Source organism: Canis lupus, chromosome 27 (genome assembly GCF_048164855.1).
Source record: "Canis lupus baileyi chromosome 27, mCanLup2.hap1, whole genome shotgun sequence".
Classification (NCBI taxonomy): Eukaryota; Metazoa; Chordata; class Mammalia; order Carnivora; family Canidae; genus Canis; species Canis lupus.
Window position 1 is genome coordinate 33,156,394 of NC_132864.1, and position 72,089 is coordinate 33,228,482.

At 43.4% G+C, this 72,089-nt stretch overlaps 1 pseudogene; it reads left to right on the top strand.

The window, feature by feature from the left end:
- Positions 1 to 9,356: 9,356 nt before the first annotated feature.
- LOC140619011 (large ribosomal subunit protein uL30 pseudogene) lies at positions 9,357 to 51,369 on the top strand (annotated as a pseudogene).
- The last annotated feature ends 20,720 nt before the right edge of the window (positions 51,370 to 72,089 follow it).

The window sequence follows — 72,089 nt, forward strand, 5'->3', positions numbered from 1 at the left end:
AACGCCGGGACACCTGCACCCCGATGTTTATAGCAGCAATGGCCACAATAGCCAAACTGTGGAAGGAGCCTCAGTGTCCAACGAAAGATGAATGGATAAAGAAGATGTGGTTTATGTATGCAATGGAATATTACTCAGCTATTAGAAATGACAAATACCCACCATTTGCTTCAACGTGGATGAAACTGGAGGGTATTATGCTGAGTGAAGTAAGCCAGTCGGAGAAGGACAAACATTATATGTTCTCATTCATTTGCGGAATATCAATAATAGTGAAAGGGAATATAAGGGAAGGGGGAAGAAATGTGTGGGAAATATCAGAAAGGGAGACAGAACGTAAAGACTGCTAACTCTGGGAAACGAACTAGGGGTGGTGGAAGGGGAGGAGGGCGGGGGGTGGGAGTGAATGGGTGACGGGCACTGGGGGTTATTCTGTATGTTAGTAAATTGAACACCAATAAAAAATAAATTAAAAAAAAAAGCAAAAATGAACTACTGGGACTTCATCAAGATAAAAGCTTCTGCACAGCCAAAGAAACAGTCAATAAAACTAAAAGACAACTGACAGAATGGGAGAAGATATTTGCAAATGACCTATCAGATAAAGGACTAATATCCAAGATCGATAAAGAACATATTAAATTGAACAGCAAAGAAACAAACATTCCAATCATGAAATGGGCAAAAGACATGAACAGAAATCTCACAGAGGAAGACATAGACATGGCCAACAAGCACATGAGGAAATGCCCCGCATCACTTGCCATCAGGGAAATACAAATCAAAACCGTAATGAGATACCACCTCACACCAGTGAGAATGGGGGAAATTGACAGGACAAGAAACCACAATTGTTGGAGAGGATGTGGAGAAAGGGGAACCCTCTTACACTGTTGGTGGGATTGGGAAATGGTACAGCCACTCTGGAAAACTGTGTGGAGGTTCCTCAAAGAGTGAAAAATATGTTTGCCCTATAACCCAGCAATTGCTCTGCTGGGGATTTACCCCAAAGATACAGATGCAGTGAAATGCCGGGACACCTGCACCCCGATGTTTCTAGCAGCAATGTCCACAATAGCAAACTGTAGAAGGAGCCTCGGTGTCCATCGAAAGATGATGGATATAGAAGCCTTGGTCTCTTTATACATGGAATATTCCTCAGCCATTAGAAAGGAAAATACCCACCGTTTGCTTCAACGTGGATGGAACTGGAGGGTATTATGCTGAGTGAAATAAGTCAATCGGAGAAGGATAAACATTATATGGTCTCATTCATTTGGGGAATATAAAAAATAGTGAAAGGGAATAAAAGAGAAAGGAGAAAAAATAAGTGGTTAATATCAGTGAGGGTGACAGATCATGAAAGACTCCTAACTGTGGGGCACTAAAGTCTTTTAAAAAAATCATCACATAGTGTAGATTTTAAGCTTCACTCTAGCTATTCGGTGTGAAACTATCCACGGTTCCTTTGGCTGTTCATGGGCCATTGGGTACAGAGATGGTGACTGTATACCAATTCCTCTGACATCACTGTCACATCCAGAGGACTGACGGGTCCCTGTGTACACATGACCTCTTCTGGGCAGGATCCTGACACCTTCCTCCTATATGATCCCCCTGTTTGGTGCCCTCCCCTACTCTGAGTTTCCTGAAAACCTGTGCCTTCTGCTCAGGGTTCACATCTGGGACCTTCCCACCCCTAACCCTACACATCCCCTCCCTTGACATTCTCAGGCAGAGGGACCTGACCCAGGACCAGGGAGGGGTCAGAGATCTGGGGTCTCATTTGGATGGAAGGGCCCATCCCTCTCTCAGAGGATGAAGAGGGGAAGGGAGAGAGGAGGGGAGCCTCTGCTCAGCTGTGGGACCACAGAAGACAAGATCAGTGATGACCTCCACCATGGCCTGGTCCCCTCTCCTCCTCACCCTCTTCGCTCAATTCAAGGAGACTGGATGTGGGAAGAGGGAAAGAGACCCTGGGAGGACAAGTGGTTCCCTGCTTCCTCCTCTTGTCTCCAGACCCCAGCATCATCCTCTGTGTCTCTCCCTCATTTTAGGGTCCTGGGTCCAGCCTGTGCTCACTCAGCCGCCCTCAGTGTCTGGGTTCCTGGGACAGAGGGTCACTATCTCCTGCACTGGAAGCAGCTCCAACATCATTGGTAATTCTGTGAACTGGTACCAGCAGCTCACAGGAAGAGACCCCAGAACCGTCATCTATTATGATAACAACCGACCCTCTGGGGTCCCTGATCAATTCTCTGGCTCCAAGTCAGGCAACTCAGCCACCCTGACCCTCTCTGGGCTCCAGGCTGAGGACGAGACTGATTATTACTGCTCAACGTGGGACAGCAGGCTCAGAGCTCCCACAGTGCTCCAGGCCTGTGGGGAAGTGAGACAAAAACCCACTTACCCGTCTGCAAATTGCGTGAGCACCCCAGCAGCTGCCTCCTTAAGCTCCCCCTGGGTTTTTGCTTATTTTAGGCCTGATGCCCTGGGCCCTAATACATCCTGAGACCCACCTGGGAATGTCGGCTCCTTTGTCTTCTGTGTCCTCAGAATCACTCAGAGTAGCCCCAAATTGTACAAAATGAGTCTCAAATGAAAGAACAAGTTTTGTCCTCGTGAACTGGGACAGTTTATTCTAGGCTAGTGAACATTCACTTATCATCTTCTGATTTTTCAGTAAATGAAACACTCATAAGTCATGAAGCTATCATGGTCCTTCAGCCCCATCCCGGCTCTACTGATGCAAGTGTCAGCTCTCTATTCAGCCAGGATCATTATTGGCTCAACTTCAAGGAGATAACTAGTTCTGTTTATTATTTGATGTTAGTATGGAACTATAAATCAATATGCACTCAAAATTTGAAAGGAAAAAATACATTTCTAGAGAAAAACCCTCATGTGGATGTTTATGGAAACCACTCATAATCACCACACCTGAAAGTAATCAAAAACCTGCACTCCGATTTTAATACCAGCTTTTTTTAAACGACAGACAGTTTAGGCAAGGAAGATATCCTCCAATATGATGTATATTTGGAGAGAGGGATATTAGTCAAAATTTAAGGAAATAAGCTTCCAAGTACAAAAATATACATGTTTTATTTTTTATTTTTCTAAAAGATTTTATTTATTTATTCATGAGACACACACACACACACACACAGAGAGAGAGAGAGAGGAAGAGACACAGGTAGGGGGAGGAGCAGGCTCCATGCAGGGTGCCCGATGTGGGACTCGATCCCCTGTCTCCAGGACCATGCCTTGGGCTGAAGGTGGCAATAAACCCCTGAGCCACCTGGGCTGCCCCTACATGAGTTTTAAAAGCACATTTCATAGGGAATAAGAACATATAACAGGCTACATTCCACATAACTGGAATTTTATTGTATTTTGGAAGAGGTGGGAATCTAGAGGTGGTAAGGAGGCCAGGTATTGACAGCAGGTGGAGGAAGGGGAGGGTGAGTATGTGAGGTGACTGTATTCTGAGTGATGTCACTCTCCTACAAGGCCCTGTGATGGTGGCCGCACCACACTGCTGTGTTGTCACAGCTCAGTAGACTGTACCCCAGAGCCACAGCACCTTCGTGCAGGCAGAGAATGTCATCCAGGTTTCTGGGGGCTCTGATGGGGCACTGGGTGACATCATCCCATCCACTGGTCCTAGTAGGTGTGCCCTGTGTCCCTGAATGGGGAGGTCAGGAAGGAGGGGACCTGAGGGAGTGTGAACAGGCAGTTTGAAAAGGGAGAAAAGAAACTGCACATGAGCCCCTTAGTCCAGATGACAGTGTGTCCCCGAACAGAGGGGTCAGTCTTTGTGATGTGTCGGAACCTTGCCTGTATTTGGACCACGACCTCCATGGTCACAGATGGTGGGAGCCACTGTTGTCCCTTCAGGAACAGAAGGTCATGTGTTGTGAAGGTCTCAGCCTCCCCATAATCAATGTCAAAGTCAGACCTGTCCTTGTGGATCTGATGACACTGCAGGACATCCTTCAGGTACAACACAGGAAACTTTGAAAACTAAAAGTTGATTACTTGTAAACCTGGAATTTGGGGCCAGAAACAGAAATCATTGTAGAGACAGGTCTATCCTGTGGCTTCACACCAGGAATGTGGACAGAGGCTCAGCTGACAGAGGAAGGAACTGGGGCCAGAGACAAACATAGAGACAGGGAGAGACCAGGCTTTGGGAACCCACACTGGAGCCCAAGGAGGCAGCATCACTGTCTTTGTCCATGTGCTCTCTGCCCTGGAGATTGTGCTGACCTCGAGCTTCACTCTAATCTTGGATAACAGTGGAGCCATGGGGACAGTTGGAGTCAGTCCCCAGGGAGGAGCCACAGCAGGAGATTCTGAGCCATTTGGGGCCACGAGGTGAACCTTCAAGAAGGTTGGGTGTGACCTGAGTATTGTCAAATATTTAAACCAATTAATAACCAAAGTTAAGACATACCCAGATAATTATACACTTATACTTGGTGACTTCAATCTAGCTCTTTCTATACTTGATAGGTCTTCTAAGCGCAACATGTCCAAAGAAATAAGAGCTTTAAATGATACACTGGACCAGATGAAATTCCCAGATATTTACAGAACTTTATATCCAATTGCAACTGAATGCACATTCTTCTCAAGTGCACATGGAACTTTCTCCAGAAAAAACCACAGACTGGCTCACAAATCAGGTCTTAACTGATACCAAAAGATTGGGATCACCCCCTGCGTATTCTCAGACCATAATACCTTGAAATTAGAACTAAATCAGAACAAGAAGTTTGGAAGGGTTTCAAACACGTGGAGGTTAAGAAAAAGGGTCAACCTTTTAAAAGATGAAAGGGTCAACCAGGAAATTAAGGAAGAATAAAAAAGATTCGTGGAAACCAATGAGAATGAAGATGCAAACATTTAAAATCTTTGGGATACAGCAAAAGCAGACCTGAAGGGGAATACATCACAATACAAGCATCCATCCAAAAACTGAAAGAAATCAAATACAAAAGTTAATCTTGAACCTAAAGGAGCTAGCGAAAAACCAGCAAATAGATCCTACACACAGCAGAAGAAGAGAGTTAATAAAGATTCGAGCACAACTCAATGAAATCGACACTAGAAGAACTGTGGAACAGATCAACAAAACCAGGAGTTGGTTCTTTGAAAGAATTAATAAGATAGATAAACCATTAGTCAGCCTTATTAAAAAGAAGAAAGAGTAGACTCAAATTAATAAAATCATGAATGAGGAAGGAGAGATCACTACCAACTCCAAGGAAATACAAATGATTTTAAAAACATATTATGAACAGATATACAAAAAATAGGCAATCTAGAAGAAATGGAAGCATTTCAGGAAAAACACAAACTACCAAAACTGGAACAGGAATAAATAGAAAACCTGAACAGGCCAATAACCAGGGAAGAAATTGAAGCAGTCATCAAAAACCTCCAAAAAACACATAAGTCCAGGGCCAGATGGCTTCCCTGGGGAATTCTATCAAACGTTTAAAGAAGAAAATATACCTATTGTACTAAAGCTGTTTGGAAAGATAGAAAGAGATGGAATACTTAAAAAGTCATTCGATGAGGCCAGCATCACCTTAATTCCAAAACCAGACAAAGACCCCACCAATAAGGTGAATTATAGACCAATATCCCTGATTAACATGGATGCAAAAATTCTCAACTAGATACTTGCCAATAGGATACAACAATACAGATACTGAGAGGGGCACTTGAAGGGTTGAGCACTGGGTGTTTTTCTATATGTTGGCAAATTTAACACCAATAAAATATAAATTTATAAAAAAGAAAAGGATACAACAATACATTAAGAAGATTATTCACCATGTCCAAGTTGGATTTAAACCCGAGGTGCAAGGCCGGTTCAACACTCATAAAACAATCAGTGTGATTAATTATATCAGCAAGAGAAAAAACAAGAACCATATGATCCTCTCAGGAGAAAAGAGAAAGCATGTGACAAAATACAGCACCCATTCCTGATCAAAACTCTTCAGAGTGTAGGGATAGACGGAACATTCCTCAACATCTTAAAAGCCATCTACGAAAAAAAAAAAAAAGCCATCTATGAAAAGCCGACAGCAAATATCATTCTCAATGGGGAAGCACTGGGAGCCTTTCCCCTAAGATCAGGAACGAGACAGGGATGTCCACTATCACCACTGCTGTTCAGCATTAATACTAGAAGTCCTAGCCTCAGCAGTCAGACAACAAAAAGATATAAAATGCATGCAAATTGGCAAAGAAGTCAAATTCTCCCTCTTCGCTGATGACATGATACACTATATGGAAAACCCAAAAGACTCCACCCCAAGATTCCTAGAACTCTTACAGCAATTTGGCAGTGTGGCAGGATACAAAATCAATGCCCAGAAGTCAATGGCATTTCTATACACTAACAACGAGACTGAAGAAATAGAAATGAAGGAGTCAATCCCATTTACAATTGCACCCAAAACCATAAGATACCTAGTAATAAACCTAACCAAAGAGGTAAAGGATCTATACCCTAAAAACTACAGAACACTTCTGAAAGAAATGGAGGAAGACACAAAGTCTTGGAAAAGTATTCCATGCTCATGGATTGGAAGAATTGATATTGTGAAAATGTCCATGCTACCCAGAGCAATTTACACATTTAATGTAATCTGTATGAAAATACCATGGGTGGTAGGATGCAGTGACTGGGTAACAGGAACTGAGGGGGGCACTTGATGGGATGAGCACTGGGTGTTATGCACTAACCTAACATACCAAATTGTTGGCAAAATGAAGTCCAATTAAGAAAAAAAGAATTTTGTGAAATCATGCAAGAACTTACTGCGGCCATGTTCAAACAGGGTGTTGCCTGTGTTCTCCTCTAGGATTTTGATGGAATCTTGTCTCACATTTATATCTCTCATCCATTTTGAGTTTATCTTTGTGTATGGCATAATACAATGGTCCAGTTTCATACTTCTGCGTGTGGATGTCCATTCTCCCAGCACCATTTATCAAAGAGAGTGTCTATTTTTCCAGAGGATAGTCATTCCTACTTTGTCGAAGATTAGTTGACCATAAATTTGAGGATCCACTTCTGGATTCTCTATTCCATTCCATGAATCTATGTGTCTGTTTTCATGCCAACCACACTGTTTTGATGACCACAGCTTTGCAGTACAACATGGAATTCTTGCAGGATACATCCATAGCAAGAGAAACAAAAGCAAAATGAACTATTGGGACTTCATCAAGATAAAAAGCTTTTGCACAGCAAAGGATACAGTCAACAAAACTCAAAGACAACCTACAGAATGGGAGAAGATATTTGCAAATGACAAATCACATAAAGTGCTAGTATCCAAGATCTATAAAGAGCTTATTAAACTCAACATCAAAGAAACAACAATCCAATCATGAAATGGGCAAAAGACATGAACAGAAATCTCATGGAGGAAGACATAGACATGGCCAACAAGCACATGAGGAAATGCTCCACATCACTTGCCATCAGGGAATACAAATCAAAACCACAATGAGATACCACCTCACACCAGTGAGAATGGGGAAAATTAACAAGGCAGGAAACCACAAATGTTGGAGAGGATGTGGAGAAAGGGGAACACTTCTGCAATGTTGGTGGGAATGTGAACTGGTGCAGCCACTCTGGAAAACTGTGTGGAGGTTCCTCAAAGAATTAAAAATTGACCTGCTGTACGACCCAGCAACTGCACTGCTGGGGTTTTACCACAGCAATATATGTGAAAAAAATTAGGTTTGTCCAAAAAGAAAAGACTCTGTACAGGGAGAAATGAATGATGGAGACAATGATTGAGGGTCTGAATATATCCCTAAAGTGTAGACTCTATCTAACACAATATGGCCTGATGTGAGCCATATTAGTGCTCATCTGTGAACACACTGTGCTTCTCGGATTTGTCACTGATACAGCAAATATTTTGGTACAAAACGAACAAGGGAAATATCAAAAAAAGAGACAGAACATGAAAGACTCCTAAATCTGGGAAATGAACTAGGGGTGGTGGAGGGGAGGTGGGCGGGGGGTGGGGGTGACTGGGTGACAGGCACTGAAGTGGGCACTTGACGGGACGAACATTGGGTGTTATTGTATATGTTGTCAAATTGAACAACAATAAAAAATTAATTTATAAAAAAAAGAACAAGGGTAATGGATTGGGAGGTGGGTGGGGAATGGGATGACTGGGTGACAGGCAATGAGGGGGGCACTTGACGGATGAACACTGGATGTTATAATATATGTTGGCAAACTAACTCCAATAAAAAATACATGAAAATAAACAAAAACGGGAGGTTAAAATGCAAATACATTTCTGTGAGAACATGTGGAACTCATGCTTTTAATGGGCAAGAGATGGAACCCATTCTGAGAGTCAGACCTGGACATGTCAATGGAGAGGGAACTGGTGAGCCCTGGAAACCAGCTGGGCTCTCAGGGATTTGGGCGTTACTGAGGTATGTGCCCTGTGACCAGGAGGGGGCGCTGAGGGACTGTCCTGTGGTCCTACAGGGCTGCTCAGTGAGGACCCTTCTTCACTCAGGGTGCCTGGGCCTGAGAACTGGGTTCTGAGCTCCCTGATGGGGACTCAGATTCTGTGTCCCCTCTGGCCTGGCAGTCTCCTCTGGGGACCTGTGTGTGGTCTCAGCAGGTGCCTCCCCCCAGGGCTCGCCCCGGGGCTGAAGCCACCTCCATCCTCCTCAGTGTGTGGTGTGAGCAGAGCTCCAGGATCAGGGCCCAGGGAGGGGCTAGGCAGTCAATGGGTAGAGCCCATGTGCATGGACAGCACCTCCTGTGGCAGAGGGGGAGGAGAAGAGGAGGCCTGGGGCAGCCCAGCCCATGGAGGGGACCACGGACTGTGTCACCCTGGCCTAGGATCTTTAATGTTCATTCTACTCTGTCAGTGCACAGGTCAGAACTGACCTCAGGGGCACAGAGCCACTGTCAGCCTACGTCAGCTGGTCTAGTTTAGAGGTTTGAGGAAATTCAGTCTGGCCCCTGATCCATCACCCATGAATGTGTCTGCAGGTTCCCCGTCCCAGCCTCTGCTGACCCAGCCACCCTCCCTCTCTGCATCCCTGGGAACAACACCCAGAGTCACCTGCACCCTGAGCAACAACTGCAGTGGTGGCCATACGCTGGTTCCAGCAGCCAGGAAGCCTCCTGAATACCTACTGATGGTCTACTGAGACTTACCAGGGCCCCCGGGGCCCCAGCTGCTTCTCTGGCTCCAAGGACACCTTGGCCAATGCAGGACTCCTGCTCATCTCTGGGCTGTAGCCTGAGGATGAGGCTGACTGTCACTGTGCTACAGACCATGGCAGTGGGAGCAGCTCCCGATACTCACAGCGTCTCAGATAAGGAGGACGTGAGACAAAGACCTCTGGACACACAGACATGATCTGGAGCTACTTCTCAGAGAATATTACCTGGAGATACATGCAGGAGCACATATCTGTAGGAATGTCTGGATTCTTCGGTTTTTTTAAAATAGTTATTTATTTATTTATTTATTTATTTAGTTATTTACTTTATTTATTTAATCATTTATTTATTTATGAGCAGCAGGAGAGAGACAGAGACATAGGCAGAGGGAGAAGCAGGCTCCCTGCCCAGAGCCGGATGGGGGGCATGATCCCAGAACTCCAGGTTCATGCCCTGAGTCAAAGACAGACGCTTAACCACTGAGCAACCCAAGAGTTCTTTACACTGAGAAATGAGAGTGTAGCTTAAAGTCTATGCCACAGTCATGGGAGACCACATGCGGGGAGACTTGTCCAGATCATAGGAGGAGAGTGGACAGAGCTCTGGAGACAGGACCTGAGTCCTATAGCCAACTGATCCCCATGTCATGCAGGGTGAGGTGGCCTCAGGATGCCAGAAGGCAGTTGAGGCTTATTTCTTAGGGCTCAGGCTGGATCAGAGCTGGGAAGACCACCTGGCACTGACTGTGGCTTCTGCTCAGGGCTCACAGCTGGGACCTCCCTAACCACATCCCAGCCCCACATAGCCCCTCCCCTGCCCACCACCTGGCAACCTCAGGCAGTGCGACCTGACCCAGGGCCAGGGAGGGGTCAGAGAGCTGGGGTCTCATTTGCATGGGAGGGCCCCTCCCTCTCTCAGAGGATGAAGATGGGGAGAGATGACGGGAGGCTCTGCTCAGCAGAGGGGCCACTGAAGAGAGAATCAGTGATGACCTCCACCATGGGTTGGTCCCCTCTCCTTCTCACCCTCCTTGCTCATTGCACAGGTGACTGGATGTGGGACAAGGGGAGGGGCCCTGGGAGGACATGTGGGGTCCAGACTCCAGCATCACCCTGTCTATTTCTCTCCTTCTTGCAGGCTCCTGGGCCCAGTCTGTGCTGACTCAGCCGGCCTCAGTGTCTGGGTCCCTGGGCCAGAGGGTCACCATCTCCTGCACTGGAAGCAGCTCCAACATCGGTGGATATAGTGTAGGCTGGTACCAGCAGCTCCCGGGAACAGGCCCCAGAACTGTCATCTATGGTAGTAGTAGCCGACCCTCGGGGGTCCCCGATCGATTCTCTGGCTCCAAGTCAGGCAGCACAGTCACCCTGACTATCTCTGGGCTCCAGGCTGAGGACGAGGCTGATTATTACTGCTCTACATGGGACAGCAGTCTCAAAGCTCCCACAGTGCTCCAGGGCTGTGGGTAAGTGAGACAAAAACCTACTTACCCAACTGCAAAGTGAGTGAGCGCCCCAGCCGCTTCCTGTTTACACTACCCCTGGGTTTCTGCTGATTCTTCAGTTGATGCCCTGAGCCCAGATGCATTTTGGGGACCTCCCGGGAATGGCACTTGCTTCATCATCTCTGACCTCAGAGTCACTCAGAGTAGCCCATTGTGCACAGAGGGTGTCAAAGGAAAGAGACAGTTTTGTCCTCATGATCAGGAACAGGTTCTTTTAGGCTAGTGTACATTCACTTGGCATCTTCTTATTTCTCAGTAAAAGAAATACTCAGGTCATGAAGCTATCATGGCCCTTCAGCCCCATCTCTGTTCTGCTGATGCACATGTCAGCTCTTTTTGCAGCTGGGATCATTATTGCCTTAGCTTCAAGCAGAGGATGATTTCTAATTATTTGATGATTGCATGGAATACATAAATCAATGCCACACTCAGAAATATAAAAGGAAAAAAAAAGAAATATAAAAGGTAGAAAAAAAACTTTGTAGAGAAAAATCCCCACGTGAATGTTTATGGAAACTTTATTCATAATCAACAAAATTCAAAGCAATTATAAACCTGCACACTTTTTTATACCAGATTTTTATAAAATGACCAGACTTGAGGTCACGAAGATTTACTCCAACCTGATGTATAGTCATAGAGGGTGATAATAGTCAACATTTAAAGAAGTAATTTTATAAGTTCAAAACATGCATGAATATTAACTGCCCATTTCTTCAGGATGAATAACATATAAAAGGCTAAATTCCACATCATGGGAATATCATTGTATTTTGGAAGAGATGGGAATCTAGAGATGGTAAGGAGGCCAGGGACTGACAGCAGGTGGAGGAAGGAGGAGGGTGAGTGTGTGACGTGACTGTATTCGTGGTGATTTCACTCTCTTACACGGCACTGTGAAGGTGGCCGAACCACACTGCTGTGCTGTCACAGCTCAGTGAACTGTACCCCAGAGCCACAGCACCGACATGCAGGCAGAGAATGTCTTCTAGGAGTCTGGGTTCCATGACGGAGCTCACAGGGGAATATCATCCCATCCGTTTCCCCAAGGAGGTGTGACCCCTTGTCCCTAAAGGGGGAGGGCAGGAAGGTGGGCACCTGAGGGAGATTGAACAGGAAGCTTGAAAAGGGAGCAAAGAAACTGCACATGAGCCCCTTAGGATGACAGAGTGTGACCCCTGGGCTGAGGACTCAGTCCTTGTCATGTGTCCGGGCCAGGCCTGGAATTGAACCGTGACATCCACAGTCACAGATGATGGGAGACATCATTGTCCCTTCAGGAACAGAAGGTCCTGTGTTGTGAGGGTCTCGACCTCTCCATAGCCAGTGTGGAGATCGGACCTGCCCTTATGGTTCTGGAGACAATTGCCCTAGGTCCTTCAGGTACAACACAGGATAGTTTGAAAACTAAAGGTTGATTATTTATAAACCTGTAAATTATAGCACACACCTGGGGCCACAGACAGAGGTCATCATAGAGACAGAGCGAGCCTGTGGCCTCCCCACCAGGAGTGTGGACAGAGGCTCAGCTGACAGAGAAGGAGCTGGGGTGAGAGACAGAGATAGAGAGAGACAGAGAGGGACCAGGCCTCGAGGACCCACCTTGGAGTCCATGGGGCAGCATCCCTGATGTCTTTGTCCATGTGCTCCCTGCCCTGTGGATGGTCCTGACCGTGAGCCTCACTCTGATCCTGGAGAAGCAGTGGAGCAGTGGGGACAGTTGGAGACAGTCGCCAGGGAGGAGCCACAGCAGTGGGTTCTGAGCCATTTGGGTTCATGAGGTGCAGCCTCAGGAAGGCTGGGTGTGACCTGGATGTGGCCTGTCCTCCATAAACAAGGGGTAGGGACCCACAGCACTGGAGGCAGAGGGCTCTGCTCTGGAATCCTCTTCCTTCATCTCAGCCAGTGTGGAGCAGGACTGGCACAGCAGGAGACTGGGATGCTGGCAGCTGGGAAGGCAGCCCCTGCCTGAGTCTGGGCCCAGGTGCCACATGCTGTCAGCCCCAGATCCCCTGAGCTCTGAGGGGTCCTCCCAGGCCCTTCCCATTACAGGAACCAGCTCCCTGATGGGCTGTCACCTCCCTCTGGGGGCTGAAAGGTTGAGAAAGAGCCCCCAGCTCTGCCTCCCTGTGGCTGGGATCTTGGGGATGTGCAGCTCAAGGCAGAGGTTGGGGTTCTTCTCCACCCCACTTCTCCATGACGCCCATGTCCCGGGCACTGCAGCCTGACCTTGGACATTCAGCTATGTTCCTACATGACTCCTCGTCCCCCTGGGTTGTAAAGGTCTGCAAAGCCCCCAACACATGGTCACTGACCTCAGCCCTCCTGGAACATATTTATGGGGGAGACTAAGAGGGTCATGGGTCACGTCATTGATACCCGGCTCACCCCTGGGGACCTGGAGTAGAGGGGAGGACTAACATTGCTACACACTGCAGGGACACTGCAGGGAAGCCCCTGGAGCCAGCCTGGACTGAGGGACGCTGCCTCCTGGATTCCTGTCCCCTGTCCTGCACCCAGGGAAGGGGTTCAAGGTACCATCCCAGGCTCCTGTCCCCTTACACAGACACCCAAGATCCTGCTCACTAGGGCTGCACACCTGCCTCAGGCTGTGGGCACTGATCCTGACGCTCAAGTTCAGGGTCTCCCACTTCTGAGCTAGGAATTCAGTATTTGTGCTCCTTCCCCAGATTCTACTCCTTCATACACAGAGAAGCCTCTCCATACCTGAGTCTCCCCTGTAGTGACAGCAGCACCCTCTCAGGGGCTCCTCATAGCAGAGACCCCAGTTCACACAGTCCTCTTCCCCCTTCTCTCCCCACCTTCTCCTGGGACCACAGCCACCAGTATCCCCTCCTGCTGTGTTTCTGCTTCAGGTGCTCTGCCCTGACAACTTGGTATCTTCAGTCCTGCCCTGTTCTGTCCCCCTCCTATCCCCCGGTGCCACAGGTTCACCAGGTGGTGATGCTTCTGTTAAATCACAGCCTCCAATCTTGGATTGAAGATCTTTATGCATTGTTTTATTTTTTTTCTTCCTTGACTCTGTGCAGAACATTGCCATTCCTCTCTTGAGATGAATATGAAAGGCCCTCATCTGAGGAGCTCCCTAAATGTTCCATGAATTAGGATAGGCTCAGTCTTTTGCATGATTTATGTTTTGTAGACATTCCCCCTCTCACAGGAGTGCTTATTTTGTGATGACTCTTCCCTCCATGTGGGAAGCTCTCAAATCACAGCCTCTGTATCCATGTTCTCTATAGCAGACCATGCAGGGTCCTCCATCCAGTCCTTCAGGTCACTGGTGAGTGCTGGGGTCACAGCTCTGGATGTCACCTTCAGGACCCTGAGGACCCTGAAAGGGACATGTAATCAGCAAGGGGCACTGTGCATACCCTGGGCCTTACAGGGGAACCCTCCCAACTAGAGGAGCCCCCTTAGCCTCAGAGCTGGGTAGAGGCTGAGCTGCACCCTGCCCCCCTGGTGAGACCCAGCAGCCTGGTGCCCTCAGGGCCTGGCAGAGGATCCTGGGCATGGTCCTGAGGGGTAGCCACAGATGTTCCTTCTACCCTTCCTATGTCCACTCTCAGCAGTCCCTGCCTTCAGCATCCTCTGTCCCCTGTTTTTCTGAATCACTGACCAGATAGAGTCTGAGAGAGACTGGAAGGGGTGACAATTTGCCTAAAGAGCACTGTCATTTGCCTGGAGACTGTAGGGAGAATTAGACAAGCCTAACAGAGCACAGCTCCATTCTTGGGACAGGGGATTTGTCAACATGGCATGGACTCCTCTCCTCCTCCGGTTCTTGTCTTTCTGCCCAGGTAGGGACATCATCTGTCTTCTGAGAGAGTTTCCCCAATATTATCATCCCCTGGAAACTCCCACCAAAAATGCCCCACCTCCTGGGAGTTTGTGTATCTACAGTTTCCCTGTCCCAGCCAGGGCTGGCCCAGCTGCCCTCCCTCTCTGCATCTCCAGGAACAACAGCCAGACTCACATGAACCATGAACAGTGGCTTCATTCTTGGCGGCTGCTACATATACTTGTTCCAACAGAAACCAGGGAACCCCCACTCCCCGTATTGCCTGAGGTTCTACTCAGACTCAGATAAGCACCAGGGCTCAACATCCCCAGCCCTGCTCTGGATCTGAAGACACCTCAGCTGAAGCAGAGCCTCTGCTCATCTCTGGATGTCCAGCGTGAGGACAAGGTTGATTCTTACTGTACAATCTGGCACAGTGGTCCTGGTCACAGGGACACACACAGAGGAGGACATGGAACAAATCCTCAGCCTGCCTATGGCCTTGGACTCTGTCTGTCTCCCAATTTAAGATAACTTGAATACACACTAATTTTACTGGAAGTAGATTCTGGATCACAATATACTACCTCCTACATTTCTATTTACACATTTCTGAAGACACAGAAGAAATAAAAACTGAGAAGAAATAGATACAGAAATATTATTAGTGATCCAAATTGAAAACTTAGCCTCGGTGTCCATTGAAAGATGAATGGATAAAGAAGATGTGGTTTATGTATTCAATGGAATATTACTCAGCCATTAGAAACGACTAATGCCCACCATTTGCTTCGATGTGGATGGACTGAAGGGTATTATGCTGAGTGAATTAAGTCAAATGGAGGATAAACATCATGTCTCATTCATTTGGGGATTATAAAATAGTAAAAGGGATTATAGGGGACAGGAGAGAAAATAAGTGGGAAATATCAGAGAGGGAGACAGAACATGAGAGACTCCTAACTCTGGGATATGAAAAAGGGGTGGTGGAAAGGGAGGTGGTCGGGGGTGGGGGTGACTGGGTGATGGGCACTGATGGGGGAACTTGATGTGATGAGCACTGAGAGTTATGGTATATGTTGGCAAATCGAACTCCAATATAAAAATATAAAATAAAAGAAAAATTAGATCCTGTTGTTACAGTGGTCCTTTTCTCTTCCCATAGAACGTCTACTTTTATAAATTTAATATTCAAAAAAATTTAATGTTCAGAACAAAGGTACCATCCAAGCAATTTGAAAGTCCTTCTCAGGGTGGACTCTGCCCTTCCAGCTGTCAGAGCAGAAACCTCCTCTTCTCTCCCAGGCCTCTGCTCTCAGTACAGGCCAAGGCTCACTGCATCCCAGGTATGAAGCACTAGGCTGTGGGGATGCTGGGTGAGAACCAGGCCCAAGAGGAATTCCTGGCCCATAGCTGTGGACTTGACCCTCAGTTGTGACACACGGTTGTGGTTAGGAATGGGGGATTTGAGGTCCTGAAATGTTGTAAAAACCCTGAGCCTGCTCCAGGGACACTGGGTGAAGCAGTCCTGTGGATGTGTCTTCCTATAGCTGACACCACTCAGGACCATGGGCATCTCGGATGGCCTGCTTGTGGCATCCTGTCCGTGGGAACCCAGTGGAGCTTTGCAATAGTCCTGGGTGGAGGGGGATGGCTTGGATGTCTAAGGGGGAGAAATCTGAGTATTTGCTGCAAATCCCTTTGCCTGTGAAGCTGTTGTCAGCCTCAAATGTAGAATTCACCTTTTGTGGAGGGAAGAGCAGCAAAATGGAAATTAATATAGTAGGAGCTCTTTGGGAGATGCCCTGAGTTGTGAGCTAGCACAGCCTTGCAGCTACTGCCTGACTTTCCTCCATGGACTTTGTCAGCTTGTCCTCCTTGACAAGATACTCACAGGGTCTCAGATAAGGAGGAAGTGAGACAAATCTCTGGACCCAAGGATCTTGTCTCTGAACCCCCATTCAAGGAGAAACTTATCTGGAGAGACTGAGCAAGGTGATCTCTCCTGCACGATGATAATGCTTCCACAGGAAACAGAAATATTCCAGTAATGCGCATAGACTGAGAGAAAATGGAGCATTCCAGGACACACAGACATACACATAAAAGAGCCCAAGGCACCTCGCCACTCAATGTGGAGAAGATGAACAGGAAGAAGCACCATGATCCAGCTGAACGTGCAGACTCCAAACATTCTTCCACACTCAGTTCTATCATCTCATTCTGTAGAGTGTGACCTTGTGTCACTACTGTTATATCCACTGGGGATACACTGACCATAACGCTGGTCCCAGACACAGTCTCCTTTCTCTGAAACTTCTCCACGGGAACTTGGACCAGATCCTGCAGGCTCTCCTCGACAACACCTCCTCTCTTCTCTTCTCCCCTCTGTTCCTCTGTCTTTGACTTTGGTCTCTCCCTCTGGCACTTCAGGTCTGAGCTATGTCTCCACATCAGGATTTCAGAGAAAACCAGAAATGATCTTGTTGTAGTTTCTACTCTCAAGGGTCCAACTCTTGGAGGAGAATGGTAAGAAAACGGAGTTGCAAGAAATCCCTCACATTCTCCTTCCTACTCTAAGACCTAGGCTCCATTTTTTTTACCCAGCACAAATAGTCAGTCTTAATATTTTTAGAGGTCTCTTTATTTTTATATATAGAGAGAGCATGCAGTGGGGAGCTGCGGCTGGGCAGAGGAGGAGGGAAGGAGGCTCAAGCAGACTCTGGACTCAGTGCAGAGCTCTGTGCAGGGCTCGGGCTCACTATCCTGGGATTAGGACATCAGCAAAAATAAGAGTTAATGTTCAATGAACTGCACCTCCTAGATGCACCCCCTACTCCATTCTATGTAATATGAAAGTAAAATTATTACATTTCCTGAAAAGTATGTGTTTATCTACTTTTAGGTATTTGCACGTGGGATGTAATGATTTTTACCTACTTCAGAATTATCTGATGCCCTCACTCATGGGGAATCCTGGAGGAATCCATAGACAAAGGTTTGCCTGCATATTTTAAGATAAGTCATTATTTTTCTTGTGCTCCAGATTTTCATTCAGAAGAATTCTGTGGACAGTAGATCCACCACAGAAACATTTTCTACCATAGAAACTTTCCCAGGCTGTAGCATTTTTTCACACACACAGACACAAAACTCTCAGCAGTATGTTTTCTCACTCCATGGTAGACACCAGGGGAACTCAGGGGACTTTGGGTGAGTCTGGGTTGTGGGGTAAGGAGGAGGCTGTGTCTCACCCCTGCCCTGTGCTCCATGACACCTGGAAGTTCTACAGATGTAGGTGTAGTGTCTGCAGAGATAAGGAATGGACAGATTTCTTGTCTCTCAACAAGTCCTAGACTGATGATTCAGTGGATTGTTAACATGCTTGCTCTCACAGCAGTCCTCTTGGTTAACATAATCATTTCAGATAAAAAATCTTTGAGATGCTTACCTCTAAATGTAAGTTCAAGACTTTGCATATTTAGAAGACCATCTCCATGGAGAACCGTCCCTCAGCATGTTTCAAAGTCTTTAGAGGGAGAAGGGTCACATAGCCTCATTCTTCATCTTGCATTCTCTCTCTCTCTCAATCTCTCTCTCTCTCTCTAATGGAAAGTTTTGTGTCCCAACAAAGGGCCACAGGACCTGTGAGCTCAGGGGCATAATTCCCCTCAGCACCAACTCTCTTCCAATCACATGTGGGATGTTTGACAGAATCTTCTGGGTCCAGGGGGCTTTGGGCAGGAGAAACCCATCGCTGTAGTCATGGGGGGTTAACCACTAATGTTCTATCCTGAACATGCTGGACACAAGTTGTAGAGACTCTAGCTGTGCCCAAACCAGAGAGTGGTCTGTCTCCAAATCCCTTTATCCAAGAAGCTCTGTCTGTTTGGTAATTTTGTCCCCATGTCCTCAGTGCTGTGCGCAACTCAGGGGAAGATAACTCTGGAAATCAGAGAAGCCTCATGTGAGGAGAGTCCCAGCATCCTGCATAGCATGGGCCATGTGTCCATGGGGATGTGTTATGCTCTGGACTGGATCCTGAACTCTAAGAGGAATTTGTATAAGAGATACCACCTTAGCCCTGAACAGGAACAGTCAAGGGAGCTGTGGACACCTCTTTCTGAAGATTCTCACTGGAGCAAATAGTGAGCCCCGAAGTAATGTGAGCTGGCATACAGGGACTGGCCTGGCCCGAATGCGGCCTTAATGCATGGAACAGTGAGCAAAGAGTTGGGGAAGCAGGGGATGTGGGCCCTGGTCACCTTGTCACACAGTGGTGCCTCTGGATCTGGACACCAGGGGGCATTCTGGTTCCATTTCTGAAGAGTCAGTGTGATCAGAGTTGGGACCTGCCCCTTGGCACTGCTTGTGTCCCCTGCTCAGAGATCGCAGCTGGGACCTCCCCACCCCCTGGCCTTACACAGCCCCTCCCTTGTCCATGCCCCTGTCATCTCCGGCAGAGGGACCTGACCCAAGGCCAGGTGGGTGTAAGAAACCTGGAATCTCATTTGCATGGATGGGCCTTCCCTCTCAGAGAGGATGAAGAAGGGAAGAGAGAGATTAGGGGAGGCTCTGCTCAGCTGTGGGACCACTGAAGGCAGGATCAGTGATGACCTCCACCATGGCCTGGTCCCCCCTCCTCCTCACCCTCCTCGCTCACTGCACAGGTGAGTGGATGTGGGGACAGGGGAAGGGACCCTAGGAGGACATGTGAGGTTCTGCTTCCTCTTCTTGTTTCCAAACCCCAGCATCATCCTCTTGTGTCTCTCCCCCCTTTTAGGGTCCTGGGCCCAGGCTTTGCTGACTCAGCCACCCTCAGTGTCTGAGGCCCTGGGATAGAGGGTCACCATCTCCTGCACTGGAAGCAGCACCAACTTCGGCAGTGGTTATGATGTACAATGGTACCAGCAGCTCCCAGGAAAGTCCCCTCAAACTATCATATATGGTAATAGCAATTGACCCTCGGGGGTCCCAGATCAATTCTCTGGCTCCAAGTCTCACAATTCAGCCACCCTGACCATCACTGGGCTCCAGACTGAGGACGAGGCTGATTATTACTGCCAGTCCTCTGATGACAACCTCGAAACGGTGTGGGGAGGAGTCTCCACCAGCTAGGACAGTGTGAGGATCCATTTCTGATGCAGGATGACATCTACCTCATGTTTCCGGGATATAGGATCAGCCCCTGCCAGGGGACTGTTGATCAGGAGTCCTAGCAATGCACATCTCTGCTTACTCTTGACTGACCTTGATGAAACTTCACCAGTGTCTGTTGATGTGGAGTTAAGTATTTTCTGTGTTCTTCAGGTCCCTTGTTTTCATAAGAATCTAATTCTTATTAAAGAATTAACAAAGAATTTATAAATCTAATTTGTCAGATTAACAGGAGAAAATCAAGTTTCATAGCCTACATAATGGGTATCCACACAGACGTGGAGAATTCCAAAGACAGTCAGGCACCATGACACTTATATGAGTGAAGGAGAAGGGCAGTAATCCGCTGACCAAAGAGGAGAAAGTGCATTAGAGGGAAGGTGAGAGTTGTTTGGAAAAAAAAGAGGTTGTCCTGCTGTGTATATAGATATCTTAGGTAAAGAGGGAGCCTGATAATAGCTCTCTTCCTGGTCCACGCTGGCAATTTGGGGGGATTATAGAGCTTTTCCTAAATCTGCTGAGTTTCATTTGTTTAAAGTAAAAATAATATTCATGCCAATGGGATCCAACTTGGGCAGCCTATCTTTAGCCAGTTCCCTCCCTTCTCTGAAATTTCCCAAAGATACATGTGTTAAAACTTGTGCTAGCAGATTGTTCATTTTGTGGACCCTCTCCTGACAATAGGCCAGTTTATTTAAACCCATTTCAGGAGAGGTTGATGGAGGTGCATTCTCAAAGTCAGGCTTGTGGTTCAAGAAATCAGGTATTAAACAAGAGGCAGTTGTATGGGGAAAAAAGGATGGTAAATGATCGAATGAAATTGTAAGTAGTTGTTGAGTTCTGAGGGTAACCAGCGGAGAAGGTTTCTTGATGTCAAGCTCATGTCGTCTTCAGGTAGAGTGACAGAAGGGTGTGACATTCTGACAGACTTTCCTGGTTTGTAGTTCAAATGTGTCTTGTGATCTCTGTCCCAGAGAGCCACTGGCATGAAGACCACCTGTACATGAGCCACTGTGGTGACTTTCCTGAAGGTTTTATCACTGGATGCACAGTTACCTTTCAGGACTTTAGGATATAGGACAGTTTGAATGCACTTCCAAAGGTGGGAGAAAAATCAACATGCTAGTTTTCAGACTTGTAGCCAGAGATTTTAGGAAGCTAGAGAAAATCAGGATCAAGTTCAGGTTATAATGAACAGGAATCGCATCAAGTATTTTCTCAGATGTGTCATTGAAATACATGTTTTCTCAACAACCAGCCTCATTTCTACTAAATATAGTTGCAGCAAGCATGGCACTTGAACATATAGGCTCTTGTTAAAATGTGATTTTCTGCAACTTTTGTGAAAAACCTCTCGATGAAATGTTTAACAGCTCCCCCATATAGAAGCCAAGCCAAAACTTGTGCCAAACCTTGTCATCAGACATACCCTGCAACACGTATACACTTGGTTGCATTGTCTGTTCTTGAGGTACCCAAATATCCCAAGATTCCCACCCTGCCAGGATATGACCTCCTGACTAGCTTGGTGAAGCTGTTGGAAACTCTGTAAAAAGGTAGTAGGATGATATTTCCAAGAGGTTTTACTGGATCCATAAAGTCAATGCTACTTTCCTAAATCTGACTGGTCATATCTGATTATTTATGTATAGATGTATACAGATGCATATATCTCATTCAAATATGACATTGTACCCCTTGTTCATTTCCTAGACTTAGGAGTCTCTCAAAGTTTGTCACCTTCTCTAATTTATCCCACTAATTTTCTCTCCTTTTCCCCTAAGGAGTGGTGGAAGGGGAAATGAGGTGACTGGGTGATGGGCACTGAGGGGGGCACTTCATGGGATGAGCACTGGGTGTTACAGTATATGTTGGCAATTCAAACGCCAAAAAATATATATATTTATAAATATATTACAAATAAAAGAAAATTTACATATATATAAAACCAGTATGACATTCTAGTGAAGACATGGCCAACACGCACATGAGAAAATGCTCTGCATCACTTGCCATCAGGGAAATACAAATCAAAGCCACCATGAGATACCACCTCATGCCAGTGAGAATGGGGAAAATTAACAAGGCAGGAAACAACAAATGTTGGGAGAGGATGCGGAGAAAAGGGAACCCTCTTATACTGTTGGTGGGAATGTAAAATCGTGCAGTCACTCTGGAAAACTGTGTGGAGGCTCCTCAAGGAGTTAAAAATAGACCTGCCCTATGACCCAGCAATCGCACTGCTGGGAATTTACCCCAAAGATACAGATGCAATGAAACGCCGTCACCTGCACCCCGATGTATCTAGCAGCAATGTCCACAATAGCCAAACTGTGGAAGGAGTCTCGGTGTCCATCGAAAGATGAATGGATAAAGAAGCTGTGGTCTATGTATACAATAGAATATTCCTCAGCCATTAGAAATGACAAATACCCACCATTTGCTTCAATGTGGATGGAACTGGAGGGTATTATGCTGAGTGAAATAAGTCAATCGGAGAAGGACAAACATTATATGGTCTCATTCATTTGGGAAATATGAAAAATAGTGAAAGGGAATAGAAGGGAAAGGAGAATAAATGGGTAGGAAATATCAGAAAGGGAGACAGAACATGAGAGACTCCTAACTGTGGGAATTGAACTAGGGGTGGTGGAAGGGGAGGAGAGTGGGGGTTGGGGGTGAGTGGGTGATGGGCACTCAGGTGGGCACTTGACATGATGAGCACTGGGTGTTATTCTGTATGTTGGCAAATTTAACACCAATAAAAAATAAATTTATTATTAAAAAATTATTGTCAAAACTTGAAAGTAACCAAGATGTCCTTTAGTAGATGAATGGATAAATGAACTGTGGTACATCCAGATAATGGAGTATTTTTCGGTACTAAAAATAAATGAGCTATGAAGCCATGAAAAGTTATGAAGAAAGCTTAAATGCATATTACTAAGTGAAAGAAGCCAATCTGAGAAGGCTACATACTATGTGATTCCAACTATATGACATTTTAGTAAAGGCAAAACTATGGAGATAATAAAAAGATCAGTGGTGGCCAAGGTTAGAGGGGGGAGGGTATAGAGTATTTCTAGGGCAATGAAAATGCTTTGTAGGATAAAATAATGATGGGTACCTGTCATTCTACATTTGTCCAAATTCATGGAATGTTCACTCATGAAGAGTCAGCCCTAATGAAAACTATGGGCCATGGGTGATAATAATGTATTAGTGTAGGTTCATCAATTGTAACAAATATACCATTCTTATGGGGGATGTCAATGGCAAGGAGGGGTTATGCATGTGTGAGACAGGGAGAATATGGGAAATCTTGGTGCCTTTTACTCAGTATTTTTGTGAAAATAAAACAGTTCTAAAAATAGTCTATTAAAAATTAAATTAAAAAAATCTTGGTAATATAACTGATGTTTCCAGTTATATCTTCTTATAAAAAAACAGAATCTTAAAACCTTGTGCTAATAAATATACTGTCATAAAATATGAGTGCTCAATGACAGATTGTGAGTTTTGCAGGGATCAGGTATGGAGAAAAGTTAATAGATTATTTTTTTTAAAAGATTTTGTTTATTTAATCATGAGAGACACACAGAGAGAGACAAAGAGAGAGACAGAGAGAGGCAGAGACACAGGGAGAGGGAGAAGCAGGCTCCATACAGGGACCCAACTTGGGACTCCATCCTGGGGTCCAGGATCATGCCCCAGGCTGCAGGCAGTGTTAAACAGCTGAGCCATCCAGGGCTGCCCAAATAGTTTCTTTGTTCAGTTTCTTTTGTTCAGGAGTGAAGCAGAGGTCACTGTCCCACAGGGGAAAGGCGCTGAGGACCTGCTCTCAGAGCCAGTGTAAACCAGAAAGGGTTTGGGCTCTTTATTTGGGGTAAGGAATGCAGGGCCTGGCTTCCTTTGAATCAGCACTGGCGGGTTCACTACTGATTTGAGTTCTCTGATGTGGTCAGGATCTCTCCTGGCCTGGTAGAGAATGTCAGGTCCCCATTCTCTTTGTGCTGTTAAAATCCTCAAGTACTGATTGGGTTTTGGTTGTTTGTTTGTTTTGTATTTCTTTTTAAATCTTAGGTAGATCTGCAAGATGTGAGCTGGGAACGGAGAGACACTAGGACAGAGATCCCAGAATACAGCTGGGGACTAAAATGACTTCTCTTCTGTCAGGAAAGCTATATCTCACTGTTTTTGTTGTTGTTTACATCCTGGGCACCCTGTAGCACCCTGTAGACCCTGTAGCTTTGTCTGCTCACATTTTGTCCCACTGATGGGACTTCTGGGTACCATAGACCCTCATGAACAGAGTGCATCAGCATGGTCCTTCTGAGATGAGCAGCAGAGCCCAAAGACAGCTCTCCCTGGGGACAGCCTGCATCACCCTAGAGCCAGCGGGGAACAGGGTTTCTGTCTGCATCTTCCAACTTTGGGAGGGGCTCCTGGGCCCTGGGTTCTCCACACCCAGTTTCCAATCCTGGTGCTCACCAGTGGCTTCAGACCTTCCCAGTAGGAAAGGACTCCTCTGACCTGGGAAGCCTTGAGGATGCCTGACACAGGTTCTAGGGGTGGCTCAGGTCTCCCTTCAAGGTGAGGGAGGCTGGCTGATTACTGTGACTCCCCAGTTAATCTAAGATGAACTATATTTCATGCCCTGTGGGAGAGAACAGTGATGTGACAGGACGTACCACAGGGGACACAGTGATCTCTAAAGCGCCCTGGTCAGCTTGCATCAGTATGACTTCTCAGAGGTACCAGACAGCCCAGAGGATGCTCCTGCATGACTCTTGTAGGATCAGTCAGGACCCACAGGGGGCACTGCTCTATCACCTTCCTGCCTGTGAGGACTCCTGGGGACTTGGGTGATTCTGTCTCCAGTCTATCAATCCCTCCATTCGTTACTTATATTTATATTCCCCAAATGAATGAGAACATATAATGTTTGTCCTTTTCCGATTGACTCATTTCACTCAGCATAATATAATAGTGAAAGTGAATAGAAGGGAAGGGGGAGGAAATGGGCGGGAAATGTCAGAAAGGGAGACAGAACATAAAGACTCCTAACTCTGGGAAGTGAACTAGGAGTGGTGGAAGGGAAGGAGGATGGGGGGTGGGGGTGACTGGGTGACGGACACTGAGGGGGCACTTGACAGGATGAGCACTGGGTGTTGTTCTGTATGTTGGCAAATTGAACACCAATAAAAAATAAATTTATTATTAAAAAAGAACCCTCCATTCTGCTCTGGCTGCAGATCCCCACCCCCATCTGCCCCACCGGAAAGTCAATAGGACGCTGGTGTCTGGGGAAGGCTGGGGGTAATATGTCCAGGTGGACACCCCCAGGGACCCGTGCTTGAACTATGACTTCCAATTGTGCTCTTGATGAAATAGGGACTAAGTGCCTGAGTCCTTTGTCTGCCATCATTTCAGTTGTTATTTCTTACTGGACTTTCTCTTTTATGTCACTAATTTATAGTTATCTATGGAAATAGATAGTGTTTGTGTTTTTAGCTTTCCCCATTCTTTCTTTTTTCTTTGTATGAATATCATTCCTCATCTCAAAATTTGATAGATGTGAAATTACCTATTGTTTTTTTAAATGTCAGGGATGCCTTAGTTTAATTGGAAGATCATGAGTATGATTGTTTTTCTCTGATATGAGTTCAGGCTCTCAAACATGAAGAGAAAGAAAAAAGGAACATGCATGATTTATCAAACCAACAATTTGCAAGTAGTTGCAAAATGAATGGCAGGCATTTTGGTATCTAACACTTGGGCAAACACAAGGCCTGAGCTTCATCTTCCCCTGTTCCTGAAGACTCCTTATGCTCCTGCCAGTCCTCCTTCTCCAGGTTCCTTCCACAGCCTTCAGGACCATCTGATCCTCAGCATAACACAATGGGAAATGGAGTTCAAAATGGTCAATGAGGATCACTTGTTCACAGAGTGTTGGGTTCATTTCTGATAAAGAGACATCCTTGGTCAGCTCACCCTGGACTACTGCAGACATGGTCCCTGATTAATGAAGAGGAGGGCACCATCGTTATATCTGTCACATGGACTCTGAGATTCCCAGTATACTCATGGCTGGAGGAGTGACTGCTAGGATCCTCCAAAGAGACAGGAAGCAATGTCCCTGGGGAGGGAAGAAAATGTTCCAGAGAGGGGTTAGAGTTGAGGTGATTTAGAGGCTGGTCCAGGAGTTGGAAAATGTATCCATCTCCTCATACAGCTGTCAGGATTCTCAGAGAGGAACTTTGGGATGGAGGTCACCAGGGTCATAGGTCGTGGATTTAGAGAAAGATGTCTTCTTGCCAGTCTGTGTCCCAGTTCATTCTGCAGACATTTGTGTGTGTGAGGTACCAGCACCTGTCCCTTTCAAGATCTCCCAGGTGACTTGCGGGTGACCCTGGAGTAGGGAGAGAGAGGAAGCTGATTTGCATAAAGCACTCGCTTATTCTCATAGGTCTGGAGTCATGGAAAGGTCCTAGGACACCCTTCTCCAGCCAAGGAAACTGTGGATCCCACCTCCAGTGAGGGTCCCCACCATGGCCTGGATGGTGCTTCTTCCCGGGCTCCTTGCTTATGGCTCAGGTCAGGGAAATGGACTGTGCATCTGCTGGGGGCACAGAGAAGCAGGGATTCATGTGACCCTTGTCTTCCATAATAGCACCTTTCTCTCTTTTTGGTTTTAGGAGCTGATTCTCAGATTGTGGTGACCCAGGAGCCATCACTCTCAGTGTCTAGAGGAGGGACAGTCACACTCACTTGTGGCCTCAGCTCTGAGTCAATCACTACAATAACTACCCCAGCTGGTCCCAGCAGACCACAGGGCAGGCTCCTCACACAATTATCTATGACAAAAACAGCCGCCCCTCTGGGGTCCCTGATCACTTCTCAGGATCCATCTGTGGGAACAAAGCCACCCTCACCATCACAGGAACCCAGCCTGAGGACAAGGCTGACTACTACTGTGGTATCCAACATGGCAGTAGGAGGAGCCTCATTAACCCACAACATCTCAGATAAGGAGGAAGTGAAACAAAAACCCCTGGGTCATTTTATCTGGTCCTCTTCATTGAGAAGCTTCTGTGGAGCTTACAGTCAGGTGTATGACAGTGATGCTAAGCATAGTGACAGAGATAGATGAGGGGGTGGGCAACAGTCCTGGGGCCATAGCTCCCAAGCAAGGACACAGGCCCTAAGGTAGTAAATCCTTTTACTGGTGACCACAGTAGAGCATATTCCTCAGGTATGCTGGCATGAAAAGGTGCCTCCCTGTAACTCTTTGCTTTCTTAAAGACAATATCCATAGTCCCTGTAAACTGTTAGATAAAATGTTTATTAATACTAAAATCTTAACATCACTAATACTGTCTTGCTCATAAAATGTGTAGAATAGATGAAATCCATACAGACAACAGCACACACCAGCATACTATGTTTTCAGTAATATTACACTTATATTTATTTTTTTCTAAGATTTTATTTTTCAGGAACCTCTACATCCAGCATTGGGCTCAAACTTACAACCGAGATCAAGGTCCCACCCTCCAGTGAGTGAGCTAGCAAGGAGCCCCTATAGATGCATATTTATTTTTTTCAAAAATTTTATTTATTTATTCATGAGTGCTACACAGAGAGAGACAGAGACATAGGCAGAGGGAGAAGCAAACCCACTGTAGGGAGCCTAATGTGGGACTCCATCTCGGGACTCTAGGATCATGCCCTGAGCCAAAGGCAGACACTCAAACTATGAACCACCTAGGCATCCCTAAATGTGTACTTTCAACAGAGAAAATATTTATGTATTTATCTGAAAGAGAAAGATGGCATGAGATAAAGGGGAGCTGAGGGAGAGGGACAAAGGATTCCTTGCTCAGCTGGTAGCCCTATGCTGGGCTGGATATCAGGATCCCAGCATCATGTCTTGAGCTGAAAGCATATCATTTACCACCTGAGCCACCCAGCCATAATAATTTTTTAATTATTTATTTAAACTCAACTTGTCAACATTTAACACCGGTTCCCATCCCATCAATGCCCTCCTTAGTGCCTCTCACCCAGTCACCCTGTCCCCTACTCTCCTCCCCTTCTGAAACCCTTTGTTTCCCAGAGTCAGGAATGTCTTATGGTTTGTCTTCCTCCCAAACTTTCCACCACCCAGTTTTGCTCCTTTCCCTTATAGTCCTTTTTGCTATTTCTTATATTCCACATATGAGTGAAACCATTTGATGATTGTCTTTCTCCAATCGACTTATTTCACTCAGCAAAATACCTTCCAATTCCATCAGGTCAACATAAATTGTAGATAATTCATCCTTTCTGATGGCTGAGTAATATTGCATTGTATATATCCACTTTATCCATTCATCTGTCAAAGGGTATGGTGGCTCTTTCCACAGTTTGGCTATTGTGGACATTGCTGCTATGAACACTGGGGTGCAGGCATCCCATCATTCCACTACATCTGGATCTCTGGGTTGCCCCCAGTGGTTGCCCCCAATACCCAGTAGTGTATTTACTGGGAAGTAGGGTACCTCTATTTTTACCTTCTTGAGAATCCTCTGGACTGTTTCCCACAGTGGCTGTAACAGCTTGAATTCCCACCAACAGTGCAAGAGAGTTCTCCTTTCTCCACATTATTTCCAACATTTGTTGCTTCCAGTCTTGTTAATGTTAGCCATTCTCACTGGTGTAAAGTGGTATCTCATTGTGATTTGGATTTGTGTTTCCTTGACAACAAGTGACGTGGAGCATTTTCTCATGTGCTTGTTGGGTCGCATGCAGGTCTTTGAAGAAAAGTCTGTTCATGGCTTCTGTCCATTTCATGATGGATTATTTCTTCTTGGGTGTTGACTTTAAATTCTTTATAGATCTTGGATATTAGCCCTTTATCTTATATGTCATTGGCAAATATCTTCCCACATTCTGTAGGCTGTCTTTTAGCTTTGTTGACTGTTAATGTTGCTGCGCTGATGTTTTTATCTTGATGAAGTCCCAATAATTCATTTTTACTTTTGTTTCCTTTGCTTTCTTTTTTTTTTAGAAATTAATTTTTTTTAATTTATGATAGTCACATAGAGAGAGAGAGAGGCAGAGACACAGGCAGAGGGAGAAGCAGGCTCCATGCACTGGGAGCCCGACGTGGGATTTGATCCCGGGTCTCGAGGATCGTGCCCTGGGCCAAAGGCAGGCGCTAAACCGCTGAGCCACCCAGGGATCCCCCCTCGCTTTCTTACGTTGCGAGAGGTTGCTGTGGCCAAGTCCCAAAAGCGTGTTGCCTGTGTTCTCCTCTAGGGTTTTGATGGAATCTTGTCTCACATTTAGATCTTTTATCCATTTTGAGTTTGTCTTTGTGTGCGGTGTAAGAGAGTGGTCCAGTTTCATTCTTCTGCATGTGGAGGTCCAATTTTCCCAGCACCATTTATTGAGGAGACTGTCTTTCTTCCAGTGGATAGTCTTTCCTGCTTTGTCAAATATTAGTTGACCATAGAGTTGAGGGGCCTTTCCTGGATTCTCTATTCTTCTCCATTGATCTATGTGTCCGTTTCTGTGCCAGTACAACACTGTCTTGATGACCACAGCCTTGAGTTACCACCTGAAATCTGGCATTGTGATGGCCCCCGCTATGGTTTTCTTTTTAAAAATTCCCCTGGCTATTTGGGGTCTTTTCTGATTCCACAAAAATCTTAAGATTTTTTTCCAACTCTCTGAAGAGAATGACTCCTTAATTTCTCTTTCTTCAGTCTCATTGTTAGTGTATAGAAATGCCACTGATTTCTGGGCATTAATTTTGTATCCTGCCACACTGTCAAATTGCTGTATGAGTTTTGCAATCTTGGGGTAGAATCATTTGGGTTTTCATGTACAGTATTATGTCATCTGTAAAGAGGGAGTGTTTGACGTATTCTTTGCCAATTTGAGTGCGTTTTATTTCTTTTTGTTGCTTGATTGCTGAGTCTAGGACTTCTAGTACTATCTGAAAGAGCAGTGGTGAGAGCGGACATCCCTGTCTTGTTTCTGATCTTAGAGGAAAGGCTCTCCGTGTTTCCCCATTGACAATGATATTTGCTGTGGGCTTTTCATAGATGGCATTTAAGATGTTGAGGAATGTTCCCTCCATCCCTACACTCTGAAGACTTTGGATCAGGAATGGATGCTGTATTTTGTCAAATGCTTTCTCTGCATCTATTGAGATGATCATATGATACTTGATTTATCTATTGTTGATGTGATGTATCACGTTGATTGTTATATGAGTGTTGAACCAACCTTGAATTCCCCGACTAAATCCCAATTGGTCATGGTGAATAATCTTAATGTACTATTGGATCCTATTGGCTAATATCTTGTTGAGAATTTTTGCATCTGTGTTCATCAGGGATATTGACTTATACTTCTTCTTTTTTGTGGGGTTTGTTTGGTTTTGGAATTAAGGTGATGGTGGCCTAATAGAATGAGTTTGGCAGTTTCCCATCCCTTTCTATTCTTTGGAACATTTTTAGTAGAAACGGCATTATTTCTTCTTTAAACATTTTTTTTAAAGATTTTTTATTTATTTATTTATTTATTCATGAAAGACTGAGAGACAGAGAGAGAGAGAGAGCCAGAGGGAGAAGCAGGCTCCATGCACCGGGAGCCCGACGTGGGATTCGATCCCGGGTCTCCAGGATCGCGCCCTGGGCCGAAGGCAGGCGCCAAACCGCTGCGCCACCCAGGGATCCCCCTCTTCTTTAAACATTTGATAGAATTCCTTTGGGTAGCTGTCTACCTCTGGACTCTTGTGTCTTGGGAGGTTTCTGATGACTGCTTCAATTGCCCCCCTGGATATTGGCCTGTTCAGGTTTTCTATTTCTTCCTGTTACAGTTTTGCATTTTTATAATAAAATTTTGGATTTTTCCAGAAATGCTTTCATTTCTTCTAGATTGCTTAATTTATTGGCATATAGCTGCTCATAATATGTTGTGTTTTTTTAAATTTTTATTTATTTATGATAGTCACACACAGAGAGAGAGGCAGAGACACAGGCAGAGGGAGAAGCAGGCTCCATGCACTGGAAGCCCAACGTGGGATTCGATCCCGGATCTCCAGGATCGCGCCCTGGGCCAAAGGCAGGCGCTAAACTGCTGCGCCACCCAGGGATCCCTCATAATATGCTTTTAAAATCATTTGTATTTCCTTGGTATTGGTTGTGATCTCTCATTTTTCATTCATGATTTTATAATTCGAGTCATTTCTCTCTTCTTTTAAATAAAGATGGCTAATGGTTTATTCTTCTTATTAATTCTTTTTTTTCTTATTATTAATTCTTTCAAAGAACCAACATCTTGTTTTGTTGATCTGCTCTACAGTTCTTCTGGTCTCTACGTCATTGAGTTTTGATTTCTTCTTCTGCTTGGTGTATGTTTTATTTGCTGTTCTTCTCCAGTTTCTTTAGGTGTGCGAGGTTATCTTGTGTATTTGTTTTTTTTTTTTTTTCAAAATTTTTGAGGGATATTTCTATTGCGATGTATTTCCCTCTTAGGACTGCTATGCCATTTCCCAAAGATTTTGAATGGTTGTATCTTTATTTTCGTTAGTTTCTCTTTTGAAGCTCCCTGTATCTTAAGTCTTTTTAGGAATAGTTCCTAATAACATTGTGTATTTTTTCTAAGGAAATTGATCTATTTAAGCATTTTTGGACTTTTTTCTTCTTCTTAATAAAGTGTACCTGTTATTTATTATTAACCCATATTTATCATTCTTTATTTTTGTCCACATTTCAGTACTTATTTCCATACTTGCATATCATACATTTTCATTTAAAAGTTTTCAAGAGGTTTATCTTATTCTGTCATTGAAAAACCTGACTGTGAAGAACTGTTTTGATTTAAATACAGGTCACGATTGTGTGGAGACCTGGGGGCTCTGGGCCATTAGACTGACAAGTTAGAAGGACTGATGTCAACATTCTTCACACGTAAGAAGGGCCTGAACCTGCTTCAGTGGGACTTGGAGCATGACTCCACCCATAGGAGGCTCTCCTCTACTGTGACTCTATAACCCCCTGGTGAAACTGGAAGGTGGCATTTCTCAACCCACATGGAAACCTATGTCATCTCTTCCTTCTTCCTGTGACCAAAGGCATCACCAGTCCAGAATCATGTAGGGAACAGTCATGGGGAATGTGACCCCATATGTCATGAGTGACTCCATTCCCAAGAGCAAAAGGAAAGAAGGAGTAAGACTCTTTCTGCAGATCTCATGGTGGTGCCAAGGAGGCTGCACTGTCATATTTTCTTCATGGTTCAATGCCCAATTGCGACCTAAAATGCACATGAGAACACCACCTGCTACCCAATGTAGCTCAGAGAGCAGATCCTGCCCTCACTTAGAGGACGTGGTGCCCACCATGCTACCCCACCACAGTGTGGGATTCCAGAATACCCACCTGTTTCTAGTCTGCACACATGAGCTCCAGAAACTACAAAGTTAGCATGACTAAGGTCCTTGTTCAGGTGACCAAATGTCAGAGAAGGCAAATGAGGGTAGGACCCTTGTGATGGGAAGAATAACTGGGGGGTGTCCTGAGAGGAGTGCGGGGGAATTCCCTCAAACTGGAAGATTAAGGTGAGTGGCAGATAACAAGTTTTTCAGTTCACAGGGGCTTCTCTGACCTGACAGTAGTCTGAGCTTTGAAAAGATCAATCTTCTACTTGGTTTTCTGTATCCATCTAGGTTCCTCATGCCCTCAGCCATTCACTCCAACACATTCCATAGGTTTCTCAGATAGCTCTCCTTTGGAGGGGCAGGGACTCTATGCTAGAGAACTCTCAATGATCCAGGCAGAGGAGGTCATTTCCCTTTGCCTTAGATGGTCCTCCCTCGCCCTGCACTTTTTGCTTAACCTTCTCTCCTCTCCTGGACATCTTGTAACTTTTGACTTCCTATCCCCCTGTTTTTGATTTGGTTCTCCAAATGCGAATCACCTCCATTTTCAGAGTACAGGGTGAAAATCTCCCCTTCATCTGGGATTCCATGAAAAACGACTCTCTCATACTTCAACAGGCCCAGATAGGGCCTTTCCCTAAACCACGATTTTCTATGACAGAGTTTCATAATTCTGTCTCCAACTTCTCCGTCTTATACCTCCCTTTGTCTAAGACCAGAAGCAGAGATGGACAAACATGTGGAGTAGATGTATGGGGATAGGCCACTGCCTTATATAGAGAAGATGCATCTTTGCAAGGGAACCTTAATTTTGTTGAAGGTCCATGAATCTTACCTATAATCCTCATTCAGATCCTTCCTCACTTGGAGTTCAGAGGTGAGGCAGACCCCCACATCTCAGGGGAGAACTGCTGGTCTTTGACAACCTCCTCCCCTAAGGACTCACTTAGATGGTCCCCATACTCCTCAACACGAATTACCCTTATTTTCACAATCTGACCTTTTTGTTATACATATGTCATATCCCATCTATATCTATGTATTCTAGATATTTATATACATTTCAGATATTACAGCATATTTTAAAATTATGTACTTTATGAATATCTGTGTCTTAGAGATTCAAAACTGAATAATTTCTATAATTTCTTTATTTGTAACTGAAGAAGTCTCAGAAGTGGAACATATGAATCAATTAAACAAGGTATCATTACCTGGGAAATAATTTATAACCAGAAACTTATAGTTATTCACTGCACAATTCCAGCATAAATAGAAAATAAGGACGCCTCATTGGAATAAATTTTACCTTTTTTTAACCATCCTTCAAATAATCCAGCAGTTGTAGGTGTGCGTCAAATCTTGAGGGTTATTACTTAGACATCATCGTTCTCAGAGAAAGGGAATCATGGTCCAGTGAGGAGATGAAGGAGATGTTAGAGCTTGGAAGAGGGAGTGGAAGCTGGGGAACCAGCAGAGAAAGGCTGCTTGTAGGGAGGAGGGTGTCCTCTTCCAGGGCCACATCCTGAGGAAGCAAAGAGCTGGAAGCATATCTCTCCTCTCCTTCCTGTCAAAATCACTGGGTCAGGAACAAAGAGGGAAGCTCCTTCCTCACCCTATCTATTACAACTTCGACTGCATCAACCGAAGAATTCTTGGTCCTTGTGAAATACATGTTTCACAAATGATTACATAGGTTCTAGAAACCATAAATCAGATGTATGTCAAACTGGAAAAGAAGAAAAAGTTTTAGGGTTTTCTATTTTCCCAATAAGGAATCAAGGCAACAGCCATTTTATTTAGTCATCTACTTTCTCCTGTGCATACCATCAATCATGTGAGATTGCTTATTTTAAGCTCACGGAAGCAGAGCTTCAGAGCTTCCTTCTCATATTCTTTCCTGTTTCGTTACTTCTTCCTACTCTTCCAAAATAGGGAACAAACTCTATTATAAATCCTCAATGAGATCTATCTAGCATCTCCCACAGGAGTTCAAGTGGTAAAGCCCTATCACAACCAGGTAGTGTTGTCTATATCCAAAATGAGGAAGCCAAAAAAGATACTAATAAACAATTCTATTTAGGATAGCTTAAAAAAATAAAACATTTAGGAGGGAATATAACGAGTAGGAAAAAATTGTAAACTGAAAACTACAAAAGATTGCCAAAAATTAAACAGATTTAAGTAAGTGAGAAGACATGGTGGCAATGGATTGGATGACTTAACATAGTGAAGCTTCAACCACCATCATCCAAATACATCTACACACTTGGTGTCATCCTACCATTTGGACACTGCCCCGGTTTAATCCTACACTGTCTACTGCTCATCCCCTCTGGTTCCCTGTTAGGGAAGATGTTAGATAATAGCTGTTTATTGGACTCAGATCTTAGACACACAGCTCCAGTGAAGTCCATGAAACTCTGAACAGTATTTCTAGGTTAGGGTCCAATGTAATTAGAGTGCAGGACCATGAGGGTTTCAGTGCAGGGGAGGTTGAAGAACCCATCCGAAGTAAGGAGAGGTCCATTTATAGTAAGGTTCTCTTAATAGGAATCATCATGCTGAGCAAATAACAGAATGAGCCTAGAAATACAAAGTATATTAGAGGGACAAACAAATTAGAATTTCTGGCTAACATTCAAGGGAAAAATTGATCTCAGACAAATCAGTGGAGTGGAAGACACATTTCCCTTGATGGCATTATATTGTCATAGTAAATATAGGCTGAAAAGCCTTAGCAGTGAGGGATGCGGACTTGACAGGAAATCTATATAGTAACAAGAAAACAACAACAACGTTCAAACGAAGGAAGAATTCACATAGAATTATTACAAGGTGTGAACCACCTTGGTACCCTGAGAACCTTATGACCTTTACTTGTTTCAAGAAGATGATAGAGTGGTATGGACCTGAGGCACCTGGAAGAAGCAAACTGAATGACAGATAATTCTGAAATATCTGGTAATATGAGCACAATGCAATTTATCATGTATTTAACTGTCTGGAGACCATTAGTTTTTTGAAAATAAGTGTCACGTCCAAAGTTGACAAAGGCAACTCCTCATTCTCCTTTCCTGGGCAGTGACATTAAAATGATCCAATTGCACAGTCTGGACACCATTCCAGGAGTGTTGGGTGGAGTCAGAGGAGATGGTGGGCTAAGCATGTTAGCGCAGCAGGGGGCTCTGTCTCATGAGTCCTGTGAGACCAGACTTCTGGGCCAGGTGTCTAAGAAAATACACAAATTCTTGCAAACTGGGCAGGCAGTGTCCTCAGTGAAGTGTTGTGCTGCACAGGAGTCCCTGGAGTCTCATGAGTTCTCAGTTCTGACTCACTTTCTCCAGTCACATTTCATCCTCAATCCCCATGGAGTCATTTTCAGAGCTGATGTTCAGGCAGGCAGAGACAATCCCATACCTGATAAAATTTGCATCTTGAAAAAACCAGTATTGCTACCTGTGTCTAAGGTGAGAGACCTTTGATGAGGGGCAGATGGGAATGCCACCAGTGAGTCCTCAGGGATCAGAGTGCTGGGGCTTCTCTGTCCTGTCCTGATTCTTCCCTTTACCTCCTCCCTCATCAACAAGGAGTTCTTTCAGTGATGAGGGAAAAGATGCAGAGGGCGGTCATTTGTATTGCCTTTATTTACACAGGATGGTCATCACCCCAGTCGTCCTGTTGCCTTATGCTTCAAGCTCTTCTTCAGGGGGCTAAACTGGAACATGCTATCCTATCATCTGTGGTAACAGATTTTTTTTCTCTTAGAAACAAATTCATATTTGCATCTAATTTCTAATCTATATGTTTATACATATTATATACTTGAAATTATATTGTATAAAATATGTAAGCATTAAACATATGATAAATATATAATGTATTATTTATCAAGATTATTAGTCGAATGAGAGAGAGATAATGTGTGGGGAAGGGCAGAGGGGAGGAGTGAGAAATTTTAGCAGATTCAACTGTAGAGGTGACAGGCAGATGTGGGAAATTGAGACCGGACGAACCTCCTGAGTTCTGTTCTCCATCCATTGGGCCTGAACAAAATTGCTTGTTGTTTGGAAGTTCGTTTGTAGCATGTATGGATTCAGACTGTGTGTTCTCTAGGCCTTGAGATGGGATCGTCATAAGGACTTTTACTACCATCCCTGGTGTCACCCCAGAGCATAGTTATTTCCTCTTCACCAAGTCATTAGAAACACTGGCATATTTGGCCAACTACATAGGTGAAGATTATAGCAGCAGAACACAGATACTTGGGGTTTCAGGAACACGGGAGCCAATGGAGAGCAACTGGTGCCCTGACTGGTATGGTTCCACTTCTAGTATGATCTGGATGACTGGAAAATGTGATGTGAAATGTCTCTTAGAGATGATGTGTCCCATTTCCCCTGAATAATAACAAAAATAAAACCTAACAGAGAAAATCAATAAACCAGAGACAGAATATATTTCTGATAAATTGCCAAACTTCTGGAGAATTGAGCAGTCATAAATATACAGATACAAACATATATCAGAAGGAAAGAAAGATGGTATCCCTGGGTGGCGCAGTGGTTTAGCACCTGCCTTTGGCCCAGGGCGCGATCCTGGAGACCTGGGATCGAATTCCACGTCGGGCTCCCGGTGCATGGAGCCTGCTTCTCCCTCTGCCTGTGTCTCTGCCTCTCTCTCTCTCTGTGTGACTATCATAAATAAAAAAAAGAAGGAAATAAAGAAAGGATATAAAGAGAGAGAAAGAAAGAAAAGGGAAGAAAGAAAAAGGAAGGAAGGAAAGAAAGATGGTTTACAATGTATTTCTCAAGAAAAGCACAAGAAAAAAAAAGTGGCTAAAAATTAAGTTAAAGACATTACCAGATATTTCACAGAAGGAGATAGGGATATTTGATATAAGCATGTGATATTCTGTTCCATACTATATATCACTGGAAAAGCAAATGCAAATATGAATGAGCTACCATTGCACACTTATCAGAATGGCCAAAATCCAGTAGACTGACATCAGATGGATTATGAACAGAAAAAGAATCATTTAAAATAGCACCAAATGGGGCAGCCCCAGTGGTTCAGCAGTTTAGCAGCACCTTCAGCCCAGGGTGTGATCCTGGAGACCAGGGATGGAGTCCTGTGTCAGGCACCCAGCATGGAGACTGCTTCTCCCTCTGCCTGTCTCTCTGCCTCTCTCTCTCTCTCTCTATCTCTCACTCTCTCTCTGTGTCTCTCATGAATAAAAATAAAATGTTCAAAAAATAAAATTAATTAATTAATTAATTAATTAATTAAATAGCACTGAATGTGCATTGTCCCCACCCATACTCTCAATGATATATCATGTTTGTATGAAACATCTTCCCAATGATGCATTAAGAACATCAATTCACCTCTGTGCTATTTTTCCCCAAATCCATAAAATTAATGTAATCATGAGAAAAATCAGATAAACCGTGTTCTGTGACATTCTACAATATAGCACACCAGCTGTCTCCAAATCCCCAAAATGAAGAACAGAGAAAACCTGAAAACTCATACATTGGAGGATTTTATTATGTCATTATGAATAAATGCAATGTTATTACTTGGATTGATTTTAGGCAAAACAGTGTTAAAATAAGTAAATAAATAAATAAATAAACAAACAAACAAATTTTGAAATCCAGATTGAGTCAGCAATTTTTTCAGGATTATCAGACCACTGGTAAATACTTGTTTTTATAAGCATATCATAACAACACAAAATGTTATCATTAGAAAAAGCTGGGTGAAACCTAGAGATCTCTATCCCATATTTGTATTTATTTCTGTAAATATAAACTTATTACAAAATAAAATTTCTACACACAAATAAAAGAAAAAAGGAATAAAAATTACTTCTCTCCACTCCTCTGCATTTAAGAACAGAAAGACAGACATTTGTGCTCTACTAGTTTCCAGCCAGCCTGTAAAACTTTTCACATTGAGTTCTTGGTTATGGAATGTATTTGCTTTTCTTTACACTGTAAAGAGTAATGTAAAAATAACAATCAGGTTCTTTGTCTTTTATTTACACAGCTTGAGAGTCAAGGTAAATCTCCTCCCTTCCAACAGGTCAGCAGGATACCCGCCATCCTAGCCCTGGAAAAAAGAACTCAGAACGGGCACCATGAGGATCCCCAGAATTGGACTGTAGGAAGTGCTCCTATTCATGCAGGTCCTCTCTCTTACAACTGAAATGTCCTGACACACTACATCAAACAAGTATTGGAAGACTTTTGAAGGTAGAAAGAGGAATAAGTAGACTTCAAACAAATTGAGGAAAATGCAACAGTGCGTACCCTGGTTCTTTTTCTTGTATTAGGTCCCCCACATGTAAGACAAGATCCTGTAGGTTCCTCCAACCAAGAAACATTCAAAGGCTGAGATCCAGAAAATCAAACCAGAAAACACTGTGACTCCAAAAGCAGCAACTCCTCTGGTCAGAGAATATGGAGATAAGTTGCCTGAGTGGAGGAAATATTTGGACAAACCTGCCCATGACTTGCACACACTCATGAATCCCCAAACTGTGTCCTCATGCAGGGTTCACATTATTGCTCAGCAGAGACATGGTGTCCATATCCTCCTGGCAGAAGCAGGCAGTGTCCCAATACCCACCAGCCATGGTGTCAGCGACTCAGGAGATAGCTGAGCCTCCATTGCATGGGAACATCAACAATTCTGAGCAAGGCAGACCTAGTTGACTAGTTTGCACTTCATGATTTGTCACCCATGATTTTGGCAGATACTGGGGAGATCATATGAACTCCATCACTCAGGAGGGGGAATGAATGCAGTGGTACATGGCAAAGCTGGTTTGTTGCCATAAACCATTGCTGGTGGGGGTCTGAACACTGGGGAACTGAGACTGGGCTCTCTCTGGGCCTGAAAACACTGAAGTATGATGCAGGAGGCAAGGGGGCTGGCACTGCATTTGACCATCCCCTCTCTGGTGTCAGTGAGGACAAGGAATGCAGTGGGGAGCAGAGGATCCAATCCCTGAAGGAAAGCAGCTCCGTTAAGTCCTGTGCATCCCACCATGGTGCTGACAGGGCCCAACAAAGAGCTTGTCCCACACCCCCACCTGATAAGAGCTGGGAAGTGGCAATCACTACCCCACCTTCTCCAGCAGAGAGCAATCAACAGAGTGGTAAACATTTTCACTTGAGCCACCTGGAAGCTGACACGAACACCCTTCCCCTTGCTGCTGCACCTCAGTGGGAGGATCACTTGTTTGAAGAAATATAAATGAGGACCAACCATCTCATTATATACTAGCCATAATACCCAGGATCCAATAAAAAAAATATGACATGTCAAGAACCAGGAAGATAAAATCCTGAATAAGAAAGGAGAATCAACTGCCACCAGTAATGAGATCACTCACATGCTGTAACTATTGGACAGGTAGTTTTAGGCAACGATCATAAAATCCATGTGCTGTAAAATTACAAACACTCTTAAACAAATGGAAAAAATAGAAATGCAGAAATTAAAGAGAAATCATCAAAACAAACCAAATGGAAATTTTACACCTGAAAAAGATAACAGAAGTCATTTAAAAAAAGGAATCTCTTCAGAGGGACTCAAGAGTAGATAACACTCCTTATTTGTTTGTTTTCTTGCTTATTTGTTGAAACCAAAACTGAGCTCCATTCCTTCCGCACAGTTCCCACCACCTTGACTAATCTGCTGAGGCTGTCTGCAGAGGGCGCTGTGCACATGCTCAGAGCTGTTCAGGCCTGAAACCCACTGAAATGGTTCCACCTGCCTGGGCCCTGCACTGGTGCTCACTGCCAGAGGGAGAGATGACAGCAGCTGTCTCCTCCCAGGGGACAAAGCCATAGTTCTCACCCACCCCAGAACTCTTTCCCGGATGGAAGCTACTAGCTTGGCTGAGGATCCAGAATCAGATAGAATTGTGGGCTCCTATTTGCACAATATACCACCAAGGATGCCCTTCATCCCTGGAGCTGAGGAGGAGGCAAAGAAACATCCCAAATACAAATCAAAGTTAAACTGAGATATGACCTCACACCAGTCATAACTGCTAACAGACACAACATAGGAAACAGCAGGTGTGGGCAATGATGTGGAGAAAGGGGAAATGCCTTGCTCTGTTGATGGGTGTGCAAACTTATGTAGATCCTTTGGAACACAGTTTGAAGGATACTCAAAGCGTTAAAAATAGAAATACTCTGTGATTCAGCAATTACCCTCCTGTTATTTACCCAAAGAATCCAAATATATTAACTCAAAGGGATACATTCTCCCCGAAGTTCATAGTGGCATTTTGAGCAATACCAGAGTGAGGCCAACTGATAAATGGTTAAAGAGGTTATATATATATATATATATATATATATATATATATATATATATATATATATAATGGAATATTACTGAATCATAAAAAGAATCACATTTTATCATTTGCAAAGATGTGGATGGAGCTAGGGAGTATAATGCTAAGTGAAATATGTCAATCATAGGAAGACAAATACCATATAGTTTCTCTCATGGAGAATTTAAGAAATGAAACAATGCATCATAGGGGAAAAAGAGAGGAAAACAAGAACAAACCCTTAACTCTAGAGAACTAACTAATGGTGACTAAATGGAGGTGCGTGGAGGGATGGGTTACAAAGGTGTTGGGGCTTAAGGAGTGCACTTGTGATGAGCACAGGCTCATTTATTTAAGTCTTTTTTTTATTTAAGTCTTGATTTACTAAATTGTACTCCTATTACACATTGTGTTAATAATTGTAATGTAAAGAAACACTTAAATAAAAAAGAGACATCCCAGAAACCAGAGCCAGTTTTAAGGCCAGGGAATCTGGAAATTCCACACCATGATCTTGACTCCTCTCCTTTTTCACCCCCTCCTCAGCCACTTGCCCTGTTCATGGGGATCTCAGAGGCATCCTTAGGAGGGATCCATCTGCCTTTCTTCTTCATTCCTAACATGTGTCTATTTTCATTTCAGGGACCAATTCTTAGATCCTGGTGACTCAGAAGACTTCATGGCAGTGTCCCCAGGAGGGACAATCACTTTCAGGAATGCCTCCAGCACAGGACGCTATCCATAATGGATCTAGGAAAAGATTGGTCAAGTCTGGAGCATTTATTTATAACAAAAACAATAAATATTGATTTCTCAGGCTCCCTTCCTGGGAACAAAAACAAATCTGACTTGACCATCTCTTAGTGTCCAGCCTGAGGACGAGGATGAGTACCCCTGGGGGCTACACTATAGTGGTGCTGGGCCCAGTGAGAAACCAAGATGAGGAAGGGACACATACACTTTGTTTCATCCAGTGTGGATACAAATATCTTGTGATTACTGACATCTCATGGCCAAACACCTGAGCCCATAGCACTATAAAGGCAGACAGGCCATGGGGAGATGGGCCTTGGGAAGGGTCTGGACTGATTTCCATCCCTGGGTGAATCCTAACATTGAAAAGTATATGAGTGACTCAGGAGGAATTAGTTCACAAAACACAAAATCAGATATTTCGTATTACAAAATGTCTGTTGGATCAGGACTATAGATTGAGGCTAAATACATATCCTCTATAAAAAAGGAACATTAAAAGTCTTCCGTTAGAGATAAAAAATGAAAAATTGAAGAAGTGTTCATTTAGTATTTTCTTGATGTTTACTTTATTAGGTTGCATTTCAGTGCAATGAAACTGTGTTGCATGCTTAAAAATAGTAATAAAATTTTTTTAAACGGAGGCCTGCTTAGTTCAGGGATTGAACTCATGCCTTCAGCCCTGGCCTTGATTCTGGAGTACTGGGATCGAGTCCCATGTTGGGCTTCCTGAATGGAGCCTGTTTCTCCCTCTTGTGTCCCTGCCTCACTCTCTCTCTTTGTCTTTCTTGAATGAATAAATAAAAACTTTAAAATAAATGTAAATAAAGAAAGAAAGAAAGAAAGAAACAAACAAACAGAATAGTGATACTTATAAATCTTTTTGGAAAGAATTCTTCTTTCCTAACATCCTCATTTAAATTCTATCCTACCAAAGAACATATGTTGAAATTGTAGAGCTCAGGACTTAAAATGTGACCTTATATGGAAAAGGGGTACTGCAGATGTAATTAGTACAGATGCAGTGATTAAGGGGGTGGGGTGGCCTCCTAATTCAATTGATTCCTGTGCTTGACCATGACAGAGAGATGGAGACAAGGAGAGATCCGTAGGAAGGTGGAGACAAAGAATGTGGTTCTGCAGCTGCAGTGAGGGAATCCGAAAATTTGTCCTCGAATTTCTTACACTTATGGAGAGGCAAGATGGACTCCTCTGCAGGTTCCAGACAGATCATGGCCACTCCCTACAAAGTGGGGAGCAGTGTATGAACAGCAGAAATGCATAGACATGGCCAAAAAGCACATGAGGAAATGCTCCACATCACTTGCCATCAGGAAAATACAAATCAAAAATAATAGTGAAAGGGAATAGAAGGGAAGGGAGAAGAAATGGGTAGGAAATATGAGAAAGGGAGACAGAACATAAAGACTCCTAACTCTGGGAAATGAACTAGGGGTGGTGGAAGAGGAGGAGGGCGGGAGGTGGGGGTGAATGGGTGATGGGCACTGAGGGGGGCACTTGAAGGGATGAGGACTGGGTGTTATTCTGTATGTTGGCAAATTGAACACCAATAAAAAATAAATTTATTATTAAAAAAAAAACCCAGGGATCCCTGGGTGGCGCAGCGGTTTGGCGCCTGCCTTTGGCCCAGGGCGCGATCCTGGAGACCCGGGATCGAATCCCACATCAGGCTCCCTGCATGGAGCCTGCTTCTCCCTCTGCCTATGTCTCTGCCTCTCTCTCTCTCTCTGTGTGACTATCATGAATAAATAAATAAAAAAATCTTAAAAAAAATCAAAAAAAAAAAAAACCCACAATGCGATACCACCTCACACTATTGAGAATGGGGAAAATTAACAAGACAGGAAAAAACAAATGTTGGAGAGGATGTGGAGAAAGGGGAACCCTTTTGCACGGTTTCTGGGAATGGGAACTGGTGCAGCCATTATGGAAAACTGTGTGGAGGTTCCTCAAAGAGTTAAAGTAGATCTGCCGTACATCCCAGCAATTGCACTGCTGGGGATTTACCCCAAAGGTACAGATGCAGTGAAACGCGGTGATACCTGTACCCCGATGTTTATATCAGCAATATCCACAGTAGCCAAACTGGAAGGAGCCTCGGTGTCCATTGAAAGATGAATGGATAAAGAAGATGTGGTCTATGTATACAATGGAATATTCCTCAGCCATTAGAAACGACACATACCCACCATTTGCTTCGACATGGATGGAACTGGAAGGTATTATGCTGAGTGAAATAAGTCAATTGGAGAAGGACAAACATTATATGGTCTCATTCATTTGGGGAATATACATAATAGTGAAAGGGAATAAAGGGAAAGGAGAGAAAATGAGTGAAAATATCAGTGAGGGTGACAAAGCATGAGGGACATCTAACTATGGGAAATGAACAAGGGGTAGTGGAAGGGAGGTGGGTGGGGGGTGTGGGTGACTGGGTGGCAGGCATTGAGGGGGGTATTTGGCGGGATGAGCACAGGGTGTTATGCTATATGTTGGCAAATTGAACTCCAATAAAAAATTTAAAAATAAAATATTGTAATAGATGCTTATTAAACACTAACTTCCATAAATTTCTCTCAGAATACTTGTTAAATATTGATTTTTGAATGTGTCCTGTGCACCTACCAGCCCTTCAAACCAGCTCCACTGTCCTCTGATCAGTGATGCTTGACATGATACACACTTAACTTTCACCTTTTGTGGTAACTTCTCTGGTGACACATTTTTTTTCCTTTTCTCATAAGAGATCTTTTTTTTTTTAAATAAAATAATTCTTATTGATGTTCAATTTACCAACATACAGAATAAAACACCCAGTGCTCATCCCGTCAAGTGTCCCCCTCAGTGCCCATCACACACTCACCCCCACTCCCCGCCCTCCTCCACTTCCACCACCCCCAGTTCGTTTCCCAGAGTTAGGAGTCTTTATGTTCTGTCTCCCTTTCTGATATTTCCCACACATTTTTCTCCCTTGCCGTATATTCCCTTTCACTATTATTTATATTCCCCAAATGATAATTCGCTATTTGTGCACATGGTTGTCCTTTAGATAGGGAAGCATCACTTCAGAGAATGAGACCAGAGTAATCGTGTGCAGTGTAAATGAATCATGGTATCTAGAGATCAGACATGGGGGTGTGGACAGGGCCGTGGTGAGCTGGTGAAACCCGCTGGGCTCCCAGGGCTTTGATCCCAGATGGGATGGGTGCCTGTGACCAACAGAGGGAGGTGTGGGCCTCTGGGCCCTACATCATTGTTCAGTGAGGACCCTTCACTCAAGGAAGCCTGGGTCTGTCTGCTGGGCCGTCTGCTCACTGATGGGGTCTCAACAGCTGTGTCCTCTCAGGCCTGGAGGAGTCCCCTGAGCAGGGACTTCATGTGGTCTCAGCAGATGTTTCCTCCAGGGCTCTCCCCAGGGGGAAAGCCAACACCCAACCTCCACAATGTGGTGTGAGCTGACTCCAGCACCAGGGCTCAGGGAGGGGCTGGGAAATCACTAGATGGACTTCATTCGCATGGACACCCTCTGGCAGAAAATAATGGGGGTAAAAGGAGGCATCTGCGGACACCCACTTGGTGTGGGGACGGTCACCATGTCCTGGATTCCTGTCTCCTGATGTACTTCTCTCAGTGCACAGGTACAGAAAGGCCTCACATACCAGGTCCCAGTTCCTAGGCTCCAACAGCCCCTCTGGTTCAGCTACTGGGAGGTTTTCTTCGGTCTTTGCAACATTACCCATCAGTGTCTGTGTTTGCAGGTCCCTGACCCAGCCTTTGCTGACCCAGTGCCCTCCCTCTCTGCATCTCCTGGAACAAGAGTCAGACTCACCTGCACCCTGAGCAGTGGCCCCAGGGTTGGCAGCTACTATATACACTGGTTCCAGTGGAAGCCACAGAGCCCTCCTCAGTATCTCCTGTACTACTACTCAGAATCAGATGAGCACCAGGGCTCTGGGGTCCCCAGCCACTTCTCCTGATCCAAGGATGCCTCAGGCAAGGCAGGGCTCCCTCATCTCTGGGGTACAGCCTGAGGACTAGACTGACCTTCAATGTCTAATCCGAAACAATAATGTTTCTCACAGTGACACTGGCAGATCAGGACATGGGACAAAATCCTTCATCTCTTCAGATTCTTCTTCCATGAAAATTTAAACTTGTAGAATAAGTTGTATATATATACCATGCATTTACAAGTGCCACCTGGTTCATAATGGGTTTATTCTCAATTATCTCATCCATGTCTCTAAGTCCTCAGAAAAACAACATAAAACAAAAATAAAACAAAACACTTCAATGTTGTAACATTCATGTTACCTGGTTTTCAAATGTCATAAAACCGGATTCTCTGCTGGTGTTTTTTTCCTGAAATGAGGACAAAGAGCCTTTCTTTGACTTTATCCCCCTCAGAGGTCTTAGACTATCTAAGCAGAGGGTGCCGTCCTCCCCAGCATGGATTCAGCACCTCCAGGGTTCAGAGCAGAGCCTTCTCTTCCCTCCCAGGCTCCAGTGCTCAGAAGTGACCAAGGTTCACTATGTCTTAGGCCTGAGCACTAGGATCTGGGATGTTGTGTGAGGACACAGGCCCTGGGAAATTCCATTCTCAGAGCTGGACAGGATCGTTTGCTCAGCACCCGAGGCTTCCATTATGCAGTTGAAAAGAAGGGTTCAGTCAAAGAGGGAATTTGGGACCATGAACATTTTATGGGATATGATGTTTGGGGGATGTTGCACCATTACTTGGAAAATGCTCAGCGTACATTAGTGAAGTTGGGTGATGTGGGTGTGTGAATGAGCATCTGCTATAGCTGCCAACAGGTTAATAGAGACTCCTGTGAGTGGGTGTCCTAAGCCCAAAAGTACTGGCTCTGTCTCCCTCTTTCCTTAGTCCCATTGTAGCTTTTCCATAATCCAAGGATGTGGGGGCTGTGGACGTCAAGAGTAAGAACTCTCCCATGTGTTCATGTGTCCCTCCCCTAGGGAACCTCTTGATGAGCCCAGATCCAAGGCCACCTTCTCTTGCACAAGAACAGTAGAAACACAGGGGTTACCCTGGCATTGGTACCACAGCTCCCAGGCAGAGATCCTACATTGTGACCCAGAACAGCATTGAGAGACCAGCCAGGGGTTCAAGCCTGATTTTCCAGGTCCGGGTGTGTTGACAAAAACACCTTCGACCAACTTGGGCTACCGCCTGAGGAGAGATTGGTCATCATTGCTGTAGAGCAACATACTACCATTATCACACAGAGAACTTCTTTTCCTGGGGATGTGTGTTAATGTCTATCCTCCACGTCTTATTCCATCATCTTGCCTGAGAGCAACACAGGCTCAGAATCGGGTTATGAATACTTTATATCTTGCTAGAAAGAGAATGATTGATTGTCCAGAATTTTTTAATTTTTTAAGTGTAAAAGGTTAATGAAAACACCTCCTTTGAAGATATTCATCTCCCAATGAAAAAATAGTTACATGGATTTCAGAACCGATATGACCCCCACTGTTGTTGGGCTGGAATGAGAAGAAGGGCAGCTGTGTGACCCAGGAGAACTCTGTGGCCCTCTGCCCAGGCCCTGCCTATCCCCTGGTGCCCTCCTAAGAATTTAGTGGAATTCCCTGAGTCCTGGAATCTTGGTGATATTGATTTTCTCTCTTTCTTTTCATATTGGAGCTTTGCAAGCTCCAGAATTCATGGGTGCTGGGTCATGTTTTCCCACTGAGCAGATGTGAACAGACCCCTTATAAAATTGTACACAGAGAACTATTGCACATGTGTAAAGATTTCCCACATGATGTTTCATGAGAGGATTAAACACTGAAGCAGTGAGGTAGCACCAGACTCCCATCAGCATGACTAAAATTCAATACAACATCAACATCAGATGGTGCCCAGGATGTGGGGCAGCAGGAACTCTCCTTCACTCCTGGGGGGAGATGCCAAATGCCCCAGCCACTTTGGAACATGCCTGGGCAGTTTATTGCAGAGTTAAACAAAATCTTAGAGATATAATAAAAATCCATGCCCCTAGGTAATTCTATAAATCAATTTCTTGTGTTCACCCAAAATATGTCCCTAAATATTTATCCCTATTTTATTGATGATTGCTAAGCCTAGAAAACAACAAATATGCCCTGCAAATGGTGAATGGGTAAAAAAAGTCTAGTATGTCCATACATGGAATGTGATTCAACAATTCAAATACATACATTTTCAGGGCAGAAGAAGACATGGGGGAGACTTCCATGTATATTTCTCAGTAAAAGAAGCCAATCTGAAGTGACTAGATTAGTGAGCATGGAGGAATGGGGGACAGGAACCCTGGACACCAGATCAGCCCAAGGTCCGCATGTCTCTTGCAACCACCAGAGAGCAGTGGTGCTCCCTTGTACATCCCCTGGGAGTGTCTGTCTCTGGGACTTTTGCAGGTGCTCCTGTGTCACTCCTGGGTGAAACCCTACCCCCGACTCCTATACTCTCTTATACTAAGCTGGAGCTCTGGCTAAAGTCAAAGGAGGAGCTTGTGTAACCTTAGGAAAGGGGAAAGTTTGCATGAGAAACCTCCCCCAAAATGTGAGTATCAGGAGAGCACAGAGAATGGGTTGGTAGGCCCAGGCTTGGACGTGGGGCTCAGGATCCAGAGTCTGTGCTGTCTCTGCCCTATTCCTCACACTCCTCCCTCACTGCATACGTAACTTCCAGATACCCCGGGTGACAATATAAAACCACCTGGAGATCCACTGGGTGGAATAACAAAGTCTCCATTTCTAAGATTTGGCTCTAAGTCCTGCTTATGGGATTCACTGGATCGAGGATAGATGAGATAAACGGACAGATTTATGTCACCCAACAAAACCTGGACTTGTTTGTTGCAAGGTCTCTTCTCATGTGAGTCCTCACCACCAGAAACAAATCCCCCTCCATGAAATGATTCAGTCTGTGCTGAATCAGACGCCCTCAGTGTCGGGGTCCCTGGGCCAGAGAGTCACCATCTCCTGCTCTGGAAGCACAAACATCAGTAGGTTTGGTGCGAGCTGGTACCAACAGCTCCTGGGAAAGGCTTCAAAACTCCTCCTAGACAGTGATGGCTATCAACCATCAGTGGTCCCTGACTGATTTTCCGGCTCCAAGTCTGGCAACTCAGGTGCCCTGACCATCACTGGGCTCCAGGCTGAGGACAAGGCTGATTATTACTGCCAGTTCTTTGATCCCACACTTGGTGCTCACACAGTGCTCTAGGCCTGAGGGGAAGTGAGACACAAACCTGCCATTCCCAGTGTGACAGGGCTGCTGGTGCAGTCCTGAAAGTTTGACCAAGTCAGTTCTTCTTTGTTTGTTTGATATAAACAGGCGTCTGAGACTCCCCTCAAGGAATTTGTCTATAATTCTTTCCACATTCTCTTAAACTTCTCCTTGAAGCCTGTCCTTGAGAGCAAGATATTGTATGATTTTCTTACATTGAGCACTGATTCCTGGGTGCCAAATTCAGCTGCCCTGAGGACAGAGTCCATAACAGGTCAGGGCAGAATCAGGGACCCTGAATCTAGCTCTGTCTGAATCAGGACACATCAGGAGTGTCCAATATGTGTCCTGCTACCCACAGCTCCATGAATGGGCAGCTATATCCTCATGTATTATGATTGCTGGACCTTCTGTGGACCCTGCCCATTCTCTGGCTCCATGTCTGGCAGCTCTGGCTCTCTAACTATTGCTGGTCTGAGCCTGGAGGATGAGGTCACGTTTCACTGCCCCTCTGGTGACAGCATTTCAAGGCTCACATAGAATCTCAGGTCCTTGAGAATGGAGACCAGAAACCCATTGTCATCTGCAGGGAGGGGGAGGTCCCAAAAGCTGCACAGGCTCAGTGTGTGGCTCCTGTGCCTGCAGTTCCTGTTGCCAACATGGGTTCAGGTCTATACAGGGCTGCCACCTGGGTCTCAGTGCTACTCCTTCCCTTGTGTCCCCAAAGATACTCGTGTAGCATCTTCTGAGAAAAGATGCCTCAAAGAAAAAAAAAGGCCTCATAGGACACAGAAAGGTCATCTCCCCCATCAGGTTGTGACACAGGGTCTCTTTCTACTTAATACGTGGAATGGGGATGGCAGGGCCAGGGTGCTCATCTCCCACCTGACCTCTGAGGAATCCAGGATCTCATCCTTGGTCATTTAGCTATTTCTGGAAGTTTCCAGATGCATGGAATCCTCTGACTCATCTTCAATATGAATGCCTGTTCTTTTTGCTCATTGGGTGATTGCTTCTGTCACTGATGCACCAATTCCAGAGTATCTATATCTGAATAATAGATTTGGATCTTTTGACATAACTCCCTTTCCATTCCCATCAATGCTGAAGCCTAACCAGGAATTTTTTCTTGTTCACTTGCATTGTCTGATACTTGAAGAAAGATGTTGAGTTTATTTATTTATTTATTTTTTAAGACTTTACTGATTTATTCATGAGAGACACATAAAGAGATAGAGGCAGAGACTCAGGCAGAGGGAGAAGCAGGTTCCATGCATGGAGCCCAATGTGGGACTCTATCCCGAGATTTCAGGATCATGCCCTGGGCCCAAGGCAGGCACTAAACCTCCGAGACACTCACGGTTCCCCAAAATGTTCAATTTAATGGTATTTAGGTCACATTTGCACATTCCTGAAATGGTAGAAATGTCTTCCCACCACCACCCCATTAACTATTTTCCTCGGTGTGAGACTGAGTTCTATGTCTGTTCAAGAAAGCGACTCATCATTGTAAAATTTCTCTGTTTCTCTTCATGTGGTTTTTATGAGGACTTTGCTTTCACATTAGTCAAAATTTCTTTCAAGGTCTAGTGAGATCATGTAATTTTACTCTGTTCATTTATTAGTATGACTGTTCTAAGAGCAATTATCTTTATGAAAACCCACTCCATATCTATAATAATCCACAATGGTTATAGGGTCTGATATATTAGTCTGATAACACAATCTCACTGTTCATAATTTATTTAGAACATTTGAAACAGTATTTCTTCTTTTTAGTTCACTATATTCCGCAATCTTTCTTTTTCTGTATTTTATGTGTCATGTGTATGTATCCCTATTGTCTTTATTTCTGTAAGAGTTTAAAATTTCTATTGTTTTCAATGTTTAAAATATATATAAGTCATATATATGACATTTATTTTTAGAGAGATAGAGAAAGGGAGAGAACGAGTTGTGGAGAGACAAAGGGAGAGGGAGTGAGGGAATCTCTAGCAGACTACCCCCTGAGTGCTGAATCTGACATGGTGAGACTCGATCCCATGACACTGAGGTCATGACCTGAGATAAAATCAAGAATCAGACACTGAAGCTCTTTCCTGGCTGGAACCATCGAGGGTGCAGAACCGAAGAAAAAGAGGGTTCCTGCTGTGCCAGAAACACTTAAGAAAAAGGAAGGAATTTTGAAGAGTTGAAGATCAAGTGTCTGAGAAAAAAGTCACCCAAAAGATGCTTTGAAAGATAAGGAGGAAGCTAATCTATGAAAAGGCTAAGCATTAACACGAGGACTCCGGGCAGATGTACAGAACTGAGATGCGAATGGCAAGGATGGTGAGAAAAGCTGGCAACTTCTACGTGCCTGCAGAACCCAAATTAACATTTGTCATCAGGATTGGATGTATCGATGATGTGAACCCAAAGTTTCCAAAGGTGTTACAGCTTCTTTGCCTCGCCAGGTCTTCAATGGCACATTTGTTAAGCTCAACAGGGCTTCAGTCAACATCCTGAGGATTGTGGAAACATATACAGTAGGGTGTACCCAAACCTGAAGTCAGTGAATTAGTTGATCTACAAGTATGGTTATGGCAAGATCAACAAGAAGCGAAATGCTCTGATAGGAAACACATTGATTGCTCGATCTCGTGGTAAATATGGCATCATCTGCATGGAGGATCTGATTCACACGATCTATCCTGTTGGGAAACATTTCAAAGAAACAAACAACTTTTTATGGCCCTTCAAATAATCTCTCCATGTGACAGAATGAAGAAAAAGACCACTCATTTTGAAGAATTTGGAGATGCTGGGAACTGGGAAGAACAGATCAATTGGCTTATTAGAAGGATGAACTAAGGTATCTACCATGATTATTTTTGTAATGTGGCCAGTTAATAAATGACTGCTTTCAAATGGAGAAAAAAGAATCAGACAATCGCTGAGGCACCCACACACCTGAAAATGTATATATATAATCAAATCAAACTATGATCTCTGAAGGTTTCTTAGATTCTTTTGTTTTCTTTCTTTTCTTTCTTTGTTTGTTTTGTATTTTTTATTGGAGTTCGTTTATCCATGTTATAGTATAACAGCCAGTGTCATCCCATCAAGTGCCCCTTCAGTACCCATCACCCAGACACCCCATCCCCCCGCCAAACTCCCCTTCCACTACAGCTTGTTCATTTCCCAGAGTTAGGAGACTCTCATGATTTGTCACACTCTCTGATATTTCCTACTCATTTTCTCTCCATTCCCTTATAAACCCTTTCACTAGTGTTTGTATTACCTGTATGAATGAAACCATAATGTTTGTCCTTCTCCGATTGACTTATTTCACTGAGCACAATACCCTCCAGTTACATCCATGTCGAAGCAAATGGTGGGTATTTGTCATTTCTAATGGCTGAGTAGTATTCCATTGTATACGTAGACCACATCTTCTTTATCCATTCATCTTTCAATGGACACCGAAGCTCCTTCCACAGTTTGGCTATTACTGCTGCTAGAAACATTGGGGCACAGGTGTCCCAGAATTTCACTGCATTCGTATCTTTGGGGTAAATCCCCAGCAGTGCAATTGCTGGGTCATAGGGCAGATCTATTTTTAACTCTTTGAGGAACCTCCACACAGTTTGCCAGAGTGGCTGCACCAGGTCACATTCCCACCAACAGTGCAAGAGGGTTCCCCTTTCTCCACCTCCTCTCTAACCTTTGTTGTTTCCTGTCTTGTTAATTTTCCCCATTCTCACTGGTGTGAGATCGTATCTCATTGCTGGGAAAATTGGACATCCACATGCAGAAGAATGAAACTAGACCATTCTCTTACACCATACACAAAGATAAACTCAAAATGGATGAAAGATCTAAATGTGAGACAAGATTCCATCAAAATCCTAGAGGAGAACACAGGCAACACCCTTTTTGAACTTGGCCACAGTAACTTCTTGCAAGATACATCCATGAAGGCAAGAGAAACAAAAGCAAAAATGAACTATTGGCACTTCATCAAGATAAGAAGCTTTTGCACAGCAAAGGATACAGTCAACAAAACTAAAAGACAACCTGCAGAATGGGAGAAGATATTTGCCAATGACCTTCTTTGCCCATTTGAATGCCTTTTATTTCTTTTTGTTGTCTGATTGCTGAGGCTTGGACTTCTAGTACTATGTTGAGTAACAGTGGTGAGAGTGGATATCCCTGTCATGATCCTGATCTTAGGGGAAATGCTCTCAGAACTTCCCCATTGAGAATGATATTTGCTGTAGGCTTTTCATAGATGGTTTTTTAGACACCGAGGAATATTTCCTCTACCCCTACACTCTGAAGAGTTTTGATCAAGAATGGAGGCTGTATCTTTTCAAATGCTTTCTCTGCATGTATTGACAAGATCATTTGGTTTTCTTTTTCTCTTGTTGATGTGATGTATCACATTGATTGTTTTACAAATGTTTAACTAACACTGCATCTGGAGGATAAATCCCACTTAATCATGGTGAATAATCTTAATGTACTGCTGGATCCATTTTTTCTTTTTTTAATTTAATTTTTAAAATTTTTTTATTGGAGTTCAATTGGCCAACATATAATATAATACCCAGTGCTCATCCTGCCATGTGCCCCATTCAGTGCCCATCACCCAGTCACCTCCCCACCTCCCTTTCCACTATGTACTGCTGGATCCAATTGGCTAGTATCTTGTTGAGAATCCTTGCATTTGTGTTCATCAGAGATACTGGTCTATAGTTCTCTTTTTTGGTTGGGACTTTTCCTGGTTTTGGAATTAAGGTGATGGTGTCTCATAAAACAAGATTGAAAGTATCTTGTCCCTTTCTATCCTTCAAAACAGCTTTAGCAGAAAAGGCATTATTTCTTCTTTTAACATTTGATAGAATTCCCTAGGGATGCCATCTGCCCCTGGACTTTTGTGTCTTGGGAGGTTTTTGATGACTGCTTCAATTTCCTCCATGATTATCAGCCTATTCAGGTTTTCTATTTCTTCCTGTTCCAGTTTTGGTATTTTGTGGTTTTCCAGAAATGTGTCCATTTCTTCTAGATGGCCTAATTTATTGGCCTATAGCTGCTCATAATAAGATTTGTAAATCATTTGTATTTCCTTTGTGTTGGGGTGATCTCTCCTTCCTCATTCATGATTTTATTAATTTGAGTCTTTTCTCTCTTCTTTTTTTAAGGTTGGCTAATGGTTTATCTATCTTATTTATTCTTTAAAAGAATCAACTTCTGGTTTTGTCAATTTGTTCTAAAGTTCTTCTGGTTTCTATTTCATGGAGCTCTGCTCTCTTCTTCTGCTTGGTGTAGGTTTCATTTACTCTTCTTCTCCAGGTCCTTTAGGTGTGAGGTTGTCTGGTGTATCTGTTTTTTTTTTTTTCCAAAATTTTCGAGGGATGCTTGTATTGTGATGTATTTCTTTCTTAGGACTACTTTTGTTGTATTCCAAAGATTTTGAATGTTTGTATCTTCATTTTCTTTAGTTTTTATATTAAAGCTGACTGTATCTTATTACTTTTTGAGGAATAGGTTCTAATTATATTGAGTATTTTTTTCTAAGGAAATTGGTGTATTTAAACATTTTTGGATGATTTTCTTCTTCATAATAAAGTGTACCTGTTATGTATTATTAACCCAAATTTTTCATTCTTTATTTCTGTCCACATTTCATTACTTATTTCCATATTTGAGTATGATACATTTTCATTTAAAAGTTTTCAAGTGGTTTATCTTATTCTGTCACTGAAAAAAACCAACTGTGAAGTACCATTTTGATAAATACAGGTCACGATTGTTGGGACACCAGGGTGCTCTGGGCAGCTGAAAAGAAAGAAGGACTGATGCTAAATTTCTTCACATGTGAGAAGGGCCTGAGCCTACTCCAATGAGACTCGGAACAATAGCTCCACCCATTTGAGACTCTCCTGTGCTGTGAGTATAACCCTCTGGTTATAGAAACTGGATGGTGGTTTTCCCTCAACCCACATGGAAACCTACATCATCTCTTCCTTCTTCCTGTGACAAAGCCATTACCAGTCCAGAATGATGTACAGAACAGTCATGGGGAAATAAGACCCCATATGTCATGAGAACCTCCATTCCCAAGAGCAAAAGGAAAGAAGGAGCAAGACTGTACCCAGGTGTCATGGTGGTGCCCAAGATGCTGTGCTGTCATATTTCCTTCATTGTTTAATGCCTAATTGTGACCTAAAATGCGCATGAGAACACCACCTGCTACCCCAGTGTAGCTCAGAGAGCAGATCTTGCCTTCACTTACAGGACATGGTGCCCACCAAACTCCATGCCCCCCACCATGTGGGATTCCAGAACTCCCACCTGTTTCTACTCTGCACACATGAGCACCAAGAGTACAAAATCAGCATGATTAAGGTCCCTGTACAAGTGACCAAACATCAGAGAGGGCAACTGAGGACAGGTCCCTTGTGATGGGAAGAAGAACTGGGAGCCTCCTGAGAGGAGTGAGGAGGAGCTCCCTCAAATTGGAAGTCTACGATGATTTGCAGATGACAGGTTGTTCAGTTCACAGGGGCTTCTCTGACCTGACTGTAGCCTGAGCTGTGAAAGGATCAATCTTCTCCCAGGTTCTCTGTATCCATCCAGCTTCCTCATGCCCTTAGCCATTCACTCCAGCACATTCTGCAGGTTCCTCAGACAGCTCTCCTGTGAACGGGTGGGGGCTCTGTGGCCAGGAACCTGCAATACTCCAAACATAGGAGGTCCATTCCCTTTGCCTTCAATGGTCCTCCCTCACCCTGCACTTTTTGCTTAACCTCCTCTCCTCTCCTGGGCATCTTCAAACTTTTGAGCTCCTGTCCCTCTGTTATTGACTTGGTTCCTCAAACACCTATCTCCTCCATTTTCAGAAGACAGGGTGGAAATCTCCCCTTCATCTGGAATTCCATGAAGAGCGCCTCTCTCACTCCTTAACAGGCCCAGAGAAATCCTTCCCCTGCACCACGTTTTTCTATGACAGAATTTCATAATTCTGTCTCCAACATCTCCTTCTTATGCTTGCCTTTGTCTAAGACCAGAAGCAGAGATGGGCAAACATGTGGAGTCGATGTATGGGAGTAGGCCACTACCTCATATAGGAAAGATGCATCTTTGTAAGGGAACCTTAGTTTTGTTGAAGGTCCATATACATTCCCCAGAATTCTCATTCAAATCCTTCCTCACTTGGAGAGTTCAGAGGTGGGGCAGACCCACACATCTCAGGGGAGGACTGCTGGTCTTTGACAACCTCCTTCCATAAGGACTCACTTAGATGGTCCCCATCCTCCTCAACATGAATTACCCTTATTTTCACAATCTGGCCTTTTTTTATTCAAATATCATATCCCACTGATACCTATGTGTTTGTTTTGATACCTATGTTTTTTAGATATTTATATACAGTTCAGATACCACCACATTTTTGAAAATTATGTACTTTATGAATATATGGCTCTTGCTCTAGAAACACAATAGTGAATACGTTCTGTAACTTCTTGATTTGTAATGGAAAAAGTTTCAGCACAGGAACATATGAATCAATAAAATAAGGTATAATTATCTGGAAAATAATTTATAACCAGAAACTTCTCAGTTACTAACTGCAGGATTCCAGCATAAATAGAAAAAAAGATGCTTCACTGGAGTGAAATATGCTTTCTTCCCCTCCACCTTCAAATAATCCAACAGTCCTAGGTGTGTGTCAAATCTTGAGGGGTATTCCCTAGATATCATTGTTCTCAGAGAAGGGGAATCAAGGTCCTCCAGATGTTAGAGCCTGGAGGAGGAAGTAGGAGCTGGGGAACCAGCAGAGAAAGGCTGCTTGTAGCGAGGTTGGTGTCCTCTCCGAGGGGCTACATCCTGAGGAACCAAAGTGCTAGAAGCATTTCTCTCCTCTCCGTCCTGCCAAAATCACTAGGTGAGGAACAAAGAGTGAAGCTCCTTCCTCACCCGACCTATTTCTCCTTCATCTGCATTAGAGAACTCTTGGTCCTGGTGAAATACATGTTTCACAAATGATTACATAGGTTCTAGAAAACATAAATCAGGTGTATGTCAAACTGGAAAAGAAGAACTGCTTTAGGGTTTTCTATTTTCCCCGTAAGAGGTGAAGGCAGCACCCATTCTATTTTGTCATCTACTTTCTCCTGTGCATACCGTCAATCATGTGAGATTGCTTATTTTAAGGTCATGGGTGCAAAGCTTCCTACGCATATTCTTTCCTGTTTCATTTCTTGTTCCTACTGTTCCAAAATAGGGAGCAAATTCTATCATCAACCCTCAATGGAATCTGTCTAGTATCTTCTACTGGAGTTCAAGTGGTAATGCCCAATAACAATCAGGTAGTTTTGTCTATATCAAAAATTAAGAAGCCCAAAAAAACACATTAATAAACTAGTCTATTTAGGATAGCCTCAAAAAGAATAAAACATTTAGGAGGGAATATAACTAGTAGGAAAAATAAGACGTGTGAACTGAAAACTATAAAGATTGCCAGAAAATCAACAGTTTTAAATAAGTTTGAGGACACAGTGGGAATGGATTGGATGACTTAAATATAGTGAAGCTACAACCATCACCATCCAAATACAGCTCCACACTCGGTGCCATCCTGCCATTTGGGCACTGCCCCCAGTTTAACTCCTTAATGTCTACTGTTCATCCCCTCTTGTTCACTGTGAGACAAGATGTTGATAATAGCTATTCATTGGACTCAGATCTTAGAAACACAACCCCAGTGAATTCCATGGAATTCTGAACAAAACATCTAGTTTAGGGTCCAATGTGTGTGGAGTGCAGGACCACGAGGATTTGAGTACAGGGGAGGTTGAAGAACTCCTCAGAATTGAGGAAAAGTCCATCTTTAGTAGTGTTCTCTTGATAGGAATCATCATTCTGAGTAAGTAATAGAATGAGCCTTAAAAATACTAAGTATATCAGACAAACAAACAAATTAGAATTTCTGACTAACATTCAAGGGAAAATTTGAACTCACACAAGTCAGTAGGAGTGGAAGACACATTTCCTTGATGGCATTATATTGTCATAGCAAATGTAGGCTGAAAAGCCTTATCACTGAGAACTATCCCAGACAGGAAAATATATAGGCAACAACAAAACAACAGCAACGTTCAAAGGAAAGAAGAATTCACATAGAATTATTTCAAGGTGTGAACCACCTTGGTACCCTGAGGACCTCATGACCCTTACTTGTTTCAGGATGATGATAGAATTGTAAGGACCTCAGGCACCTGGAAGAAGCACTCAATGTCAGATAATTTTGAAATATCTGGTAATATGAGCACCATGCAATACATCAGGTATTTAATATCTGGAGGCCATTAGTGATTTGAGAAAAAAGTCTCAGGGCCAAAGGCGACAAGGGGCACCTCCTGATTCTCCCGTTCTGGGCAGTGACTTAAAATGTCAATTGCATAAAATGTCAGTTGCATAGTCTGGACACCATCCCAGGAGTTTTGGGTGGTGTAAAAAGGATAGTGGGCTAAGTATGTTAGCGCAGCAGGGGGCGCTGTTGCATGAGTCTGGGAGAACAGACTTCTGGGCCAGACATCTAAGAAAATAAATAAATTCTTGCAAGGGGGGCAGGCAGTGTCCTCAGTGATGTGTGATTGTGCTTCACAGATGTCCCTGGAGTCTCATGAGTTCTCAGTTCTGACTCACATTCTCCTGTCATATTTCATCCTCAATCCCCATGGAGTCCTGTTCAGAGATGATGTTCAGGCAGGAGGAGATATCCTATAACTGGGCAAATTTGCACGTTAAAAAAAATCACCAGTATTGCTACCTGGGTCTAAGGTGAAAAACCCTTGAGGAGGGGAGGATAGGAATGTCAACAGTGAGTCCTCAGGGAGCAGAGTGCTGGGGCTTCTCTGCCCTGTCCTGATTCTTTCCTTTACCTCCTCCCTCATCAACAGGAGTTCCTTTCAGTGATGAGGGAAAAGATGCAGAGGGGGGTCATTTGTATTACTTGGCTCCCATTCTTTGCACAGGATTGTCATCACCTCAGTCTTCCTGTTGCCTCATAGATTCAAGATTTTCTTCAGGGGGCTAACTTGTAACATGCTATACTGTCATCCGTGGTAACTGATTTTCACTTAGAGAAAAAATATATTCATACTTGCATCTAATTTGTAATCAATATATATATACATATTATATATTTGAAATTATATTTCAAAAAGTATATAAGCATTAAACACATATATTAAGGGATGGCTGGGTGGCTCAGCAGGTAAGGGTCTGCCACCGCCTCCAGGTGAGATCCTGGAGTCTCAATATCAAGTCCCACATTAGGCTGTATGGAGCCTTCTTCTGTCTCTTTCTATGTCTCTGCATCCCTCTCTTTGTTTCTCTCATGAATAAATGAATAAACACATAAAAAAATAAACACATATGTTAAATATATAAGAAATTATTTTTAAAGAATTTATTATTAGTGCAGAAGAGAGAGAATGTGTGGGGAAGGGCAGAGGGAGAGGAGAGCGAAGTTTTAGCAGATTCCAAGCTGAACAGGTAGTTGAGAACAGTTCAGCTGAGCTGAACAGGGCTAGATTTCAGGTCCCTGAGATCACGACCAGAGCCAAAACCAAGAGTGGGATGATTAACCAACTGAGCCACCCGGGCTCCCCAAAGGAAATACATTTTAACTAGCCTCTTTATTATCTAATGCTTATGATGATTCTCAAAAGAAAAATGTGAGTCAATGCTTGTTAGCAAAAAATGACAATCAGATACAGGGGGACTCACACAACAACAGCAACAAAGAAGAACCCAGTAACACACAAGGTAATGAGGGAAACCTATGCAGAAGTGTAATGACCTGTGGACTTATGGGATACTCTTGGGACGTTTAACCTTTAACACTGAATTTAGATGGCCCTAGATTGGTAATCACCCCAGGCGCTGCAGAGGACAACTCAGTGCCAGGTTATGCTGAAATCGCTGTATAGGTGACAAGTAGTTGTGGGAAATTGAGATCGAACCTTCTTAGTTCTGTCCTCAATCCATTGGGCCTGAACAAAATGGCTTGTTGTTTGGAAGCTAGTTTGCAACATGTATGGATTCAGGCTGTGTGTTCTCCAAGCCTCCAGATGGGATCGTCATAAGGACTTTTACTACCAACCCTGGTGTCACTCCAGAGAAGAGTTATTTCTTCTTCACCAAGCCATTAGAAACACTGGTGTATTTGGCCAACTTCATAGGCAAAGATTATAGCAGCAGAACACAGACACTTGGGGTTTCAGAAACACTGGAACTGATGGAGAGCAGCTGGTGCCATGACTGGCATGGAACCACATCTAGTATGACCTGCCTGACTGGAAAATGTGATGTTAAATGTCTGTAAGAGAAGATGTGTCCCATTTCCCCTGAATAGTAACAAAAATATCACCTAACAGAGAAGATCAATAAACCAGAAGCAGAATGCATTTCAGATAAATTGCCAAACTTCTGGAGAGTTGAGCAGTCATAAATACACAAATACAAATCCACATAAGAAGGAAAGAAAGAAAGGGAATCGAGAGAGAAAAAAAAAGAAAGAACAAGGAAGAAAGAAAAAAGGAAGGAAGGGAAGAAAGACGCTATGCAATGAACTTCTCAAACAAAGCACTAGAAAAAAACCTCACTAAAAAGTAACTTAGAGACATTACCAGATATTTCACAGAAGGAGATAGGCAGATGGGATATAAACCTGTGATATTCTGTTCCAATTAATATATCTTTAGGGATAAGCAAATGCAAACATGAATGAGCTACCATTGCACACCTATCAGAATGGCCAAAATCCAATAGACTGTCATCACATAGATTATGTACAGAAAAAGAATCATTTAAAATAGCACCAAGGGGCACCGTCTCCCACCCATATGCTCAATGATATGTCATGTTAATATGACATATTAACACTTTTTTTTTTTTTTTTTTTTTTTTTTTTTTATTATTTTTTTTTTTTATTGGTGTTCAATTTACTAACATACAGAATAACACCCAGTGCCCGTCACCCATTCACTCCCACCCCCCGCCCTCCTCCCCTTCTACCACCCCTAGTTCGTTTCCCAGAGTTAGCAGTCTTTACGTTCTGTCTCCCTTTCTGATATTTCCCACACATTTCTTCTCCCTTCCCTTATTTTCCCTTTCACTATTATTTATATTCCCCAAATGAATGAGAACATATAATGTTTGTCCTTCTCCGACTGACTTACTTCACTCAGCATAATACCCTCCAGTTCCATCCACGTTGAAGCAAATGGTGGGTATTTGTCATTTCTAATAGCTGAGTAATATTCCATTGTATACATAAACCACATCTTCTTTATCCATTCATCTTTCGTTGGACACCGAGGCTCCTTCCACAGTTTGGCTATCGTGGCCATTGCTGCTAGAAACATCGGGGTGCAGGTGTCCCAGCGTTTCATTGCATTTGTATCTTTGGGGTAAATCCCCAACAGTGCAATTGCTGGGTCGTAGGGCAGGTATATTTTTAACTGTTTGAGGAACCTCCACACAGTTTTCCACAGTGGCTGCACCAGTTCACATTCCCACCAACAGTGTAAGAGGGTTCCCTTTTCTCCGCATGCAACCAAGAATACTTTATCCAGCAAGGCTCTCATTCAAAATGGAAGGAGAGATAAAGAGCTTCCAAGACAGGCAGCAACTAAAAGAATATGTGACCTCCAAACCAGCTCTGCAAGAAATTTTAAGGGGGCCTCTTAAAATTCCCCTTTAAGAAGAAGTTCAGTGGAACAGTCCACAAAAACAAAGACTGAATAGATATCATGATGACACTAAACTCATATCTCTCAATAGTAACTCTGAATGTGAACGGGCTTAATGACCCCATCAAAAGGCGCAGGGTTTCAGACTGGATAAAAAAGCAGGACCCATCTATTTGCTGTCTACAAGAGACTCATTTTAGACAGAAGGACACCTACAGCCTGAAAATAAAAGGTTGGAGAACCATTTACCATTCGAATGGTCCTCAAAAGAAAGCAGGGGTAGCCATCCTTATATCAGATAAACTAAAATTTACCCCAAAGACTGTAGTGAGAGATGAAGAGGGACACTATATCATACTTAAGGGATCTATTCAACAAGAGGACTTAACAATCCTCAATATATATGCTCCGAATGTGGGAGCTGCCAAATATATAAATCAATTATTAACCAAAGTGAAGAAATACTTAGATAATAATACACTTATACTTGGTGACTTCAATCTAGCTCTTTCTATACTTGATAGGTCTTCTAAGCAAAACATCTCCAAAGAAACGAGAGCTTTAAATGATACACTGGACCAGATGGATTTCACAGATATCTACAGAACTTTACATCCAAACTCAACTGAATACACATTCTTCTCAAGCGCACATGGAACTTTCTCCAGAATAGACCACATATTGGGTCACAAATCGGGTCTGAACCGATACCAAAAGATTGGGATTGTCCCCTGCATATTCTCGGACCATAATGCCTTGAAATTAGAACTAAATCACAACAAGAAGTTTGGAAGGACCTCAAACACATGGAGGTTAAGGACCATCCTGCTAAAAGATAAAAGGGTCAACCAGGAAATTAAGGAAGAATTAAAAAGATTCATGGAAACTAATGAGAATGAAGATACAACCGTTCAAAATCTTTGGGATGCAGCAAAAGCAGTCCTAAGGGGGAAATACATCGCAATACAAGCATCCATTCAAAAACTGGAAAGAACTCAAATACAAAAGCTAACCTTACACATAAAGGAGCTAGAGAAAAAACAGCAAATAGATCCTACACCCAAGAGAAGAAGGGAGCTAATAAAGATTCGAGCAGAACTCAACGAAATCGAGACCAGAAGAACTGTGGAACAGATCAACAGAACCAGGAGTTGGTTCTTTGAAAGAATTAATAAGATAGATAAACCATTAGCCAGCCTTATTAAAAAGAAGAGAGAGAAGACTCAAATTAATAAAATCATGAATGAGAAAGGAGAGATCACTACCAACACCAAGGAAATACAAACGATTTTAAAAACATATTATGAACAGCTATACGCCAATAAATTAGGCAATCTAGAAGAAATGGACGCATTCCTGGAAAGCCACAAACTACCAAAACTGGAACAGGAAGAAATAGAAAACCTGAACAGGCCAATAACCAGGGAGGAAATTGAAGCAGTCATCAAAAACCTCCCAAGACACAAGAGTCCAGGGCCAGATGGCTTCCCAGGAGAATTTTATCAAACGTTTAAAGAAGAAATCATACCTATTCTCCTAAAGCTGTTTGGAAAGATAGAAAGAGATGGAGTACTTCCAAATTCGTTCTATGAAGCCAGCATCACCTTAATTCCAAAGCCAGACAAAGACCCCGCCAAAAAGGAGAATTACAGACCAATATCCCTGATGAACATGGATGCAAAAATTCTCAACAAGATACTGGCCAATAGGATCCAACAGTACATTAAGACAATTATTCACCATGACCAAGTAGGATTTATCCCTGGGACACAAGGCTGGTTCAACACCCGTAAAACAATCAATGTGATTCATCATATCAGCAAGAGAAAAACCAAGAACCATATGATCCTCTCATTGGATGCAGAGAAAGCATTTGACAAAATACAGCATCCATTCCTGATCAAAACTCTTCAGAGTGTAGGGATAGAGGGAACATTCCTCGACATCTTAAAAGCCATCTATGAAAAGCCCACAGCAAATATCATTCTTAATGGGGAAGCACTGGGAGCCTTTCCCCTAAGATCAGGAACAAGACAGGGATGTCCACTCTCACCACTGCTATTCAACATAGTACTGGAAGTCCTAGCCTCAGCAATCAGACAACAAAAAGACATTAAAGGCATTCAAATTGGCAAAGAAGAAGTCAAACTCTCCCTCTTCGCCGATGACATGATACTCTACATAGACATATTAACACTTAGTGCATTCCCAGTGATGCGCTAAGAACATAAATTCACCTGTGCTATTCTTCCCCCAAATTCATAACTTTAGCGTAATCATGAGAAAACATCAAATAGGGGCAGCCCCGGTGGCTCAGCGGTTTAGTACCTGCCTTCAGCCCAGAGCCTGATCTGGGAGGTCCAGGATCGAGTCCTGGGATCTAGTCCCACATCAGGATCCCTGCATGGAGCCTGCTTCACCCTCTGCTTGTGTCTCTGTCTCTCCCTCTCTCTTTGTGTCTCTCATGAATAAATAAATAAGACCTTTAACAAAAAAGAAAACATCAGACAAACCCATATTATAGGACATTTTATAAAATACCACACCAGCTGTCTCCAAATCACCAAAATCATGAACAAAGATAGACGGAAAATTCATATATTGGAGGATTTTAGTATGTTTTGATGAATAGATGCAATGTTGTTAGTTGGATTGATTACAGGCAAAACAGTGTTAAAATAAGTAAGCAAATAAATAAATAAATAAATAAATAATAAATAAACAAACTTTGAAATCTAGATAAAGTCTGCAATTTTGCAAGATGATCAGAACACTGGTAAGTACTTGTTTTTATAAATGATTCATAACAACACAAAATGTTATCATTTGGAAAAGCTGGGTGAAATGAAGAGATCTCTATTCCGTATTTGCAATTTTGCTGTAAATATAAAATTATTACAGAACAAAATTTCTACGTAAAATGCACAAGAGAAAAGTAATAAAAATTTCTTCTCTCAACTCTTCTGCATTTAAGAAGAGAAAGCCAGACATTTGTGATCTACTGGTTTTCAGCCAGCCTGTAAAACTTCTCACATTGAATTCTTCGTTATGCAATGTATTGACTATTTATTACCCTGTAAATAGTAAGATAAAAATAATAATCATGTTCTTTGTCTTTTATTTACACAGCTTGAGAGTCAAGATAAATCACCTCCATCACAGCAGCACAGCAGGATCCCCACCATCCTAGCCCTGGAAGAAAGCATTCAGAGCAGGCACCATGAGGATCCCCAGTTCTGCACAGTAGGAAGTGCTCCCACTCATGCAGGTCCTCTCTCTTACAACTGAGATGTTCTGACACACTACAACAAACAAGTATAGGAAGACATCAGATGGTAGAAGAAGGAGGAAGGAAGAGTTCAAACAAATTGAGGAAAACACAACAGTGTGTACCCTGGTTCCTTTCCTTGTATTAGGTCCCCCACAGGAGAGACAAGATCCTGTAGGTTCCTCCAACCAAGAAACATTCAAAGGCTGAGATCCAGAAAATCAAACCAGAAAACACTAAAAGTCCAAAAGCACCAACTCTTATGCAGAGGATATGGAGATAAGTTGGCCTGAGTGGAGGAAATATTTGGAAAAACCTGCCCACCAATTACACACACTAATGAATCCCCAAACTGTGCCTCATGCAGGGTTCACATTATTGCTCAACAGAGACATGGTGTCCATATCCTCCTGGCAGAAGCAGGAAGTGCCCCAATACCCAGCCACCACGGTGTCAGACTCAGGAGATAACTGAGCCTCCATCACATGGGAACATCAACAAATCTGGGCAAGGCAGGCCTAGGTGAGTAGTTTGCACTCCAGGTTTTCCCACCTATGATTTTGGCGGTCCTGGGTAGCTCATCTGAATCCCATTGCTCAGCAGAGAGAATGAATGCAGTGGCATAAGGCAAAACTGATTTGTTGTCATATACCCAATGCTGCTGACTGTCTGAACTCTGGGGAACTGAGACTGGGCTCTCCCTGAGCATTAAAATACTGAATTTTGATGCAGGAGGCAAGGGAGCTGGACCTGCATTTGATCCTCCACTCCTTGCTGTCAGTGAGGACAAGGAATGCAGTGTGGAGCAGAGGATCCACTCCCTGAAGGAAAGCAGCTCCTTTCTGTCCTGTGCATCCCACCATGGTGTTGGCAGGGCCCAGCAAAGAGCTTGTCCCACACCCCCACCTGATGGGAGCTGGGATGTGGCAATCACTGCCCACCTTCTCCAGCAGAGAGTAAGCAGCAGAGTGGTAAACATTTTCACTTGAGCCACCGGGAAGCTGACACAAACACCCTTCACCTGCTGCTGCACCTCAGCAAGAGAATAATTTGTTTGAAGAAAAATAACTGAGGACCAAGCATCTCATTATATGATAACCATAATACCCAGGATCCAATAAAAAAATATGATATGCCAAGATCCAGGAAAATAAAATTCTGAATGAGAAAGGAGAATCTATTGCCACCAACACTGAGATCACTCACATGCTGTAATTATTGGAGAGGTAGTTTTAGGCAACAATCATAAAACCCATGTGATGTAAAATTACAAACACTCTTCAAACAAATGGAAAAAATAGAAATGCAGAAATGAAAGGGAAATCATCAAAACAAACCAAATGGAAATTTTAGAACTGAAAAAGATAACAGAAGTCATCGAAAAAAAGAAACTCTCCAGAGGGACTCAAGAGTAGATAACACTCCTTATTTGTTTGTTTTCTGGCTTATTTGTTGAAAACAAAAATGGGCTCCATTCCTTCCTCACAGTTCCCACCATCTTGACCAATCTCCCGAGGCTGTCAGCAGGGGGCTCTGTGCACCTGCTCAGAGCTGGCCAGGCCTGAAACCCACTGAAATGGTTCCACCTGCCTGGGCCCTGCACTGTGGGCTCCTATTTGCACAATATACCACCAAGCATGCTCTTCATCCCTGGAGCCGAGGAGGAGATAAAAGAAACGTCCCAAATACAAATCAAAACTAAACTGAGATATCACCTCACACCAGTCATAACAGCTAACAAACACAACAGGAAATAGCAGGTGTGGCAAAGATGCAGAGAAAGGGGAACCCTCTTGTCCTCTTGATGGGTGTGCAAACTTGTGTAGCTCCTTTGGAAAATGGTTTGAAGGCCACTCAAAACATTAAAAATAGAAATACTCTGATTCAGCAATTACCCTCCTAGTTATTTACCCAAATAATACAAAAATACTAATTTAAAGGGATAAAGGGATACATGCATCCTGAGGTTCATAGCAGCATTTCCAACAATACCCAAATTATAGTGTGAGCCCAACTGATAAATGAAAAGGAATATAGAGAGATGATGGAATATTATATATATATATAATATATTTATTTATATTATATTATATTATATTATATTATATTATATTATATTATATTATATATAATGATGATGGAATATTATATATATATATATATGATGGACTATTACTCAGCCATAAAAATGATGAAATATTATCATGTACAAAGACGTGGTGGAGCTAAAGGGTATAATGCTAAGTGAAATTAGTCAAACAGAGAAAGACAAATATATAATTTCACTCATGTAGAACTTAAGAAATGAAACAAGATATCATAGGGAAAAAAGTGAGGAAAACAAGAAACAAACCTTTAAATCTTGAGAACCGACTAATGCTTACCAAATGGAAGGTAGGTTTGCTTTGAACTGGATGGAACTGGAGGGTATCATGCTGAGTGAAATAGTCAATCGGATAAGGACAAAAATTATATAGTCTCGTGCATTTGGGGAATATAAAAAATAGTGGAAAGGAATAAAGGGGAAAGGAGAAAAAATAAGTGGGAAATATCAGAAAGAGAGACAGAACATGAAAGACTCCTCACTCTGGGAAACGAACTAGGGGTGGTAGAAGGGGAGGTGGGCGGGGGGTGGGAGTGACTGCATGGCGGACACCGAGGTGGGCACTTGACGGGATGAGCACTGGGTGTTTTTCTGTATGTTGACAAATTGAACACCAATAAAAAATAAATTTATTTAAAGAAACAAATGGAAGGTGGGTTGAGGGATGGGTTACAAAGGTGGTGGGGATGAAGGAAGTGCGCTTGTGATGAGCACGGGCTCATTTATTTAAGTCTTGAATTACTAAGTTGTACTCCTATTACACATTGTGTTCGATATTTGGAATATAAAGAAAAACTTAAAGAGAAAAGAGACATCCCAGAGACCAGGGCCAGTTTTAAGGCCAGGGAATCTGTGGAAATTCCATACCATGATCTTGACTCCTCTCCTTCTCCTCCCCCTCATCACCCACTTCACCAATTCATGGAGATTTGAGAGGCACCCTTAGGAGGGATCCATCTGCCTTTCTTCTTAATTCCTAAAAAGGGTCTATTTTCATTTCAGGGACCAATTCTCAGGTCATGGTGACTCAGGAGCTTTCATGGCCATGTCCCCAAGAGGGACAGTCACTTTCAACAATGCCACCAGCACAGGACACTATCCATACTGGATCCAGGAAAAAATTGGCCAAGTCTAGGCCATTTATTTATAATAAAAACAACAAATACTGATTTCTCAGACTCCCTTCTTGGGAGCAAATCTGACGTACCGATCTCTTAGTGCCCAGCCTGAGGATGAGACTGAGTACCCCTGGGGGCTACACTATAGTGGTGCTCGGCCCAGTGAGAGACCCAGATGAGGAAGGGACACATATACTTTGTTTCATCCAGTGTGGATACAAATATCATGTGATTACTGACATCTCATGGCCAAACACCTGAACCCAGAGCACTATAAATGCAGACTGGCCATGGGGAGATGAGCATTGGGAAGGTTCTGGACTGATTTCCATCCCTGTGTGAGTCCTAACATTGAATAAATGTATGAGTGACTCAGGAGGCATTAGTTCACAAAGAGACAAATTCAGGTATTTTGTATTACAAAATGTGTGTAGGATCAGAACTATAGATTGAGGCTAAATACATCTCCTCTAGGAAAAAAAAAGGAACATTAAAAGTCTTCCTTTACAGATAAAAAATTAAAAATGGAAAAATCCTCATTTTGTATTTTTTTAATGTTCACTTTATTGGGTTGTATTTCAGTGCAATGCAACTGCATTGCATATTTAAAAAAAGTAATAATAATCTTAAAAATAAAAAAAGGACGCGTGCTTGGCTCAGCAGTTGAACACCTGAGTTTGGCTCTGGGCTTGATCCTGGATTCCTGGGATGGAATCCCATGTCAGGCTCTCTGCATGGAGCCTGTTTTTCCCAGAGCCTGTGCCCATGCCTCTCTCTGTGTGTCTCCCTTGAATGAATAAATATAAACTTATAAATCAATCAATCAATCAGTAAATAGTAAATAAATCATAGTGATTATTATCAGTCTTTTTGGAAAGGATTCATCTTTCCTAATATCCTCATATAAATTGTATCCTACCAAAGAATATATGTTGAAATTGTAGACCTCAGGACTTAAGAATGTGACCTTAAATAAAAAGGGTGCTGCAGATGTAATTCGTACAGATGTGGTGATGAAGGGGTTGGGGTGACCTCCTAATTGAACGGATTCCTGTGCTTGTAACATGACAGTCAGATGGAGACAAGGAGGGATCCATGGGAGGGTGGAGACAGAGATTGTGGCTCTGCAGCTGCAGACAGGGAACCCCAAAAATTGTCTTCAAATTTCTTACAGTTATGGTGAGGCATGATAGACTCCTCTGAAGGTTCCAAACAGATCATGGCCCCTCCATACAGACTGTGGAGGTGTGTATCAACAGCAGAAATGCCTTTTTATTGTTTTAAGCCACTGATTTTGTGGTGCTTTATTATGGCAGCCCTAGAAATATAATATAATCTAAAAACCAATTTATAGATCTAGGTAGTATCACTAATAAGTGGATTACAACTAAACAATGAAGTTATCTCAATTATAAAATTGGAAGATATTAAGTTTGACTTTTCCACTGAAATTGTCTGCTGAAATAGGAAATCTCATACTGTGATGATGAGAGTATGAATTGGTAAATCAATTTTGGAACATAAATTTTAAGTACTATTTTTAATATTAAATATATATAGATATATGACCTGCATCACCATTACAAATTTTTGAGGTCAACTCTAATGAAAATTATCTAGCTAATACACTCCAAGTTAAAATATACAGGTACATCTAGTTAAGACACGTTAAAATAAGAAATAATTGAAACCAACTTGAATATTTCTCTGTGGAAAAGTCGTGAAATTATGGTAAATTAACCTATGAATAAGTGATGAACTATGAATCAAACTGAGAGCATCCTAAGCTTGTCAAGAATCCTAATGCTTGTCAAAAATCAATGTTTAGGGGATCCCTAGGTGGCACAGCGGGTTAGCACCTGCCTTTGGCCCAGGTCTTGATCCTGGAGTCCCGGGATCCAGTCCCACATCGGGCCCACTGCTGGAGCCTCTTCTCCTTCTGCCTGTGTCTCTGCCTCTCTCTGTGTTTCTTTTTCATGAATAAATAAATGAAATCTTTAAAAAATATTTTTAAAAATCCAGTGATTATGTTTTATGAGGAGCAATGGAACTACATAAAAATCAAGATTGTGTTATGTAATATATATGTGTTGTGTAGGTGTGTGTACGAATGGGAGTGTGTGTATATAAAATACTAGAGCAAATCTAGGACAGTATTATCAGTTATCCCTTCAGGAAGTAAGTGGCAGCGAAACTGAGGGTGCATTGGTATCATATTAATTCTTGTAAAAGATTTTATTAATTTATTTGAGAAAATGAGTGAGTGAGAGAGGAGGAGCAGGATGAGGATCAGAGGGAGAGGGAGAAGCAGACTCCCTACTGAGCAAGGAGCCCAATGCAGGCCTCTATCTCAAATTTCTGGGATCATGATCAGAGCTGAAGGAAGAAACATAACCTAATGAGCCAGCCAGGTTCAGCATATCAATTTTATAGACCATTTAGAGCAATGTTATTTAATATCAACCTTTGTACTGAGCAAAATTACACAAGTTGACCAAAAATATCTTAAACATATCAACAAGTCCTTACAAAATAATTGTTGTAAGGGTAATATTCAAGAATAAATGAGAAGCCACAGAAGTAACCAAGGACCAAGGACATGTCATCCCTGAATGCATGATACTCTCATTGCATGGACAGAGATAAAAGCCAAGACATGCACATGAGGGCTGGTGAACCTAACAGGAGATCCTGCCAACAACAACAAAAACCAAGTAAGTCAGCTTATAAGGGTACCCCAAGTAGAAATATTACCCAGGTTGAACCAATGGGCTTCTCTAGAGACTTTAAATCTTGAGCTCACTTCAAGTGCATTAAATCCCAATAATGATGCAGGGACAAGGCCTATACAAACTCCAGTGTCAGGAAATCATGAAACATACTGAGACATAAATATTTCAGTTAGCTGTCTAAATGAGGGCATTGATGCCCTGGAAAAATGAATGGCTCAACCCCACAGAGCTGACCTGCTCATTCTACTGTTCTGGGTGGTGACATCAGAGGTCCAACTGCAAAGATCAGAGGCCATTCTAGGAGGACTGGGAAGGTTGATACAGGCTGGGGGACATGGTGTCTGAGGCCAGCAGGGGCCGTGAATGGGCTGCTCCTGGGAGTCAGGGGCTGAGTGAGGAAGACCAGGAACATCTATCACTGGCCCCTGCACACTAGAGCAAGCAGGGTCCTCCCTGTGGGTGACTTTCCTGCACCTAGGGCCTTGGAGCCACAAGAGCTCTCAGCTCTGAATCACACAGGCCTCATAATTTGTCCTCGGCTATGTCATGGAGTAAGCAGTCCAGACATGATTTTCATGGAATGATGGATGGACAGGACAATCATACAATACAATCATCAGCAGAACACAAAGGGGAATGGAGTTCAAAATGCTCCATGAAAAAACAAAAACAAAAAAACAAAATGCTCCATGAGCATCACCTGTTCACACAATGTCATGTTCATTTCTGATAAAGAGACATCCCTGTTCAGCTCCCCGGGGACTACTGCAACAGGGTCCATGATTAACTGAGAGGAGACCAGTGCCTCTACCTCTTTCACAAGGGCTCTGAGATTCCCAGTGTTCTCACTGCTGGAAGAGGCACCATTAAGACCTTCCAAGGACAGATGAGAGGATGTCACTGGGGAGGGAAGAGAATGTTCTAGGGATGGGTTAGATTTGAGGTGAAGTAGATATGAGGCCAGGGGGTGAAAACACTTCCATCTCCTCATTCAGCTCTCAGGCTTTCCTGACAAGAACCTTGGGACAGAGGTCACTAGAGACAGTATGGCAGTCATTTGCTGAAAGATGTCCTCCTGACACCCAGTGTCTCAGGTCACCATGCAATTATTTGTGCGTTTGAGGTCCCATTATCTGATCATTTCAAAGTCTCCTAGGGGACATGCTGGTGCCTCTAGGGCAGAGAGAGAGAGGAAGCTGATGTGCATGAAGTGCTTTCTTAACCTCATAGGACAGGAGACATGAAAAGGTCCAGAGACACCCCATTCCATCCCAGGAGCCTGAGGAAGCTGCAATCTGTGAGGGTCCCCACCATGGCTTGGATGGTGCTTCTTCTTGGGCTCCTTGCCTATGGCTCAGGTCAGGGAAAAGCCTTTGCATGTGTGGGGAGCTCATAAAACAGGGACTCATGTGACCCTTGTCTCCCATATTACACCTTTTTCTCCTTTTGATTTTAGGAGCAGATTCTCAGACTGTGGTCACCCAGGAGCCATCACTCTCAGTGTCTCCAGGAGGGACAGTCACACTCACATGTGGCCTCAGTTCTGGGTCAGTCACTATAAGTAACTACCCCAGCTGGTCCCAGCAGACCCCAGGGCAGGCT